A 72,089-nucleotide genomic window follows, 5' to 3' on the forward strand; every position below is an offset into this window, starting at 1 on the left:
ACCAAGATTATTGGATAATTTGATATTGTACTGAAATGCATGAGATGAAATAGGTTACGTATGTTCCACCAAATTGATGATAGAACTAGTAGTAATAAAATGTAGTTGATTAAAATGTTTGTTCAAACTTCACAATATACAAGTTGATAATTCAATGATGATGTTAGCTGGTATGCATCATACATCTAACAAATATGTTAAGTTCATCATTTGCAAATTTAACCAATGCGTGTGAATATTACAAGCATACTACATATTAAATCTAATCAGTTAAGTCCATTATGTCATGGACATGTGGGGTTTCATTCTCATTGCGAAAGAAAATATATATGGCATTTTGAATCTATTAGAGTCACTAATTTATTTAACTAAGGAAAGTATGTGTGATTGAAATCAATTTAGTAATGCAACCTAATGACAATTTGTTAGTTGAATGTGCATGGAATATAATGAATGACAATATCATATCAAAATAGTTATATTTTTCCTTACTTATTGTCGTGGAAAAGATATTAACGGAAAACTGGTCTTAATTTCTTATATATAGTCTAGAAGAGGTATTATAATTTTGTATTCTTACTCATAATGCATGGAATTGGTTTATGAAAGAAAAAAACAACAAGACAAATATTTTTTTACATTACTGAAATATTGAGAACATTGATGCATGTGCAAGGTACAAATGAGAACATGTTTTGTAAATAATATTATTTTGTAGAAGGTATATCAAAAGTAGTTCGGACTAATGTTTACAGTGTGATTATGTAAGGGTAACTTAATGGAAACATATTGACATCACTAACATTCCAATAGCATGGAATACCAGAGCCAAAGAAAGGTAAAATGTTGCAATGTTATTTGCAACTGCAACTGTGAAGGTGTGATGCTTACCACTACCACATGCAATATTTGTGCATAGAAGATATAATATTTTTTTTTATAAATTTCTTGTTTATAATTATGTGAAGAATTTGAAAAGAACACCTCCCATGTGACATCAGATGTTAGTTATGATTTCTTGTCAAGTTTATTTTTACATACTAAGGGGTGCCTGCTGAGGGTCAAGTATAAACGCATGATGTAAATAATTGTTCTTTCATAGTTAATATTAATGGGAATATGGCTAGCTATGTAAATTATAGTGGGAAAGGGTCCTAAAGGTAATTTCACATACTAGATAATTATAGGACAGTTGGGAAAGACCCACAGAGGGTTATGGGAAGAGTCAATTTCCTTTTCTTATTTTCTCTCCCTATAGATAGATTATCTCAGCAAGGGAAAAAGGCTGGTGAAGAAGGTGAGAGGGGAAAATCATGAGGCAACCTTGTTGGTTTTCGAGCATGATTGAATGAGGTGAAAAATAGTGAGCTATTGAGCTTTAAATTCCTCAATATATGACATTGTCAGAGGAATAAGTAGGACATTGCTAAGAGGAATCTTGTGTTAGACCAAGAGATGTACTAGAATGAATTTTCTATATGTAATAAATTTATGTATCTCCTGACAGGAAAGGAGTTTAGTGATCGAGGAGGAACTATAGGAAGTGTAGTTCCTCGATTGTATTACTAGTCTTTTGTATGTCTTTAGCAAGGGGCAAAGACAACATGTACTTGGTGCTAGTTATGAATATTTTGATCGTTTTGATGGTTAGTGAGCTAGGTGCTCTCTAAGTGCTAGTAGAGGTACTATGTTAAATGGTTGGTAGTTAAACATATTGTGAATGTTGGGATTAAAAATAATGTGATTATTGTTGAGAAATATTAACTATACATGTTGGTCATATGCCACAGGGTGCTTGCCCTGGGGGCTATCAAACCACCCAAGGTGCTTGTTGTTGTGTCAATAAACCACTCATAGAGTGTTTTCCATAGCTAATAAACAATCTATTCTTAAAATATTGTTTCAAATGGCCATGGTTTGAACTAGGAATATTGGAAGATAATAACTTGTTGTTATGAAGACATTGTTTTATTTTTTAGAATAGGTGAAGAGCTAGAAGTAAAAAATCAATATTTTTTGTAGCTGTAAATATTTATGATTACTCGTAATCATTATTTTTGCTTGCTTATTAGTATCTCTTGGAAATAAAATCCTTCATTTTGAAGGATAAGGATCCCCTTTTTGTTGTTCTGAGATAGATGTCATGATTATAGGATGATCTAAAAATCTAGTTGAAAGAGATTAAAGAAAGATAAATGAAAATACAAAGTTCCAATGGGGGATCAAAACTAGGAAAATATTTAATGATGATGAAAATATTAAAGGATGAAAAACAATGCCAGTGTTATATTTTTTGGGGAGCATGTAATATCCCTATTCTTAGAATCTACCTTTGAAATTAATGATTTAATAATGCAAAATATTATGGTGATTAATATATTGATGTGACTTGAAATGGTTGATATCAAGAGCCATTTGTAATTAGTTTGTAACTAGTTAAATAAGTTTTCTTGTCCACTGATTCTCTATAGTTAATAGGATAATGGTTGACATTTAAAGGGGGATATAGTTGCCTCGCTATGAGGGGAATGCTTGGATTTTATTGTAATATGAAGACAATTCCTAGCTTAAAATTGGCTTGTAAATTTGTATCGCTATACAACAACAGTCGAAGAGTCATACAACAATGTAATGTTTTTTCTTAAATTTCTACCAATATGATCTTTTTAGGATCTAGCTAGCACTCATCCGCTGTCGAAATCAATGGAAGAGTGACAAAAATATATGAATGAAAAATAGTATCCATTAAATACCTATGTAAATCTATACGAGTGATAAGAATGGAACCATGTGCCATAGAAAACAAATAAAGGCCTAGACAAAGACCCTAGTTCCTGTGCAGTGAGTTGGGAGAATCATATGTGTGAGAGTTGGTTAGCTTTGCTTATTTTCACCCTATCTTTAGTTCCTTCAACCATAGATCACCATGGACTTGTAAGGCATGGGCATGAGACTAAAGAATCATAACTAGAATCTACTGGTCATAGACTCCACATAATGCAATAACAATTGGGGATATTATATGCAAGAACGATAAGTTCTTTTGTCGATTTCATTGAGAAGAATATGCGACTATTTTGCTAACTTTACTTGGAAAATACCACATGCTGAAAGATAAATTAACTATGCTAATAATTTGGAAAAAGAATGCATTTAAATATCATTTTCATAAAATATTAGCCATTCTATGTTCTTGGAAAGGATTTCATTGTAAAGGATAAATTAACTATGCTAATCTTTTGTAAAAGAATTCATATCAATATTTTGCATAGAATGCAACATGCAAGAAACCATGTTATTTCTTGAATGGTTACATATGAATTCTCATGCATGAAATGATAAGAGTCAAGTTTATTTTATTGAAATCTTTCATTTGAATTTTGTGCATGAAGTGGTAAGAATCAAGGTTATGAATCTTGTGCATACAAAGATAAGAATCCATGTTCATTTTCTTGAAAAAGGTTATGTCTTTGCATACATAGAAGTAATGGTTATTCTGTTAGATTTCTTGAAAGAGAATATGTGTTCCTATGCACAAGAGTAATTTCTATTGTGTTAGCTTCATTTTGGAAAAATAATGTGTTTACATGCACCAACTTAAGAGTCGTTGCGCTAGTTTCTTTCGCACAAGAATATGCATTTGCATGCACAAAGATAATAACTATTGTGCTAGTTTTCCTTCAAAACATGGGTAGTTGTGGTGGTCTTTCTATAGGAAAAGTGTGTGTTCTTATGCGAAGAAACATAATAGTAGTTGTGAAAATATTTACATGTTTTTGAATGAAGAGTTAGTAATACCCACGGTTAACCTTTTAATTATTACCTTATTCTTATGGATTTGGGAAAATATAGCTATTCCCTTTCTTATAATGCATGGGAGGTATGGACAGTCTTGATAATATTTATGCATTTTAGTTTATGCATGTGAGATTTGGATGTATAGAAATGTGTCAGAGCCATACACATCCATAGATAAATACACATGTTTTTGTAATTATGTCTGTTTATTTTATGTCTATGTGGTATCAATAAAAGATGCATGTATCGATACTTTGCTATGCATTTTACTTATGCACATGAAAACATGTTTGAGGCATAACTAGTAAAGATTTATTATTTGGGTTTGATAAATATTTTATATAATCATTATGGAAAAGTTGTTGATGACAACAATTGCAAGATGGAAATGTGAATTATACGAAAAATGAATTAATTGTGTCTAACTCATTCCTTATAGAACAACTAAAAGTGGATTATAGTTAATAGTACGATGATCAATGAAGTAATGGTTAATGCAGAGTGAAGGATTGTTAAACACGGGACAATCCACTGGAAAAAACAACAAGGCCATAATGACACAATCCATGAGGAATTGTAGGGTAAAGTGTTTTGATAACATGATTAATGTAATGGCTTTTACCTAGTTATGATTAATTAAAGACGATATTTCTTTGTAATTTTTTTTTAACAATGGGAAAGGGATGGACACTCTTGCTACCATTGAGTGGGGGGTGAACACCATCATGAAACATTTAGTAAAATAAATATTTGTTATTTTTCCCCTTCGCGATTTTGAGGGTATATTGGTGTCCATTGATGTGCTTTCCTATTTGGTCTTTGTGATGATATTGCTACCTTGCATGTCATTTACACTTACATCATCAGAGATGTTATTAACTAGCATAATTAAATGGAGATTGATATTGATCCTAGGTTACAACATAAAGTTTTATGTTAACATGTTGCAATAATAGTGGCTACGGTATGTGACTTGTTATTCTATCTATAAAGTTACTTAATATAATTAAAATATTTTTATCTGATGATTAGTCAGGAAATATGGAATAAGTCATTGGGAATATTACATGTTAGTAAATTCAGTACAAAATTTCTAATATTACCTGTTTTTACATGAGATTCACTTAAAAATATTACATTTCTTCATGCACAAATATGTTTCTTTGTGTGAAAACATGCTTTAAAATACAAAATTAAAAAAATATTTACACCTCAAAAAATTTGATGACTCTTTATATTTGATAAATCCATACTTAATATAGATCTATAAAAATATAAATATTAAATTAATATAATAATATATATTTATATAATAAAAAAATATTTTTAAATAATCTCATTATAATTTTTTTCCCAACCTCCTTTTTTATTTCAACTTATTTAAAATATTTGAATAAAATACTTAAATTATATTTGTTACTCTTTAAATTATTTACAACATTAATAGCATTTATAAATATAATATTGTCAACCATATTTACTTATAATATATTATTTCACTACCCATACTTACCAATAATATATCTTTTCGCATTTTTTTCCTCGTTTACACACTTACCAATAATATATATTTTCACTATTCTTTTTCGTTCACTTTCGGGTCACAACTCACACACGAACCCTACTAGAGAAATGTATCTAGTTGATGTTGATCTGTTTTTTACTAAATTATTGTTACTTTATGTAGGTTCTTGTTGTTATTCTTTTAATATTATTTATTATTATTTTTATTATTTTTTATATATCAATAAATATTATGAAGCTTTCCATTAATCTGAAAGATGTTGTGATAAAGTATTTTGTGAAGAAGGGTTAGATTATTGGTTCAAATCCTCGATATTTATCTCAAAAACCTTATTTTAGATATCAATATTTTTTTTTAAAAGTTATATACCTCTCCAACAAGGATTATAAAAATAAAAAGACTGTAAATTTATAAATTTATAAATTTGAAATTTTATTATAATTATAAATTTTAAGATTAATTATTTAAAAAATAAATTCAAATTTTATTATAATTATAAATTTTAAGATTAATTATTTAAAAAATAAATATAAATTTACCAAAAAATTGGTTATTAATTTTTAGCTATTTATAAATTTTAATGAATAAATTTAAAATGAATGGCATAAACTGTGATTATTTTTATAATTACAGATATTTATACATCGTAATTAAACATTTTCATATCACCTGTATAAACTTGTTAGTATAATCGTTTGTAAAAGTTAAAATATATTATATTCATATATTTGATGTAAAAGTTTTAACAACTACACTATTACCAACCATCACCACTAAAACAATATTAACAAGGCAAAATACAATCAAATTTTAAATAAATAGATTTACGAAAAAATTCTAGAAAAAAAATTAAATTTTATATAGTTTATGGAACGAAATAACATGGGGAAGGTCAGGTTGGAATGAAATATAAGGTAAAGCAGTGTCTAGAATGTGTAGAAGTTTAATATCCTTAAAACATTTAATTACATTTATATAATATGAAAATAATTATATTTATATAATATGAAAATATTATTTTTTAGTTTGATGATGTTTCGTTATTCTCTTGACTTGTTATAGTTAGAGTCAAGAATTAGTTATCGCAAATGCTTACAGAAACTGTAAGAATAAAATAAATATGAAAATAAGATATTTTGAATAATAGTGGGGATGTTGTTTTGCAATATACAAACATTCATTCAAATATTAATAGGATAAGATTACATTTGGTGAGGCTCAGAGGTGAAAGTATGTGACACAATTTGGTTCATTGTGTATATGAGGTACGTATGAGGTTGTTGTCTCTAGTGAGCACCACAATCTCTCTGTCTAGGTGAAAAGATTAGATCATGTAGTTTAGTATTTCATGTGAAGGCTTCTTAAGAGAGTAAGTTATCAACTCTATCTCTCTAGAATTAAACTGGTTGAACAACAAAAGAAGACTATGGTTCCTCAATCTTGGATAAGAACCTAGTTCAGGGGCAAGCATTCTAAGAGTGGTTTATGAGCCCAACAAATCCAATTAGTATTTTTCATTCATCATCATATTACTTGAATCACAATAGTACCTCAACAAGTACTCAAAGAGCACATAATTCTCTAATCATCGAAATGTTTAATATAGTCATAAATGAACAAAGTTCATATTGTCTTAGCCCCTGATATAGACATCCATAAGACTAGTAATACAATAGAGGAACTATATCTCCACTACTTCCTTCTCGAGTACTAGGGTCCATTCCTGTCAAGATGTACAAAAACATATAAAAAAATCATTCTAACACATCACTTGTTCAGTGAACTTCGTTTGCTAAAAAAAAACATAGTGGATAAAAGAGTGTTCCTCCCAACAAATGGGAACTAGTTACCACTAACCCGATTGAATCAATTTCACATCCAAGACAATTCCATGAAAATGACTACACTTGGTCCAAGACAAACATCCTCTTGGAAGTGTCTTGCCTATTCTTTTCAGAGATTCCTATCTTGAGGCATTTTAGCTCAACAACTAACTCTTTTGGGCCTCTTCCAATAGGCTCCAAAACAAATAGGTTTTCTTCTCACTTTTCCCCTCTCACCTTCTCAGCCAAATCGTTTCCCTCACTAAGATCATCTATCTCTACGCATAGAAAATACAGGTAGGAAACTGCCATTGCCGACGACCCTCCTTGGGCCTTTCCCAACTATCCTATAATTGTCTAGGATGTGAAATTCTCTTTAGCTCATTTTCCCAATGTAATTTACATAACTGACTCTATCCACATTAACCTTAAAGTAGAAGGAACATTTATGTACATCATGTATTCATACATGACCCTTAACATGAGCCCCAGAGTCTATAAAGGTAAATTTGGCATGAAATCCCATCTGACATATCATGTTATACAAGCGGTATTCATTTCAAATTTTCCATATAATAATCAATGTGGAATTTAGAAAAACATTACGATATCTTATAAACACAAATATTGCACATCATAATGGACAACATTATACCTTCACACTTGCAGTTGCAAATCACATTGTAACATTTTACGTTCCACTGGTTCTTATGATTTGCAGTACTGGAATTTTAGTGACATTGTTTTGTTTCTAAAGCTACCCGTAATTAATTACACTAGCAACATTAGTCACAACTTCTTTTGATAAAACCATTACTTCTAAAAAACATTGTTATTTATAAAATATATTGTCAGTTTTACTTTGGACATGCATCAATGTTCTCAATATTTCAACAATATAGAGAGGTATTGTTCTTGTTTATTTATCATAAACCATTTCCGTGCATTAAAAAAAAGAATAAAAAATAAGGATACATCTTCGAGATGCTACATCCAAAGAACTTTAAAACAAATGTTTCCATGAGGTTACTTTCTAAGCAATAGTTAAGGGAATGGGGCCTATTTAAAGGATATAGACATTCTAATACAATCATTGACATTCGCCATAGTACTAATTCATGCAAAATTAAATTTTAATTTACAGATAGGTATCCAATCAATAATTATTATGTAACATTACCAAATGAAAGTCAATCACACAAACATTTCTTGGCTAAACAAATTATTAATGACAATGGATTGAAAAAGCCTTCCATATTTTGTTTAGTGATGTCAAAAAGACACATGCCCACAACATAATGGATTGAAATGATTAGGTTTGAGATGTAGTGTCACCACAATATTCACACGCGCCATATTGATTTATAAAGGACGAAATTAACACATTTTTTTAGATGTATTATTCATACTATCTAGCATTATCATTGAATCACCAACTTATAGAGCCGTGAATTTTGAGAAAATAATGTAATCAACAACATCTCATTACTACTAGTTATATTCTATAATCTACCATGATCGAATTGTTTAACACTTTAACAATAATCTTCAATTAAGAACTAAAATATGCATATTGAAATATAGTTTGTCAACTAATGTCCTACAATATTTTAAGATTGCAATTACCAACAATGATGTCATGCAATACTAATTCATGAAAGGTAGTGCCATATACTAAATAATCAATGCTACCAACCATCATAACTCAATCAAAATTGTCATACAGACTCAATTGGAAATTTGCCATTACAATCAAGACATACCACTTGACTCATTGTTTACTTGAGCATACAAAGGGGTACTTTCAATGTATTTTAAAACATTATATTGTCCTCTTAATGGAAAATCCCCACCTTTCCACATTCCTTCACTATCGCACAAAGAAATACATGCATTCATTCTTTTTTTATAAGAAGTGCATTGTAACTCTAATCATTTTTCTTTAAACGAACCATTAAACATTATCATAAATGTGTGCATGCAAAGGTCACAAGTCAGGACACATCATGAGGTCACATGCATATAAATAAGAAATTTTGTTTCATTATTTGTATCTAAATAATGAACACATGTGTATGGCTATGAGACATGTGTATCCATCCAAATCTCACATGCATAAAGTAAAATGGATAAATATTACCAAGGTATTCCTATCTATCAGTAGCTCCCATGCATTATAAGAAAGTGATTAGTTACATTTTACTTCTACCCACAATAATACAGTAATATTTTAAAGATTCACCATGGTTATTATTATATCTTCACATGAGAAGAGGTAAAATCTCCCAAAGGATTAACAACGCAACTACTAGTATTTTCTTCATATGAAAACATATTTGTTTCCAAAAGAAAAAAACCGCTGCAACTATCCATATGTTTTTAAATAAGACTAGCACAATATATATTATCTTTTTCCATGAAAATATATATTTGTAATATCCCTATTTACATTGACATTTTATGATTTTAAGTTTAAGTTGTCCAAGATAGTTGAAACGATTACAAACCTACCAGTTACATTATCGTTTTTTTTTCTTTACCATCGCTGAATTCTCAAGATTTCAACCAATCTCCATCATTTTTAAGGACATGTATGTAATTTATAAATGAGTGATATGAAAATATCATCGGTTTTAATATATTTTGACTTGTGGCCATCAAGAATAAGTTATGGTTCCTGACAGTTACAACAAATGTATGGGTATCAAAAGTTATGGATACTTTAAGAGGTGGTATAATTGGTCTTCCATTCACTCTACTTCTTGTTGAAATGCCCCCTTTCCTACTATGTTTCTTCCTCAAATAGATATGCAAAGGCCTTCCCTAATGATATATGCTCCTAAATCTATTAGATATTGCAAGCACAATGCAGAAGGAGTTGCACACAAGCATGGCCTTTGTAGATAATGATTTTAGAAAGAGAGGTTCCCCTTATATGGTTGAGTGGTATAGAAGATAGGGCAAGAATTATGTGATACTGTTTGGTTACAAACTAAAAATTGTTCTAATTGATGAAGAATTGATATCAGAACCTCTGTCTTCCAAGCACGTGAATGATTGTGGAAGCTCTCTAGTCAGGAAAATGTTTTCAATTTTGCTAGGGAAAAGTTTGTTTAGTGTTAATGGTGAAGATAGGACTCACCAGCACTAAATCGTTGCGCCTCCATTCAATATGGACATGCTCATATCATAAGAAAGAATCGCCGATTTGAAAGATAGGTTAATGGTGTTATTTTTCTTGGAAAAGTTTACATAGTTGATTCCCATAAAAGATAAGTTAATTATTCTACTTTCCTAAAAAGAGCATGCATGTGAACCCTACACATAAAAATATAAAGAAGTCATGTTATTTTCTTGGAAAAACTGCAAGTGAACTTTCAACATAGGAAGATAAAGAAACTATGATATTTTATTAGAAAAGATTGTAGGGAGATTATGTGTGGAGAGCTAGATTATTTTATTAATTTCCTTAGAAATATTCACACGGTTCCTATGCATTATACTCTTGAAAATAATAAATTCTTATATGCATCAAAATGATATCTATTATGACAATTTTCTTCAACGGAGAATATACATGCTTATATTCACATAGATAATAACTATTTTCCCAAATTTTCTTGAAAAGAATATGTGTTGTATACATAGAAATAATAACTATTGTGTTTGTTTTATTTTAGAAAAGAATATTTGTTTATGTTGGAATATGAATATGTAATTGCATGCATGAAAATAATATCTATTGTGTTGAATTTCTCGAAAAAAAAATATGTACTCACATGCATGAAAATAATAACTAGTCTTTTGAAAAAAATATGTATTTGTATGCATAAATATAATGGCTATTGTGTTAGTTTTTCGATTGATAAAAATGTAAGGGTAGTTATGGTGGTTTTCATTTGGAAAATAATGTTTTCTTGTGAGAAGAAAGAATAGTTATTGTGGTGTTTATATTTTGGAAAGATTTACTTGTTCTTATGTGAAGAGACAATGATAACCACTGAAATTATTTTAAATATTACCATGTTTTGTCAGATGAGATATAATGTAACTATTCTTGTTTTTTATAATGCATGTGAAGCATATATATATGAGCATGCATTGGTAATATTTATGCATTTTACTTTATCCATGTGTGATTTGGATGGATAGACATGTGCGAGAGCCATACACATGCACAGATTAATAGACATATTGTGATTTTAGTTAATGCATGTCTTGTGTCAATAAAAAAGGCACATATTGATACTTTGTTATGCATTTTATTTATGCACATTAAGATATGTTGGAATCATAACTAGTTAAGATTTCTTATTTCATTTAACAAATAGTTTATATAATCATTATGTCAGAGTTGCTAATGACACTAATTGTGGGAAAGGATGGTGAGTTATGTAAAGGATGGATTACATTTAACATTATGGTAGGCAATGAGGTAATGGCTAATGAAGATCGAGGGATTGACAAACGCGAGATAATCTACTACAATTGATACCTAAGCCACAAGGACACAATGATTGAGGAATTGTGGGGTAAATGATATCATGATTAATGTAATGGACTCTAGCATTTTATTTTTGAATTTAATATGATATTTCTTTGTAAAAAATTTAACAATGGTCAAGGGATGGACTCCCTTACATCCATTGAGTGAGGGGTGAACACCCTCATGAAACGTTTAATAAAATAAATGTTTTTTGGTTTTTCCCTTCGAGGTTTCTAGGTTATATCAGTATCCAATAATTTGTTTTCTTATTATTCCATTCTAATAACATTTCTTCCTTGCATGACGTTTGCAATTATATCATCAACTATGTCATTAACTAGCCTAATTAAATGAACAATGATAATGATGTAATGTTACAATAGGGATCTTTATGTTAATATGTTACAACAATGCTTGTTACGTTGTGTGACTTGTTATTCCATGTTTAGAGTTACTCTACGTAGTGACGATGATTTCAACTAATGGTTAGTTAAGGAATATGGAATAAGTGATTTGTAATGTTACATGCTAGTAAATTCCATAAAAAAATTCTAATCCTATGTATTTTTACATGAGGTTTACTAGAGGGATGTCACAAGTGGTATCATACAAAAAGGTTATATCATTGGTTCCATTTTGGGTTATGTCAGAACATTAAGTAGAGGTATAATGCTAATGGATACAAGTTTAGGAATAACATTAATAAAAATCACATGGAAGACTTCCCTTGATATAAAATGCATTGTGATGTTAATAAATGCAGTAAAGAATGATGTATATGAAAATATACATCATTAAAGAAAGAGGTATACGCAAATATTTTGGAAGGAAAAGAAGAATAACTAATTTTTTAATTTTATTTTTGGCCTATCTCCTTATAGGTTTGCTCAAATTTAAAGTGTACACACTCATTTGATGTGGACTGAAATTCCACATCCAATGGGTACCCATTATGCATATTTTTGAGAAGTCCAACATTGTTAAAAATTGAAGATGAATTGAAATAACATGTTGAATACACTTTTCCAATGTATCTTCAATTTTTAGTAATGTATGTCTTATCAAAAGTATGCATAATAGGTACTTGTTGGATACATAATTTAAAGGTTCATCCAACGAGTGTCTACGCTTCAAATTTGGGTGAACCTATAAGGAGATAAACCAAAAATACAATTAAAAAAATTAGTTCTTTCTTTTATTCATAACTCTTATTTTATTATTTTAACCATTATTTTATTGTTTTTTTTAAGAAGCCACGTTTAGGCTAAAAATTATTCTAATGAACAATTAAATCCTTTAGTAGTTGAAATGGAGACCTCTTTGTAGAATTGAGTTACGTGTCTAGATATAGTGCGTATGGAAAAATTTGTTCAATCATCGTTGTGTGAAGCAAGCAGTGCAGAATGAGTAGTGTTGATAAAATATGGACCTCTCCACACAAATACAAAAAATTTATTTGAAATACAAATATCATGAATAATATTGTATGCGTTAATGTAGATATTAAATGGGAGGTTCATAAGGAAGTTCATGTGAAACTATTAATGTTAATTTGGTATTATTATTATGTTTCGTTGTGTAGATATTTGACTATGTAGAACATGGGATATGTTTGTCAATTTCTTGAATAAATCTTCACTTAATATTTCATTCTGTAAAGATAATTTTGCAATTCGCAGATCATATATTGTATAAATGTTTGCAAAGGATAGTGTATGTGTAGGAGAATGGTGAATATGGTTATGTTTCATTGTGTAGAGATTTTATTGTGTAGATTACAATCTATGTGCACGAAAGCAGTTAAGCAAGCATGTCCAGATATAGTATATGTGGAAGAAAAGTAGTCGAAATGTAGTTTCCACTTAAATATTAGAAAAATATCATAATAGTCTCGCATTTACTTTGGCGTTGTATTAAAATATTAGAAACAATATCATATAAGTCCAACGTTTTCTTTGGTGCTATAGTGAACAACAAATATGCATTGTTTAATACTTAGTTATTACCAATAAAAACCTTTAGTGTCAAGTGCGGGAAACCGCACATTCAAAGATTTATTCATACATTGGAATTCTTTTGCATGTCCACAAAAATGTCTAATATGAAACATATTCATAAATATGAAAATATACATTATTTCCAACCAAAATATTATTAATAATATAAGCATAAAGTATGTATTTTTAATACTAAAATATATAATCAGTTGCATAACAGTAGTATTGCATTACTTTCAAGTAGAATATTGTAAATAATCTAAGTATAGAGAATATTATTGAGCACATATGTATTACTTAATACTAAAATATTAGTAATATAAGCCTTTTGTGCTAAGTAGAGTGATCCACACATTAAAATCTTCCTCCCCACAACATAGCTCTTTCGCACTTGTACACATATACGTAGTTTAAAACATATTCATAAATACAAAGCTAAACATTATTTACACTTAAAATATTACCAATAATATCATTTCTTATGATAATAACATATGTTTACTGATAGGTACACATTTTCATGCCTCGTGAACACTAGCGACATGCTACAAATCAGTAGGCACCAAAAATGAGGGTTGAACTTGTTGGATGCCTCTGCGTGGTACGATCCCATCAACTACAAGGTGAACCGCTTGCTCCACAGTGTTATTAATGGTTCCATCTTCGGCGCCACCTTCGTTTTCTATCGAGTTTGCATAAAATAATAATGGACCTATCTTAGAAGTTGAGTGAGGTGTTGGCTCTGGATGGTTATCTGTAGCTTCCAAATATCAAGGAACAAGCTTTATAGTGGTTTGGGCCCTTTAGGTGATCTTCTTTGCTTGAGGGCTTATGAGACTTCTAAACATTAATTACAAGTTCCATTTTGTGAACACTGATCGCAAATATGGAAACATATGCCTCATGTCTATGTAGATTCACCAAATACATGTTTTTATTAACCGCAAAGGAAAATCACTAACGATTTACTTTTATAGATAAATGTTTAAAGTTCAAAATTTCTAAAAGGCTTTGATACTCTTCACAATTAGGCTATAGAAGCTATTATAAACTATTATACATTCATAATGGGGAAAAACAAAAAACAAAAAACAAAACAACTATGTAAATTCATCTAGGAACACACGACGTTGACTCATTTTTTTATTTTTTAAAGGAATTCATTAAAATTAAATATTTGTAGTCCAATATTTTTTTTTTCCTATTATTATTATTATTACAATTTTTGTTATATACCAATCTAACTATCTTAAGTGTTTAATACATGTGTTTAATATTCATGTGCTAATATCAAAATATGATTTACTATTTTTCATTGTGCTATCTATAAAAGCATTCGCCAAGCATTCATCATGAAATATTTTTAGCATACACATTACAAACACAAGTGAGAAGATTTGGTTACAAATAGAATTCTCATCTACGTTTTACAATATTGTTCTTGGAATTGGAGACTGTGAACCAATATGTTTTAGAACAATGTTGGAAAATGTGTAGCATTAGTGGCAGTCCTCTAATAATGATGTAAAAAAAATTAAATACTATATGATGTAATAATACTTAAAAAACGTTTGGAAAAAATATGTTATTTTCATATAGTTCTTCTTTTTGTAGTACTTTCGTGTAATGGAATTAGAATCTCATATTTTTCTTATTTATGTACATGTGATATAATTCATATCGTTATAGCAAAAAAAATAATACAAGCATAGAACATACCATTAAATGAAATCATAACTCTTTAGAGAGGAATCTTTTTGCTTTATTTATTGTACTTTGATTATATTTGCATTACACAGTGACATTATTGTTTTTGTTGTTAGTGTTGTTGTTTTGTTTTTTGTTATGTGTGCTCTCATTGCTATCGAGGCATACTTTTTAACCTACGATAAATAAAAGCAATTTTTTTTTAAATTTCTAGGAAATGTATCACTTAGAGATTCAGATTCAGGACAAAAATTATAAGGAAAAAAGCACTTTGAACATTTCTATAAGACTTTTGTATTTGCTAAAACTAAAATCCACCTAGTATTTTTCTAGGTTAATAATGAATCTTCTTTATCCTATTCAATATTCATTAAACAAGTGTTACTTAATTTCAATTATAGTTTTTTTTAAGTAGTGGTTTACGTGTAATATTTGTGAATGGGAAAAAGTTATCGAATTCGAATGATGTAACAATAGACATGGTTAACAGTGTGGACACATGTAATGAGAAGTAATACTCCATGCATAATTAACAGAGAAGAGAGCATAGATGACAATAACATTGTTTGTTTCAACATTGTTAATTGAATACCATGAGTCAAAGCTTATTGCAAATCCCAGTATTTCCATTCAATATTTCAAAATTATTCCAATGCATAAATACGATGTGGTGATTTTCAAACAACGATTTGTCTAAATAATTTTAACAGTGTAGAAAACATTTGTCCTACTTGTGCAAAGTGCAATTTTTTTCCAAACACGAGAATTGAAAATCGGTCACGCAATGACGATGTCTTTCCACTAGGCACAATGATAGCTAGAGAAATTTTGGCAATGCAATCAACAACCCAATATGTTCTGGAAATGAAAGACGAAAATGGAGACCATGAAAGATCTATGGTAAGCATTTTTTTATTTAAAAGTTTTTATTTTTACAGACTTCATTGAAATAATTTATTTATTTCACTGTTCGGGGAAAAATGTGTTCATCATCTATTGTACATTTTTCATGTATTGTTTTACAAATGTTACATATGTAATAGGTTCAGGTACATGATAAACTCGTTTCAGCATTTGTTACAATTCAAAGAGATTTGCAACAAAACATTTTCCCATGATATCGCTAAAAAAATATGGTTGAGAAAAAAGTGAAAGTGTTTTATACATCACATTCAACATTCATGTGTACAGTTGACATAGGAAAAAAACTAACAGTCTAAGAATGTTGATTTCCTTGCCAATGGAAATATGCACATTTAGCTATATCGTATTGTTTAAATAAACATGGATAAAGAATTAAAAATAATAGAAACATTTGATTTCATGTGACTAGGTATCTATTTTATATATTATTTTTACAAATTTTTCAAGGATATATGAAATTAGTTAGCGTATATACGATGCCATTCAAAACTGCATTCACAAAATGCAACACTCCAATCAAAACTACTATACTATTAAAAAATACTACATTTTATTGCACTCTCTGAAAGAAACACTTTGAATTTCTTTATTTTTATCATCTAAATTGCATCATACATCTAACTATCGCGACTTAAAAACAATGTATTATGAGGGATGTCGAACAAGAAAAAGTATTACCTACTCTGAGAAATTCCTATGACCAATATTATGCAAACAAAATATATGTTATTGAAATCTTGAGAAATTTTGAAATACATAGCACATATATGATAGACCATCAAAACGTAATTGTACGTATGTACTAACAGGCTTCTTTCTTTACATTGTTCATCAATTCGACAACAACATAATGTTCTTGTTGTTCGCTCATTGCATTTAGAGGAATCCTAATAGTTTTTTCATTTTATTGGACATTTGCGATTTGATTTCGCATTATCAATCAATATATTATACCCATATAAAAGATATGAGCAATATACTTGTCACAACAACAAGATGATTTTTTCTACCAATGAAAATGTTACTATGACATTGTACATAAATGTAATCCATCGAACTAATTTTTTTTTGTTCCGGCGCTATGTTTTGTATTATGCTATGTCGTTTTTTAGCTCTATATCATCTTTTTCATTGTTTTCTTGAATTATCAAATTTGAAAATTCTATAACTAATTAGACATCCTGACATCATTTTATAATAATATTCTTCTTTGTTTAGAAATTCAATATTTTTGTGTCTATTTAAATAGCTATTCCATACAATATTGAAATAATAATCCAAATAACTCATCATACAAAGCTCAAACGATTATATGGAATGATATAATTTATAAAACAGAATGCGTTTATCCATAGATGTTACTATGACATTGTACATAAATGTAATCCATCGAACTAATTTTTTTTGTTCCGGCGCTATGTTTTGTATTATGCTATGTCGTTTTTTAGCTCTATATCATCTTTTTCATTGTTTTCTTGAATTATCAAATTTGAAAATTCTATAACTAATTAGACATCCTGACATCATTTTATAATAATATTCTTCTTTGTTTAGAAATTCAATATTTTTGTGTCTATTTAAATAGCTATTCCATACAATATTTAAATAATAATCCAAATAACTCATCATACAAAGCTCAAACGATTATATGGAATGATATAATTTATAAAAAAGAATGCGTTTATCCATAGATTTGTTATCCAAAATAGGTCGATATGTTTCTTTGTGCTAACTCTGTTAACAATATTACAATACATAGCCTTTAGCATATACTAGATTTCAAAATCTGTTAAGGAAATAGGAAAAAATATGATAACACTTTCTCTATTAATTAACCATTGTTTCTAGGAATTAACAAATTACTGATTATGCTATTGCAATAGATAATTGATTCATCTATTCATGATCTACAATAACTCTTCTGGTAACATTATTAGGGTATCCATTTCATCTTCGAGACGCTTAAGCATTTGCTAAATTTCTAGTATTTATGCATTAACATTAAAATATCTTTGATAAGCATTAAGATAGTTTAGCTCAGCATTAATATATGTTCACTTGCTTCATCTACATCTTGCTCTATCCCCCTACCATTGTTTCTTTGATCCATATCCATTTCCTCGGTGTTAGTAACAAATGCAAAAAATAATAGATAAATTATAAAGCAATAACTTTCAAAACAAAATGGGCATTCAAAAATTGTTTTTACAGGAAATAAGCATATGTATAATGTGTAAGAGACAATAATTCATCTAAATCATGAATTTCCATTAATTTTTGAAGCTACATTAACCACTATGGATTTCAATAATAACCATTAACTAATAATCATTATCAATGTGGATAGTATTGGTTTTCCTCATCTTTAATCAGAAAAGATTGTAGTGAAATCTATTACTTTGAAACATATACATTTTACTTAAATTCCAATTTGACTTAGTGCAATCAAGACGATTACATCTCATGATTAATTTGTCTTACATTCTTTCGAAATAAGTATCGAAATACTATTTTACTAAAATCATAAACTACATTATATTTTCATTAAATAAACCTCTTTTTGCAAGGAATAAAATTCCTTTCCATAATTATTAACCGAACTAATGATTATCTAGTGAATTTACTATGTAGAATTTCCATGCTACCGATCATATTTTACCTTGAAAAAGTAATTTGGGAACCCATATGTCAATTTACCAGTTGAATGCCTTTTTTCTCTTCTCACGTTATGAAAATAGTAAATGAACTTTATTCACTAAAATAAGTAATGTGTTTCATTTATGTCTTAGGGCCACTTCCAAACACCCTGACATAATCATAGTAATCATGTAATAAAATTTGTTATAAAAATTAATGTTAGACTACATAGATAACAATTATAATATGTGATATCAAAATTGATACTACACATTAGCTTTGAACCTTTTCACAGTCGAGCTCAACACTTACGTATCTGTTTCCAAAACAAATCTACAAATGCCTTAAATGTGAAATGTGAGCATTCGCAAAATCAAAGCTTGAAACCTTCCTCCATGCAACAGAATACCACATAGCCATAAATAGGTCATTTGTTCAATGATGTCAGACTTTTGATATTTGACAATAAGAAGATACACATTACTTATCATTAAAATATTGCACAAGAAAACACAAAATATTTCATATTAAAATATTAACAATAAAAATAATTATTTATGATTAAAATATTCACAATAATATTATATATGTCCATCATTTGTCTTTGCAAACAGCAAATATAAAATCCGTTAATAGAAAGTCCAGAGATACACAAACCCGCACAATGAAAACACAAAATATTTCTCATTATAAATACTCATAAACAAAACTTCTGCTGAATGTTCCAATCATTGATGTTGTTACAAGTTCTTTATATTCTATAATGATCCAACCTTCACCCAATTGAGCGGTGATATTCAGAAATATCAAAATTTGCATAATTTATAACTAAAATGTTTCAAATAACAAATATGCATTATTCAATACAAATGACATTGTGCCAGTAACATTATTTTAGGAAGTTGACTTCAATTCTATATTTCCAATCTCACTTCCAATTAGTGGTACATACACAACATAGTCTTTGGCATTCACATTACCATTTTGCGGAAGTTTTTTGCCCACAAGTCATTGTGTCAGCATGTACACATCAATATTACATGCAATGGTTAATTTTTATAATGCTATTTATATAAATACAAGGAAAGGAAACTATGCAATTTGTAGAAGCCATGAATTGAAAGAATTTATATGCATAATCGAGGCCACCATAAAACAATCTCAATACTCACAGTAAGAGCATTGACATTTTAGCCTACCCAAATGAAAGGATAGGATATATCATAGCTACTCACACAAGTGGACTCTAGCTCACAACGCTTGTGGAGGATGTGTGTCCACATAGTGTACATGGAAGAAGTTGTGAAAATGTCATTGTTTAGAGCAAGAAGTGTAGAGTAAGCATGAGTTGAGATAAAAGTGTGAGCGAAATGCTAACCCCACTTAATTAGTTTTAGAGAGAGGTAGATGTACATCATTTATGACTAAATTATTAACAAAAACCATATAATTCCACCACTTTCTATTTTGGCATTACAATTATTTAATACTAAATTGCGAAGTGCGATGATTCGCACATTGAAAGTTTCATTCGTACAATGGAATTTCTGTGCACTTTCACACATATGCTAATTTGGAACATTATTTAGAATTAAAATTTACTTAAATAGTAGTCATATATATTATTTATAATTAAAATATTATCAATAACATGTGCATGAACAATGCTATCATCCACACAATGCAAACCTGAAAGCTTCTTCTGCTACAAACTAAACTTATGATTAATGAAATGCGATTTTGTAGAAAAATTTGTGTGCACTCTGGACTACTCTTATTCACTTGACTATTGACATGCATTATATATAACTAAAGTATTAGCAATAAAAATGTTTATTTCATAGTGCGTACATCCCCCGCAAAACAAATTCGCACAAAACCATAAAGAGCAGATCTTTGAAACATTATTTATAATAAAAATATTATCAATAATATGAACATAAACAATGTTATTATCTGCAGAACATTTATTAAATTGACTATTAACATGAATTGTTTATAACTTAAATATTAGCAATAATATTAGCAGTTAGTGCAAATTGTGAACATCCATAGAAAGAGCACTTCTACATAAGTAGATGTTTTAAATATACAAAATATTAGCAATAACTTCATATACGTTAACCATTTACTAAAATAGTTGTTGGCTCTGGTGGGGTATCCACATATAGCATGCAAAAAAGAAGTTGTGCAGAGAAAGGAGTGCAAAAAATGCGGACCTCTCCTCACAATAGAGTTGTGTCTCCAAATATAGCACATATGGAAGAAGTTGTATAGTCGTAGTTATGCAAAGCAAGCAGTCTGAAAAAAGCAATGTGGATGAAATTCAAACCTCTCCACACAAATACAACAGATATTTAGAAATACGAATATCACCAATAGTATCATATACTTCAATTTCTTTCCAAAAAATTGGAAATAAAAGTCTTTAGTGGACAAAATGTGAACCTCTTCACATAATAAAATTCTGTTTCTAGATATAAGACTTATTGATTAAGTTGTGTGGTCATCATTTTGGGAAGCAAGTAGTCTAAAACAAGCAATGTGGATGAAGTATGGACCTCTCTGCAAAAATACAAAAATGTTTACAAGTTGTGCGAAACAAGCTATGAATATATATCAAGAACTAGAAAATGTAAGTGTGCAAAACACTCTCAAATAAGGTTTTAATAACATATATGAGAAAACAGCGAGTTATGCGGAGAAATCTCGCCAACATAACATAGTTAATCTGCACTTCTGCACATATGTCTAATTATTTACAATTTAAATATTATCAATAATTATGCAAAGCTATTTATATTATTTTATTATTGGAAAATGAATATGTCATTACCTAGAAAACATGATGAAAAAAATCAACTGTTTTTATTTTATTTTATTATTAAAAAATGAATACATCATTATCGAGAAAACAACTAATAACTTTTGTGTGAGAAACCTAGCCTATTGAGTGGAAATGAGAAACTTTTCCTATTGTGCAAAACCTAACTCATTGTTGAGAGCTATTTATTTTATTTCGTTATTGGAAAAAGGAGCAAGAAACTTAGCCTATTGTGCGGAAGTAAGAAATTTTGTGTATTGTACGGAACTTAGCTCATTGTCTGGAGCTTATAGTCCATTGTGCAAAACTTAGCTTGTGTGGAGCTTATAGTCCATTGTGCAAAACTTAGCTCATTTTGTGAACAGTATAGGTTATTGTGTGGAACTTATCTCATTGTGCGAAGCCATTTATTTTATTTTATTATTGGAAAATGAATACATATTACCGAGAAACACCATGCAAAAAAATGTGGAACATATCTCATTGTACACATCTTATAACCTATTGTTGGAATTTAGCTCATTGTGTGAAGCTTATAACCTATTGTGTGAAACTTAGTTCCTTGGGCAAAGCTTAGGGCCTATTGTGCAGAACTTAACTCAATGTGGAGAGCTATTTTTTTTTATTATTGGAAAAAGAATACATAATTTTCTTTATTATTGAAAAGAAAATAAATCATTAACGAGATCACAACTAATAAATTTTGTGTGAGAAACTTAGCCTATTTGGCAAAACCAAGAAACTTAACATATTGTGGAGAACTTAGCTCATTGTGTGGAGTGTATAGCCTATTGTATGAAACTTAGCTCATTATGAAGAACTTAGTTCATTATGCAAAGCTTACAGGCTATTGTGTGAAACTTACATCGCCATGCAGAGCTATTTATTTTATTCTATTATACATGGTTACATTTATTGTTTGGAATAGAATACATCATTATCGAGAAAACAACTAATAACCTTTATATGAGAAAAATAGCTTATTGTGTGAAACTAAGCTCATTGTTCGGAGAATATAGCTTATTGTGTGGAACTTAGCTCATTGTGAAGAGCTTATAGCCTATTGTGCAGAACTTGCATCATTGTGAAAATTGATTTATGTTTTGTTACTATTGGAAAAGAGATACGCCATTACTCAGAAAACACTATGCAAAAAAATGTGAAACTAAACTCATTGTGCAGACCTTATAACCTATTGTGTGAAACTTAGCTCCTTCATCAGCTTATAGCCTATTGTGCGGAAATTAGTTCATTGTGTAGAGCTTGGGGGCCTATTGTGTGGAACATAGGCCATTGTGTGGACCTATTTATTTTATTTTATAATTGGAAAACAGATATGTCATTACTTTTATTATTAAAAAAAAAATATGTCATTACCGAGAAAACAACTAATAAATTTTGTGTGACAAACTTAGCCTATTGTGTAGAACGAACAAACTTAGGCTATTATGCGAAGCTTAGCTCATTGTGTGAAGGTTATAGCCTATTATGTGGAGCTTATAGCCTATTGTGTGCAACTTAGCTTATATTGTGAGGAAGCTAGAAAAATAGTCTATTGTGCAGAACTTAACTCATTGTGTGGTAGTTATAGTCTATTATGATTAACTTAACTCATTGTGCATAGCTTATAGTCTCTTGTGCAAAACTTAGCTCATTGTATGGAGCAATTTATTTTATTTTATTAATAAAAAACAAATAAGTAAAAAAGCACTACCACAAAAATATCAATACAATATTAATACATGCCAGGACTATACTATCACCCTTGTTAAAATATTACTTTCATGTTAATTGGCATATGTATGTCAGTCTATCCACCAAGTACAGATTTCATTGTTAATATATTCTTTCATTGGTGTATATGACATGTTCGGTGCCTCGTTACATATGCTATTTGTTGTAAGTGTCACAATTGAACAATCATTCGTTTCGTTTACTTTGGTGGCCAGCTCTAACGGTGGATATTCGATAATTAAAGGCCAGAGGTCCTGTAATTTCACCCACACACTGCAACAAAATATATGGGGTGCATTTTGTTGTATTACTCATTACTTCTTTTTACATATTTCGATATACAATCCGCTTGATATATATGTATATATATTCGAGCATTATGAGTGAAGAATAGCATTAATAGATTAACAAGGGAAGCTGCGAGGCAGCGAGTCCCTACATGAAGTTAACATTTAAGGTCCAATCCTGTGTTGAGCTGTTTGTATCAAGGGCATACCTTTATGTTCAGTGGCTCCAATAAGCTTTTTTGCAATATTTGCAGATTCTTAGCTTGATGCATCTACACTACTGGGCTCTGTACCTGCATATAGTGTAGTGGCTTGGCTTTTCGGTAGCCCTTTCAGCTCTCTAAAGAGTCCGGGCGAGCAAGAAAACGGAGGGCAGTAAACAACGCTGATAAGGCAGCCGGATGCAACCTGTGTTGAACTGCATATAGTGTAGTGGCTTGGCTTTTCGGTAGCCCTTTCAGCTCTCTAAAGAGTCCGGGCGAGCAAGAAAATGGAGGGCAGTAAACAACGCTGATAAGGCAGCCTGATGCAACTTGTGTTGAGCTGGGCTCCAATAAGCTTTTTTGAAAGATTTGCAGATTCTTAGCTTGATGTATCTACACTACTGGGCTCTGTACCTGCATATAGTGTAGTGGCTTGGTTAATTACAATTTTCAGCCCAAAGAGGTGAAATCAAGTGTGTGTGCAAACTGTTGTCTGTGAAAGTGGTGCATATAAAGGTAGATCGGTGCCTTAAACAGGTGTAAATGACTATACACACTTACTGTAATAGCCATAGATATAAAGTACATAAGCTTAGCTCATTACATAGGTTAAGCTTAGTTAGCTTCATTAAAACACTTTCGAAAAGGTAATGTGGCTATATTAACTACTAAGTCTCAAGCAACAGATGCAAGTGTAACAAGGGTACTTTTTAGAAAACATATAGAAATATTTCTTCTTCTTCAATAAATGTCAAGGCTGAAGTACCAGTTTCGGTAACATATATAGGGGGGTTTCTATATCGGTGTTTTGATAAGACCTGTAAGTAGAGACTGCGTCAACTTCTTCTGAAACTCAGACAACAGGCAATGATTAATGGCAAAATAGTAAACAAGAAAGAGTGTAAGACTATAGAACAGATCAACTCAAGCTGTTTCATTAACTATGGTCTGCAATATTACATGATATATTACTGGAAAGGGTCATCCACAAGCCTATTGTGCCAACTCAGGAGATGTTGCAACATCTATTGAAGTTTTGGGCTTGCACCAGTTTCAGTAATACATAAATTGAGGGCTGTCGAATAATATAATATGCCCTGCAATATTTCAAAACAATGCACAAGTTTATGTTGCTAGCCCAAAATCACACAACTGCAATAGAAATAGTCACATGAGCACTATATACCAAAGTTCTGAACATTATTGAATAACTAACTTGCATAGAATCATCATCAATTCAAGATACACCAGTTTATGTTGCTAGCCCAAAATCACACAACTGCAATAGAAATAGTCACATGAGCACTATATACCAAAGATCTGAACATTATTGAATAACTAATTTGCAGAGAATCATCATCAATTCAAGACACGAGTAACATGAAAACCGCCGTGAAGCTTACATTTGACCTTGAAAATAAGCATTTCTTATGACAGACTGTAACATGTGAAGAATACAAGACAAGCACGAATGCTAACAATTAGGACATTAGACCGGCATCCCAGCAGATATGATAGAAGCATAAAAAATGCAAGTTGCACCACCATGGCAGACCCAAATGCATATTTGAAGCATCCATCATACACCTGTAATAGAGAAGGAAGCGGGGAAATAAGACAATGCGTAAAATAATGCAAAAACAGGCTTGAGATTCAAAATTACTTGTTGTAGATTCATATGCTCTTCGTTAGAGATGTTGTTGTTTTCTTGGTTTCTTTTTTCTTTGTCTTTCGACTTTTACGATGTCAATAATCAGAAGAGCCATGAGAACAAGTGCTAAGAGAAACAATGTCGTGAGTTGAGTAAGTTGGCTTATGCTAATGGATTCCATGTTATGTGAAGCAGGGAGATGTATGTGAATATCCAGGTGCAGAAGAGGCCAATTTATAAAAGAGTTCAACATGTTTGTAAGCTGGTTTTAAGTGTGAATGGAGCTAAAATACTTGAAGCTCGGATGGAGCAGGCCAGTATTTAATGGTCGGCATAAAACGAAAAGCTTGCGTTAAGTGAGCAATCAGTGCAATTAAGTGATCTATATGACATGGGGAGCAAATGGCATATGGAATGACGTATGTGGCGGCAGAAGTAAATGCGAAATTAGGTGATGTATCTGACATTGGGCAATCTTGGTGGTAGATTGGGTCCAAGCTATTCTAATAAACAATTGGCTAGACAGGAGATCTATGTCAATATCTAGGTGCAGAAATAAGTACATATACAGATTGATTTGGAATGGAGCTGAAATACTTGAAGATCAGATTGGATCAGGCTAGTATTTAATGATGGGCATAAAACGAAAAGCTTACGTTAAGTGAGCGATCGGTGCAATTAAGTGATCGATCTGACATGGGGAGCAAATGGCATATGGAATGATGCATGTGGCGGTAGTAGTAAATGCGAAATTAGGTGGCTGTGGCCAGTGTGCCCACAAGAAGAGCAACTTAACTAGCCAAATTTGTTGAAGATAGCCCCTTTGAGCCTGTTGTGGTAGATTAAATATGCTGCTGTTATACAAGACAGTAGACATTGTTATCATACAATTGAGTCGTACATTATATGAAACATCCTTTTGTATTACATCAATGAGCTAAATGGTCCTATAATTTGTGACGAATCACATCCACCCTTAGGCTTTCTCCTAGTGCTGAAGATTCCAAAGCTCAAATTTCTCATAACCAGAGAAAATATATGGACGTCCCTTTTTATGTTTAAACAAAATGGAAAATTCCTTAGAATACTATAGACAACATCACTAGAAATTTCCCAAGTAATCCGAATGAAAATTAGTCCTAATTAATAGTGTGACAGAATGGCCAGGAAATGGCAGTGCATTCCTTGGATCATGCCTAATCCCCTCATATTAAACACCCCAATGCATTAAACAAGACTCAATTGGATCCACAATTATAGATCTTAAAGGATCTTACCTGCAGACCTACAAAATGTATGACTCCAGAGAAATTTATATGCTGCCAAACCCGACTTGAGGGAGGTTCTATATGGACATTATTTACAATAGGGAATGTTCAGTGTCCCCACACATTGGACACGTTATTAATACACATCAAAGAACTGTTTCCCCCAACCTTGCAAAAGCAGAACAAGCTGGAACGTTTTATCAAACATGTCTCACAAAAGTGTTCTCCACTGTCAGATCATAGATTGCTACTACTTGCATACTTTAGATGGTTGTGAACTCATCATGCATATGTATTATCAAAAAATCCTTGACCTGTGTAGCAACTACAACATGAGTTCTCCACTGTTAGACAATAGACTGCTAGTACATGCATATTTTAGATGATTGTGAACTCCCAGACCATGCAACTACAGCAAGAGAACTGGGATGAAGAAAATGAAAGGGAATAGGATTTTGAAAGAGAATGGGAGGATTCTGTTATTGCTGTAGTCTGCCCCAACTACCCAAAACCCAAAAGGGATGAGGTAGTTTTGGGGGAATATATACCTCTCGGAACTGTCACCTAGATAAAAAAAATGCTTATTGCACCAAGAGCATTCGGAAAAAGAAAATGAAAGGGAACATGATTTTGACTGAGATCAATAAATGAGAGGATTCCGTTATCACTGTAGTCTTCCCCAATTACCCAATAGCCTAGAAGGGGCAAGGTGGTTTTGATTGAATATGCACCTCTCAAGCCTGGAATTGAGATCAAAAGAAATGAACATCACACCAAGAGATATATCTATCCTCAATTCATACTCTCTTTCTTTATATTGATACACAGTAACATATAATCTTGCGTAGTTAGCATTACCTTTAACATGCCATACTGTTGAGTAAGTGTCCTCCAAATAATGCCCTTCCATGCAAATATTATACATAAAAGCAGTTGTGTCAACTATATACTTCAATTGTTATGTATGCAAGAAAATTTCCAGTTTCAATGCTTCCTTGTGAGTCTGTTCAACAACTTTAAACCATGGAAATTGGCTTTGGGGTACAAGTCCTTGGATTTATGAGAAAGTATTTCAGCCCAAAAATTCTTAAAGTTTATATCTTTCTAATTGCAAGCTTACTAAAAAGCATAGTGACATATCCCTTCTTGAGGAGTTAGTTCCAGTCTAAGTTGACTATGATGGTTGAACAAATATATATACAAGTACAGGCTGTCAAAACAAAAATTGCTATAAAAAGCATAGTGACATATCCCTTCTTGAGGATTTAGTTCCAGTCTAAGATGACTATCAAAAACAAATGAATGTTATAATTGTCTGTATTTATATTTTCTCTGGTTATGAGAAATTTGAGCTTTGGAATCTTCAGCACTAGGAGAAAGCCTAAGGGTGGATGTGATTCGTCACAAATTATAGGACCATTTAGCTCATTGATGTAAATGCAGAGAAGTTGGAAACCATGGGTTTTGATTGCGGGTTAATTTTTTTGAGATATATGGTGGTCTGCGCAAAAATATGTACTTTGCATAGTGATAGCTCATAATCTCCTCTATCAGACAATGTATATGTAAAATTAATGGTTGTAGGTTCAATTCTCCTTGGGTTGATCAAGGTCAGGCTCGATTAGTTGAGGAGGCTTGGTACATTCTTTCGGGTTGAATCTGCCCTGGAAAATTACAAGCTAGAACTCTCACTATGTTAATCTCAAATGCCTGACGATGTCACCTTCTTGGCTGTTCTGAGTGCTTGCAGCCATTCAGGTCTAGTGAATGAAGGTTGGCATTATTTCAATACCATGACTCGAGATCAGTGTATCCCACCAAGAGCAGGGCATTACGCCTGTATGGTTGATCTCCTTGGCCGTGCTGGTTGTTTGGATGAGGCATATGATTTTATAAAAAAAATGCCATTTAAACCTAATGTTAGGAAAAGTTGCAGCAGAACACCTTTTTGAGTTAGATTCAGAAAATGCTGGAAATTATGTCATGTTGTCAAATATTTATGCTACAGCTGGTAAGTGGGGGAACATGTTAAAGTTGAGGAAAGCAATGAAAGACAGAGGTATAAAGAAGGAACCTGGATGCAGTTGGATTGAGGTAAAGAGCAGGGTACACGTTTTCCTTGTAGGGTAAAGAGCAGGGCAATACGCCTGTGTGGTTGATCTCCTTGGCCGTGCTGGTTGTTTGGATGAGGCATATGATTTTATAAAAAAAATGCCATTTAAACCTAATGTTAGGAAAAGTTGTAGCAGAACACCTTTTTGAGTTAGATCCACAAAATGCTGGAAATTATGTCATGTTGTCAAATATTTATGCTACAGCTGGTAAGTGGGGGAACATGTTAAAGTTGAGGAAAGCAATGAAAGACAGAGGTATAAAGAAGGAACCTCGATGCAGTTGGATTGAGGTAAAGAGCAGGGTACACGTTTTCCCTGTAGGAGATAGATCACACCCACAAATACAAGAGATCTATGGCATGTTGCAAAAGTTACCTGGGCAGATGAAAGAAGCTGGGTATTTTAGACCACACCCACAAATACAAGAGATCTATGCCATGTTGCAAAAGTTAGCTGGGCAGATGAAAGAAGCTGGGTATTTGCCTCAAACAAACTTTATATTAAATGATATAGAAGAACACTAGAATTATATACAAACTAAACAGTGAATTCATACCATAAGAAACTACAAACTTTATATGCTAGAACAAATTCGTACCTCAAGATTTTCCTAGGCACACACTAGAGAAGGACTTCTTGTGTGGAGTACAAGAGCCCTAGAGAGCTGAGTTCTGCTCATGGAGAGCCACAGGCCTTGAAGGATGACTACAGATAGGAAAGTCTGTTCTAGAAGGAGCTGAGTCTAGATATGTCCATCAAGAAGGCTAATGTTGGAAGCTGAAGCAAACCACAACTGAAGGAGAGTAGGCCGAGGCCTATTTCATGGCATTTGAGGGCTGGTTTAGAGTCTGCCTCATCACAGACTTAAATCAGAGTTTGTTGAAGACAGGAGAAGGCCAACTCTATTGCCAATGGAGGTTCCCATACATGAAAATATTATCATTTAAGATACAAACTTGGGTTGCTGCTATTTCTGTGGATGAATATAAAACCTGTGCACCGATGTTTCATGGAGCTAAATTATGAATGGCTGATCCTGTTATTTGCTGTGTTGATTTTTGACTGCTCTACTAATTTTATACTAGAAGCATGGGAAGCAGCAAACTATGTAAACGAGTGCCCTAGCCTGACATAAAAGCAGCAAAAACATTCTATAATGGATTGTTAAGCAAGCTAATGCTTAAAATTAAATTCAAAGAAGAAAAGGATAAAACCTCAACTAGATAGTATAGAATGACCAAAAATTCAAGAACCTTACCAAAGATATTGAAGCCCAATCTCACATATATTGGTCTGAAGAAGAAATCAACAAACTGAATAAACCACCATGTGATGTAGAAACTTATTGCAACCGGAAACAGAACCACACTGCAAAAGGTTACAATCAACATATCGAGCTCATATAAACAACTACAGGAAAACTACAGGAAAGCTCATATCAAGATCTCATGTATTTGGAAAACTACAGGAAGAGTCTTGATCAATATTTTTGCTTTAATTCTCCCTCTAGGGACTCTCAAAGGATCTTGTGCACACTCAAAAACAAACATCCCACAGTGCAGCTTCCCTACATTCCAATTAGATATCATGTTAAATTTAGAAGAGCAGTGCCATGATGCTCTAAATCAAATACAAAATGAAAAGGAAAAGGAAATTCCAATGAGATTTCATGGTATATTAAGGAGATGTGCCACAATGGTCTAAATCAAATACAAAAGGCAAAGGAAATGGAATAAAACAATGTTACAAAAAACTCTGTAGAACATAAAACTTTTGAGAAATGTCTTAGACAATGTTATTATTGCAAACTTGGAGTACTCCATTTTGGGTATATAAAAGAAGGGATGAGATCCTCCATTTTTCAATCGAAATGTTGCATGATTATGATAGAAATAGAGACCAAAATCCACCAGGCATCTCGTTGCGGTTTGGCCATCTATCTCAACATGGTCTTCTGGCAAGCGACAACCCCTAGGCCTAACAAATAGCACAACAGTCTTATCATTGAGCTTGTATGTCTTGTTTCTTGCCTTGTCCTCATACATTATTGTTCATTCCATTGCATCCTTCAAGTTTATGTGACCTCTCATAATGTTGTCCCAGGTGGGAGACAACATAACATCCCACATCGTCCAACATTGGAAGGCCCTAAAGAAAAGTATGGATGAACTATAGTCTATTTCAGTATTGAAGAAAATGTTTTCAGGCATTAACATAAATATCAATATTGAGTATTACAAGGCAATTCTAGCAGGCCTTTTGCACCATAGAGAGGGTGCAGAGAAGAAATTTGCTACCTTTGAAGGCATACCCACTTAACTGATCTAGTCTTACCCAAGGAAAGTACTAATGATGGTATATTGGATGCAAGCCCCCCACATTGAGTGATTGGTACAAAGATGAAACCATACATTTTGAAACAAATGTTAACAATCCAAAATAACAGTTTCAAAGACCTGCCCTTGAAGACCAATCAACTAGAGAGAATTGACATAAATGTCCTATATATTTTCTTCATCTACCAATTGAGAGAATACAAGCCCACTTCATAATCAATACAATAAAGCTTAAGAACAAAACAACTAACAGGGAATTAGTAACAACAATGATATGCAACAAACATTTCCATGCAAATGACAGATCAAAAATCTCGGAGCCCTAGAGAGCTGAGTTCTGCTCATGGAGAGCCACGGGCCTTGAAGGATGACTACGGATAGGAAAGTCTTTTCTAGAAGGAGCTGAGTCTAGATATGTCCATCAAGAAGACTAATGTTGGAAGCTGAAGCAAACCACAACTGAAGGAGAGTAGGCCGAGGCCTATTCCATGGCATTTGAGGGCTGGTTTAGAGTCTGCCTCATCACTAAATGAGTGCCCTAGCCTCACGTAAAAGTAGCAAAAACATTCTATAATGGATTGTTAAGCAAGCTAATGCTTAAAATTAAATTCAAAGAAGAAAAGGATAAAACCTCAACTAGATAGTATAGAATGACCAGAAATTCAAGAACCTTACCAAAGATATTGGAGCCCAATCTCACATATATTGGTCTGAAGAAGAAATCAACAAACTGAATAAACCACCATGTGATGTAGAAAATTATTGCAACCGGAAACAGAACCACACTGCAAAAGGTTACAATCAACATATCAAGCTCATATAAACAACTACAGGAAAACTACAGGAAAGCTCATATCAAGATCTCATGTATTTGGAAAACTGCAGGAAGATGGTCCTATAATTTGTGACGAATCACATCCACCCTTAGGCTTTCTCCTAGTGCTGAAGATTCCAAAGCTCAAATTTCTCATAACCAGAGAAAATATATGGACGTCCCTTTTTATGTTTAAACAAAATGGAAAATTCCTTAGAATACTATAGACAACATCACTAGAAATTTCCCAAGTAATCCGAATGAAAATTAGTCCTAATTAATAGTGTGACAGAATGGCCAGGAAATGGCAGTGCATTCCTTGGATCATGCCTAATCCCCTCATATTAAACACCCCAATGCATTAAACAAGACTCAATTGGATCCACAATTATAGATCTTAAAGGATCTTACCTGCAGACCTACAAAATGTATGACTCCAGAGAAATTTATATGCTGCCAAACCCGACTTGAGGGAGGTTCTATATGGACATTATTTACAATAGGGAATGTTCAGTGTCCCCACACATTGGACACGTTATTAATACACATCAAAGAACTGTTTCCCCCAACCTTGCAAAAGCAGAACAAGCTGGAACGTTTTATCAAACATGTCTCACAAAAGTGTTCTCCACTGTCAGATCATAGATTGCTACTACTTGCATACTTTAGATGGTTGTGAACTCATCATGCAAATGTATTATAAAAAAATCCTTGACCTGTGTAGCAACTACAACATAAGTTCTCCACTGTTAGACAATAGACTGCTAGTACTTGCATATTTTAGATGATTGTGAACTCCCTGACCATGCAACTACAACAAGAGAACTGGGATGAAGAAAATGAAAGGAAATAGGATTTTGAAAGAGAATGGGAGGATTATGTTATTGCTGTAGTCTGCCCCAACTACCCAAAACCCAAAAGGGATGAGGTGGTTTTGGGGGAATATATACCTCTCGGAACTGTCACCTAGATCAAAAAAATGCTTACTGCACCAAGAGCATTCGGAAGATGAAAATGAAAGGGAACATGATTTTGACTGAGATGAATAAATGAGAGGATTCTATTATCACTGTAGTCTTCCCCAATTACCCAATAGCCTAGAAGGTGCAATGTGGTTTTGATTGAATATGCACCTCTCAAGCCTGGAATTGAGATCAAAAGAAATGAACATCACACCAAGAGATATATCTATCCTCAATTCATACTCTCTTTCTTTATACTGATACACAGTAACATATCATCTTGAACAGTTAGCATTACCTTTAACATGCCATACTCTTGAGTAAGTGTCCACCATTTTCCAAATAATGCCCTTCCATGCAAATATTATACATAAAAGAAGTTGTGTCAACTATATACTTCAATTGTTATGTATGCAAGTAAATTTTCAGTTTCAATGCTTCCTTGTGAGTCTGTTCAACAACTTTAAACCATGGAAATTGGCTTTGGGGTACAAGTCCTTGGATTTATGAGAAAGTATTTCAGCCCAAAAATTCTTAAAGGTTATATCTTTCTAATTGCAAGCTTACTAAAAAGCATAGTGAAATATCCCTTCTTGAGGATTTAGTTCCAGTCTAAGTTGACTATGATGGTTGAACAAATATATATACAAGTACAGGTTGTCAAAACAAAAATTGCTCTAAAAAGCATAGTGACATATCCCTTCTTGAGGATTTAGTTCCAGTCTAAGATGACTATGATGGTTGAACAAATATATATACAAATACAGGCTGTCAAAACAAAAATTTCTTTCTCCTTGTAATGTCTCCCAATCCAAAAGACTATAGAAAAGTAGTTTAGTATAAACCTCATTAAGCAATTAAGAAAGAGTATTCATCCATTGCAAACAACACATAATAAGGATCAAGAACAAATGAATGTTATAATTGTCTGTATTTTAACCCAAATCTAATCAGATTCATGATGAAATTAAACACTCAAACATTTTCTGTAGGTCACTATTTTCTCTATAAACATTCAAAGTTTCATTCATTGGCAAAATTTCAATGTCTTGGGTTGTAATTTAAAGCCATTATTGTCAGTTGTGCTTGCAGAGGGATTACTTTGCTGATGCGGTAGCTTAGCGAAACAAGCCATTTTCTTTTTTCTTAAATGCTAGCATAAGAAAGAGAAACAATATACCTGTAACAATTTGGTGTGGCTTGCTCCATTGCATCAAAAGCTTCCAAGGAATGCACTGCCATTTCCTGGCCATTCTGTCACACAATTAATTAGACACATTACAAGAGTACGAAGAAGCAATCTCGGTTGGCTCTTCGATATCATCTTAACTTTAAAAATACAAGAAAACCCCAAAGGCTTTCTGATAAGCTGCCACTTAAAGATGAAAATGAAAAGTACTCTTACTGAGAGGAAGAATTGCAACATAGATGAAAGCTGCCAAATTTTTAAAATTGGCTTCCTTAGCTGCCTTTTCAACTGCTCTCTGCATTACAAATCAACCTCAAAAACCTTCAATATTAGAGGAAAACCTTGATTGATGTTCTGAAAAAATTAAATGGAATTGAAAAGGTTCCAGTAAGAATGAGAAATACCCACCCTAAATGAATCCGACGATGCTTGAAACCAAATTGGAAAACCCCTGCTACTTCTAGGCCAACTGGGTGAAGATCCACTGAGTCCATTGGGTATGAATGGAATCAGCAACCACTTGCTAAATAGGTTATGGATATCGATATAATAATAAAGGGTGCTGCACGAAGTGCTGGTGCGCGAGCCACCAGAAGCCCATTCAAGCCAAACAGATAAAAGCGTTCAATTTGTAAATGCTAACCTCGATTCTTGGTTTTGCAGAAATATGTATTCCAAAAACAAAGAAGACAATACTGGACGTGGTAACAAATAGGCTAGTAATAAAAAGAAAAAACGAATAATTAAAAGTTATATAAAAAATTATTAAATAAAATAATATGACAATCAGAATATATAAAAGTCACCACAGCTGGACCGCTGGACTTCATGCTACCGCATGGATACCAAGTGTCGCTTTACCTGCACCCTAAGATCTACGTTCACTTAAACCATCATGTAAACCATCTTTCAGATTCATTTAATCGACTCATCTGCGCCATGATCGATCTGCCTCGTCGCTCGCTCACCATTTTCTCTTATTATTGTTGTGCATCTGTTCATGTAAATCCCAATGGCACAATTCCCATCTGCTGATATATCTTCCTCTTCTTCCTGTTCTGGGTTCATCCAAGTCCCGACGGAAAATCCCAATGGCACAATTCATGCAGTGAATGAATGGCTTCTGTGCGCAGCGGGTGAACCACTTTTTGTGTGCAGTGGGTGAACCACTTGAGTTAATGGCTTATTTGAATGGCTTCGAACCTCGAACAAGTTTACCCTCGATCTCCTAGCGTCTGATCTTTAGGCTCGTACGTTGCTTCCCCCTTTCGCTAGTGAAATTACCACTTCAAGGAAGGCCAGGGTCAGGCCCGGTAGGGACTCACCACCTGAAAGAAATTCATAATAGTGCCTTCCATCCGGAAATGATAATATTGTTATATAACATTACATATAGTGTCAGCAACCGTGGTTTCCCTATAAACTAGCGGTTACTATTGATCCTCCACTCCTGCCACACATGTGCAGGGTTGGGAATGGAAGGACATCAATCCACTGCCAGGCCGGGTAGCAAAGACGAGAGGTAAGCGAATCTTAAAACCCTTGCTTCTCGTTCACTGTCTTCTGTAGTTGTAGATGGCATTTACTGGCTACTTGCAAAAATCCTTGGACGCAGCGTTTTGCTGGTTCTGGTCATGAGCTACAGATTCAGCCCAATAAGCAACAATCAGATCACTCCCAGTGATGGCAATGGCGAAAGAGTTGGTGATTATAGTTGTTCTTTTCTTCCCTGCGTACGCATCGGTATGCCCCGGCCCCCCGCCCACCCACAATATATAATGTTTAACAAACAGCCTTTACAGTGGACCTCAGCAATGATGATAGATGTGATTTTACTGTGCATGCAGCTTGTGGGTATCAGAACAGGCCTGCCATTGCCTTCCCTGTGGGAAATTTTCGTCCTTACCTCTGGTGTTTGCTCGAATGCAAGTCCTTGCCAGGATTCTTAGTCGATCTCAGGAGTCGATGCTGGTAGTTGATGCTGCATACTACTCAACGGGGCTACCCAAATTGGCTTGGCTTTGATACTCGGCTACTCAGATTGGCTTAACAGTTCGGAACAATTCATCAACAGACACACGGTTGAATTAATGCTAGGAAGGGAATAATGCCAGTCGGGGGAGGGGCGCATCGGCTTTGCATCTGCCTCTGTTACTATTGCTGATGGTGGTTAATCCACTGGTTCTTCAACGGCTTCAACGACTGAAACTAGTGGGGGTTTTGCGCAGAGAGGTGTTGATATTGGGGATCCGACTCTGCTGAGCGGGTAGGCGGTGGTTCATGACACCTCCCGCCATGCACGGACACCTGCACAACACCTGTTAAGATCAAACCGTATCAAACCTTAGCATATGCCTGTTTGCAGATAATACGAATTGACGAATTAATGTTAGCATTAACATCAGACCGCTGACGATCAGGCAGAATGAACTGGGCCTAAATAGCAATTTAGCCTATGCTCGGGCCTCTTCCGCCTCGGGAAGAGGCCAAATAAGATGGCAAAGGTTCAGGGCGGAATAGAACTTTGGCTATGTGCGCACATCACCGCGCAGCACATTTCCAAACTTTAGACTAATGACCGAATAACACAGTAATAAAACTGTGAACTAATGCTAAGTCGAAGCTGTTTGATTACTATAGTCCCTACCTATTGCCAGATGGCAGGGACTAATAATGGGTTTTACTCCATATCGATTCAATGCACAGCATGTACAAACTACATAAATCTTCTTTCTTACACCATAGCTCGTCTGATGATTTGAGTAAACGGTTGGACGGATCGTGAGGGAATGATTTCTTTATGAAAATCATTTATTATATAGGATAGTAGTCTATCTATTTTTGTTTGTTTTATTATCGATAAATTTAAGAAAAGTTTATGTGCCATCAAGAAATTCATATGAAAGAAACTTCAGAGACAAACTCACCTACTTACTCATAATCATATTAAAACAATTTATTATAATATATGGTTAAGTTGTGACAAAGCGCACTGAAATTTGACTCGAAAATATATAGTAATGTGGTTAATCTTGCCCCAAAGTAATATATTATTGCAGAGTGCCTGAGTATAATATATTTGCTGACATATGTCTGCGAACGATGTGAGTTGTCTTTACTTCTCTGGAATCAGAAAACACAGAGAAGCAGAATTATTCATATGACAGACTGCTGAAAGATGCCAGCTCGCGGGACACTCATATTTGTATAATAATAGCTTTTGGATTTTGGGTGGCCGTAGGGTTTTGGAGTTTTGGCAACACATCATAATTCACAAAACGCTTACAGGCCTGTTTAAGTCAAATAACGTATCTTCCAATAGCCTTTGATGGATGATATTGCGAAATAAGTGGCGTAACTGTTTGGAAGTCGGAAGATGCTGCTAACTGGCGTATATATATTGGAAGATAGAAAATTCAAACTTCTGAGTCAATCAACGTGAATCAGGTGAAAAGGTTTTGTTTTATCTATGTTGGTTTTATGTGTTTTTTCAGTTCGTTTAACATAAATAAAATACTGTAAACTGTGCCTGAAATGCTTAAAATAAGAAACAAGATACTTTAAACGGTATGAGAAAGTTAAAAATAAGAAAGCCGATCACTAATGGAATAAAATAAATTCTCTTTTAAAGTCAGAAATTTGAAAACTTTAAAATTTAATTTTCGGAGATGTTTAAGGATGCTTTAATCGGTTTTTAATTGGATGTTTGAGGATAAGCATCATATATCAGAATCTTAAATACCGGAAGCCACTCAGGAACATGATTTCAATTTTTTGTTTTTTTTTAAGGTTGTTTAACGATAAAAGTCATATTATCTATTATACTATAAATTTACTTTTTCTATGACAAGATAGTTTATATCTTATAAACAAGCATAAGACAATAAAGTAAGTTAAATTCATCAGGATTTTGTTTTTTTCATAATGCTAAGAAATAGACATGTGAAATTAATATATAAATAATAATAATCAAATAATTTAAATTACAAGATAGATTTATGATAGACTAAATCGACTAAATTAGGAAAGATTTATGAGAAGTAATTTAGAAACAATAAAAAGAAACTAATTTGAAATAATGAATAATAAAAATCACATAAAGATGTAAAAATTAAATGGATTAATATTTGTATATTGCTAAGTGATAAATAAAAAGTTGGTCTCCAATGTTTGAAAGCAGAAATTTTTTGGCACTTAGATGTTAGGTGTTTAATTCTCTTAATTTTAGTTACTAAAATAAATATAGAAAATCAATATAATGTCAAAGATGAAATATTTTAGGTTGATGTACTTAATATATTTTTTGATAATATTTATTTGACATTTTAATCACGTGATATGTTTTTTCTCTCAAGTTATCTATAGTATTAAATATGACATATCTTTATTCATTTATAGACAATTATCATAATCCATTAGTCTACTGATGTGGAAAAATATATCAAAACATTTCGTGATAAAAAATGAAATATATATCATATAATATTTTCATTTGTGTAAATTTTGTCTATAAATATAGAAAAATGTGGAAAAATATATCTAAATATTTGTATAGTAAAAAGTGAAGTATATGCCCTATCATGTTTTTATTTATGTAAACTTTGCCTAACAAATGTGAAAAAAAGTTATAATGTAGGACGATGATTTAATACCGATAAAAATTTCATTTATAATGTTGGATTATATTGTTTATATAATGTAATTTCTTATTATTCTCTAATGCGTATTTGGCATTCTAATCGTATGATAAGTGTTGTACTCTAAAGGTATTCGTAGTATTAAATATTATATGACATTTTGTCTGTGCATTAATGAGGAAAAGTATATTTATATATATGCATGCTAAAAAGGCCAAGTCCATGACATGTTAAAATCTAATTTCTGTAACTTTTGTCTCGTAGATGTCGTCAAATAATTACAATATAAGGCCTTGTTTTAATACCCATGAAAAGTATGATATTTTAATAATATTTATAAAAGGTCTACAAATATTGTTCAGCATAACATGATTTTAAATTATTTCCTTTATATTTTGAGTTTGCAGTTGATATTTTTCACATTTATATTTGATAAATAAATTATTTTTAAATATTATAATATTTTAATAATATTTTTTAATTATTTAAATATAATGTTATATATATATAATAATTATTTACTATATATATAAATATATAATTAAGTTAAGAAATTTTAATTATAGATAATTATTATTTAATTGAAATTTGTCACTTAAATATAAATGGTTAATTAATTTTTAAAAACAATTCATTTTAAATGTAATATTGTTATAAATTCCATTGATTGAAATTTTCAAACCAAACTAATGATTATCAAATCGCAAACATGCTCTTCAAATACATTATCATGCTACATATTTTGTAGTGACTTGGAATTGAAAGTTAGTATAAAACAACAATTATAGTGGTGATCATTCCTTTTAGCAAGGATGATTATTTTCCAAATAAGACACTGAATCATAATATTGATTAGTGGAAAACAAGGTTACTTATTAGAAGTATCTAGCTTTTAAATTTGGTTCGAGCTACGATTAAAACTATTATGTTAAAAATATATTAGCATGCTCTTTTTTTATGTTAAATTATGTAAAATTTTGGTTCAAACAATGAATTAGAAAATTAGTCTATTTGGTATCATTTCATTTTAAAAGTAATGTTTTATTAATTTAAATAATATTTAAAATATAAATGTATTCTTTAATTATTATTAGAAAAAGTATTTTTCAATTAATAATATATATTATCATGAAAAATTATATGGAAAAATATAGTGAGTTTGGTAATATGATGAGACTGAAGTAGATTAAAAAAATGGCAATTGAAAATGAATAATAAATCTATAAACCATTAAGATATTTTATCAACTTAAAGATAAATTTATTGATTAAAATAATGATATAAATTTATTTATTAATATAATAATATTTATGTGAAAAAAGATATAAATTTTTAATCAAATATAAGTTTTCGTTTCCATGGAACTCCTAACATCTATCTCTATATTTGATGCTACGATTCGGTCTCTCGATGTGCCCTGCACTGCCCTGCCTCCCTCCCGATCGATAAGACAACATTCAGGCCTTTAGAACAACCCTTTTACATTCAATACTGCCAGAAGACAGACTACTTAGATATATTGTATCGGCTTGCTTTAGCATCCTATTCACCTATAGCTGTACCCATGAGACATCTACACATAGGTCAGCTTGCCTCTAATCCATGCTAGTTTGTAGTTTCATCTAGGCCTTTGAAAGCGGAAGCAAGGAAATAGACAAGCATAAACCAGGAAAATCAGTGTTTATTTTATTTAAACAAGTTCCATTGTCCTCTTGACTTCCTACCTAGAAGCTCTTACAATGAATTGTATGAGGTTATTTCTAGAATATTATATTTTTCTCACAATGTCCATTGCCCTCGTAACTTCCCTAACTGAACCTCTTATAATGAATTCTATGAGGTTGCTTTTAGCATATTGTATTTTTCCACTAATATGCAATTGAATTACATCATGTTTGAAAGAAAAAGAAAAAACATGTCCCCAAAATTTAGAAATATATCCCATACAAAGAAGCATTAACCAATAAAGTGTAACATGAAGCAAGTTGCTAGACCTCACATTAATTAACTAGTTAAGTCAATTTCTTTATTCAATCAACCCAAATAATTATAATTCACACTGATAAGATTTAATAATAAGATATATATAATAGCATATAATTCTCGCTACTTTTCTTCAGATTTTTTATATAACAAAGTATTTTAATTTTATATTAAAAATATTAACTCTTATTTTAAAAATATATCATAATATTTTATATATAGAATTGTATAATTAATTAAGGTCATAATAAAGTAAACATATTAAAATATTCAATTATTTAAAATTTGAACGATATTAAATTAAGGAACTAATATAGAACTATTAAACTAGTTGGAATAAAATAAAAATAATTATTTAAGAATATTTTAATCAAAATTATATTTTTACTCATAAAAATATTTCGAGTGTTTATATACTTGAAAAAAATATCTACCAATCTTATATTTTCTTTCCAATATGTAAAATAGTTTCAAATTTTTATTATACAATAAACTAATAATTATGAGTGATAAGTGTGTATATAATCTTAAATTTCAAGAGAAAAGGTTGATTTCAACTTAGCTAATACTCAATAATTGAGCAAGTAAAATATAATATAACGTAACCGAATGAACTTAAAAAAAATATGAAAATGCAGTATATATAATACTATATTTCATTGTCTATATAATATAAGAATATATTTAATTAAAAACATCTGAATAACTCTATTCAATATGAGAAAAATAAATAAAAAATTATTAATTATATTAAAAATATTAATAATTTATTAAAAATATATAACAAATCTTATTATAAATAACTAAAAAAGTTATATAGAAATAAATATTCATAATTTTTAATATGATTTTATATATTTTATAAATTGATTTTGATTAATTGAATGACACATTGTGTTAAGTCTTGTTTCAAATTAATTTGGTGGTTTACAAGTTCAAGGTTTTGTTCTACATTAATCTGGTGGTTTACAAGTCCAAAGTTTTGATATATCATGGTATTATACCTTAAAAATTCTATATAATAAAAACCTTTAAAACACTTATAGATACTTCATTGGTACTTCATCACCTTGGCTTAGTGTGGTCAAAGATATTTCATAGCATAAATCCCTTCTAATTTATGAGTGCATATTTCCATGGCCGATGGCCAGATACCGCATACCATTATACTTTTCACAATCTCCTCCCTTTTCTACCTTATCTACAGATAATACATAAACCCTAGATTGAAATATCTATATAATATTTATAATGGCTATAACCTTAAGTTTAGCTGTAGGCTTTCTTAATAAAAAGTAGCAAAGGCTTCGGATGCTTTATGTCAAATCTCTTACAATACATTCAAATATTATTGTAACAAGTTTGACATAATCCATAAGCCTAAGCCTAAGATAAAGGCTGAATGCAGAGTGTAAAAAGTTTAGAATATTTCAGTAAAAATTTTTATTGAGCGGGGTAATAAAAAAAAGGAAAGGTGCAATAAACATGCTCTTGGTAGACATAGTAAATAATATTTATAATGAGTATAACCTTATGTTTAGGTGTACGCTTTCTTAATAAAAAGTAGCAAATGGTTCATATTCTTTATGCCAAATCTCTTACAATACATTCAGATATTATTGTAACAAGTTTGACATAATCCACAAGCCTATGCCCAAGATAAATGTTGAATGAAGAGTAAATATGGTTTAGAAAATTTCAATAACAATTTGTATTGAGCCGGGTAAAAAAAGGGAAGGAAAGGTGCAATAAACATGTTCTTAGTCGATATAGTAAACCACTTATACTAGTGTATCAATTTATATTTTTAATACTATTTTATTTTAATATTAAGTTTTAATATTTTAATTTAATATATTTTTAATAACCTATCAAAATATCAAAATCTCTATGATAATTTATTTTCCAATTAATACTATAATATAAATAAAAATATTCCATTTTTTTTCAATCTAATTTTAAATGATACATGTAAATTAAAACATGTCATTCGTAATCTTGTTTTCAAAATAATATTGTCATATAAATTGACATAGACATGTCAATCTATCTACCAAGCACAATTTTCATGGTTAATTATGCCATAAGGAATTCTCTCTAAAAACAACTATTTTTCCATGCCACTTGTGCAGTTATGGGCTATTGATTTCGATGTTAGACGATTGAAGTAACCTCAAACAATGGATTGAATGCTAGTATTATAGTTACAATTGATAATGGATGATCAAATATAATTAAATAACAAAACTGAGTGCAGAAAAACGAAGCCCATCCTTCGCATTTATCCTCTATTGTGAAAGTTCTTTCTAGCTCATGCCCTATATGATGATTATGGTGGTGGTGGTTAACGTCCACTAAGACCAAACTTTGGTCTATCGGACCTAAATAAATGAATTATTTAGTTTGATTTAATATTTTATTCCTATGCTCAAAAAGCTTGGATAGAAGCCTCCTGAGCTCACTATAATTTTGACACCGTAAAAGGCTAGGAAGCTCAGCATTGCAACAAAGATTATGATATTGAGATCTAATGTGGTTGTATGCAGGGCACTCTAAGAGGAAGTGATTTTCATCCTCGACGTTCATATTCTCAGAGAGATCGTAGATCCTTTCCATCCATGGTGTTTTAGGAACTGACCAACGACCCATTTCACTATGGAGCTCATGAGAGTTTGTTCTAATCTTGGCTATATTAATTTTCTTCTTTGAGCTAGTTAAAACACAAAGATAATTTTGATATTCTAGGGTCGGGTCGATGACCTCCTTATAATACCTTAATTTTCTTTTAGCTTCTAAATCTTTCTCACACCACATTTTTCTTTGAACTTAGAAGTAACAATATTTTTAATGTTATTAAAGTTTTGCAATGTAACATTCTTGTTGATCTCCCAATGGATTAACTAGGCCCTTGTGTCATTATACGAACCTCTTTTGAGCCTTAGGTGGTTTTGGTTGGAATTTAAAGATAGATTAGGAAGTCTATGGTCTCCTATGTTATTGAGTTTGTGCGTGTACAATAGAAGCCTAGTCATAGCTAGGCTCTTGATATGGGAAACACCCACTTCTATAAGGAGAATAGGATAGGGTGTATTGCTTCTAATTTTGAGGTTATATGTTATAGAACACTTCTTAATTTGCTCAATCTTTTTCTAGGATTCTCTAGAGATGCTGCAACCCCAAATCTGACATCCATATAAGATAACAGGAGTCACTAAAGTTTCAAAGAGGAACTTCTTTCTATCCCACATTATGAGGTTTTCCATTTTACAAATTTTTTCAATACCAAAATAAGCTTTCCACCACCCATTAATCCTTTTCTCAATGCTATAGTTCCAATTGAGCTTGTGATTAATATCAATTCCTAGGTACTTGTAAGAAGACACTTCTTCCAAGTTACTATTTTCATACATAAAATTAGCATAAGTGTCTTCCTTGGATTTGATAATCATAACTTTTGTTTTGTCAGTTTTAACAGTATCAGATGGGTACCTTGCGAGAAGGACAATATCGTCAGCATAGACAAGAAGGATGATAACTATTCCAGCTAAGATCATGCCATCACAGCCTGCTTCCCCTAAACAACCTTCTAGCTTGTCGATGTAAATGCCAAATAGGGTAGGGGAGAGGGGGAAACCTTGTTTAACTCTGATATTACACTTAATATCTTTCAACCACCCCTCATTGCTCTTTAACATGGAAATTACATTCTCGTATAACCTTATAGCGGCATCTCTCAACTCGAAAGGAACCTTTAGCTCTTCTAATCTATTCCATAGGTTATTTCTCAGAACCATATCAAAAGGATTCCTAAAGTCCACAAAGCAAGAAAAGAGATTGGATTTATCATTGCAACATTCATCCACAATGATCGTAAGCGTAATGAGGTGGTCCATTGTTGAGTGTTGCCTTATTAAACATGCTTGGGCTTTAGCTCACTTACCTTCACTTTCAAGTATGCTCAACTTCCTTTCCAAAATAATACCATATAACTTGGCTAATAGAGGGCTGATCATAATTCTCTGATAATTAGAGGGGTTTATTTGTATCCCCAAATTTAAAAATAGGGATAATGGGGCTTTGAGTCCATGTTTTAGGTAACCCTTGCTTGGTCGCTTGATTGAAAAGCTTGTGGATGTGGGGGATGAGGACAAGACCTCCAATTTTTAAGATTTCCATTTGGTAACCTTCAATGTCCTTACCTTTTCCATTTGTCAGGCATTTAATCCTGAAATCAATGTCTTCTAATGAGACACCTTCTTTCGTTGTGAGCAGGGTTTCAAAGTTATCCATGACATTTGGAGATTCATAAATATTTTTAAGATAGGAATTTCAGTCGTGTAAAGCACTTTTATTATTATCTTTAGTTTTCCTAGCTAGAATCTGCCTCCAGAATTTCTTAGGAGTTACCTTAGAGAGGTGTAAGAGATTATCTTGTCTTCTACAAATATGCTACCTTTTTTTCCTTTTAGTTAGGGCTTTGTATATTTTTATCTTGCCAATTTTAAGAGATTCATCAACAACTTCCTTAATTACTCTCCTCACACTTTTACAATCTTTGTCATACCATGGGTTGGTTTTTCTATTTCTTTTGTTACTTGAAACTTCAATTGAGAACTTTTTAATAGAATATGAGAGAGTTGATTCAAATTATCATAGAGGTCTTCTATATTGTCTATACTAGATAAAGGAAGCAAATTAGTTTTTAATTAATTTAGAAATAGATCATTTTTATTTCTATCAAAGATTAAGTTCTTTTGGCTATAAGGATTATCTTTTATGGGATCTCTATGCATGACAAAATTGAGAGTTATAAGTAAAGGCCTATGACCAGAGTCAGGCTTGTGGTTGTTTAAGATATCAAAATTTATTATTTCATTGTATAAAGGGAGATTAGAAATAACATACTCTACCATATTGCTACCAAGCCCATGGATGCAGGTCATCTGGATGGAATTGGGCCACTTCTTTATACCATTGCTAATTATGAGATCCTCAGCACTACAGAGCTTGACTAGCTTTGACCCAAACAAATTCCCCTTGAGATCTTCAGAGCTCCTTTTGTACCGGCTAGCTAAGGTAAGCCCTTCGTCTAACCAAAGAGGATTAGAGTTGGAATGATTTCTTAGAAGAATAGCTTCGTTGCTTGAAGTTTGAGCATTAAAGTCACCCATTAAAAGGACATTACCTTCATTCCTTAGGCTAGAAATATCATTCTCTAAACCATTCTAAGGACTATTTTTATCTAGACTATTTTTCCTATAGAAGTTAGAATTGATGGAGGAAAAATAACATATTTCTATGTAGGTATTTTTATCATTAAAGTCAGTAATCTCTATCCAACTATATTGATTATAAGGGTTTTTTTTATAAATCGTAGTATGGGGGAGATGTTATTCTTAATGTAACAAGCTATAACCCCAATGCCTCTACAGGAGGATTGCTTATTACAGGTAGACCATAGTGCAAAGCCATCTATGTTAGGGACCTTAGATTCTTCATGCTCCCAAGTTTCAACAAGCAATATAATATTAACATCATTTGAGATCCAACTTAGCTTGGGGCCTTTTGTCCATCGAAAGTCCTGATAGTTCCAAGAAAGAATCTGGATCATGTTGAATTTCTCTTTATTACTATATTTTTTGTTTCTATCTTGCATAACGACTTTTCTATTTTTGATTATTGCCCATTTTCCTTCCTTCCCAGTTTCTTTTACCTTTTGAACCTCCTTTCTTAATTCTGCTTGATCTTCTAGAATGAGATCTTCATTTATAAATATTCTCGTTCCTTTTTAGACTTGAGTTTTTACTAAGTATCTCATACTTATGGTCAATAGAGCTCATTTTTATTCAGATCAACCTTCCTTTATTCTCAGTTAGTTTATCCAACCTTGTTGCTTCTGTGAGACATGTTGTTCTTGTAATCTATCATGTAATTTTTTCTGGGCTATGGCTAAAGTATCCTCATCTACCTCCTGTTTCAAACCAGCTATTATAAGGTTCAAGGCCCTTTTGTTACGCTCATGGTCTAATTCTATCAATTTTTTCATTTCATCTTTAATTGGTTTGATATCTAATTTACGTGGCACACTATTTAGGGTGAGGCGGCTATTAAATTTTTCTTCTAGTTCTTTAATCGTGTCCTTCATTTTAAGACTCTCTAAAGTATCAACATCTGCTTGCTAGGATGTTTGGTTTGTATCTTGGTTTTATTTTTCTATAACCTGCATCCTAGTCTCCATTTCCTCCATTTTATTCTCCAACAGTTCTATTTTATTTTCTATTTGTTTTTGGATCTTGTCTTCAAGAGATGTGCATTTATTTTCTAGCATGGCTCCTAACTCTGTTTGTAGCTTGACTTCTCTTTCTTCTCTACATTTCTCTAAAGACTTTATATACTCATAAAGGCTCTATAGAGTAACTGTGCTAAGTCTGTCTTTGGTAATATTTGGTAGTTGTGGTGAATAATTCATACTTGAAAATATATGAGCAGATATGTATTAGAAAAAGATAAGGAATGTGTGCAGCTGATATCAAAAAATCAGACCGTAGACTGCACGTGCCCCAGATTGGATCGAACCGCAGCCTGCAGAGTAGATTGGATCTAGAAATATGAATGGTAACTCCACACTCTCTTGCTGGTCAAATAGTGAAGAAGGTTTGAACTCAAACAATAATGTCATGATCGAAACTCCTCTGCATGGTTTAAAATTGGCACAACATAGAGGATTGTAATTTATTAGGATTGAGAAGTGGATCAAGGGGTAAGTTATTAAAGATAAGAGGTGGACCAAGAGATTAGGGTGAAAGCCCGAGCGAGGCTATGAACTTATTGGCAATGGGGACATTAAGAGAGGCCCAAAAGGTACTGGGAATGAGAGTTAGGCGAAGTGGTGGGAATCTCAACAACAGAGAAAATCAGAAGTATTTGCGATAATTTTTGGGCAATGTTGTCGAAATCCGAACAACAAATAAGATAAAAAAACTAGGGTTTAGGGCTCGGCAAAGCGGCCGGTATCCTAATAGTAGAGAAAATCAACAGTTATTTACAATAATTGTTGGGCAATGCTATCAAAATCTGAGTGACAGAGAAGATATGAAATTGGGGTTTGGTGTTTGGCAAAGTGATCGGAAACAAAGCATCAAAGTAGATGGAAGAAGTATAGTTAGATGTGGTGTGATTATAGGAGGAAGAAGAGGAGCCTATGAAATGTGACAGGGAAGTTGTACAATAAGACCACAGATATAAAGAATGGGAGGTGTCTCCCCTAATCTGGCAGAAATAAGTAGAGCAGAAAATGTGTGGAAATCCCTAATCTTCATTTCTTTGACTCCGCACTCGCTCACATAATAGAGCGTCCAATAAGTAGGCGTAGCTGGGGAATTTAGTTGCAATTTACCTCCTCCAATCCTGCACTTCTTCACTGATATTAATAGGTAGGTGCAATGGAGTATAGTTTTGTGGGGTGCATGGATAGTCTACTAGCAATAGGAGTATCCTTCAGAAGTATCTAGACAATCCTTCGGAAGTATCGAGACCCAGTAGCTTTCAAGAATCAAAATATAGTTCAAATCCTCCAAACAATTCTCTAAAAATCTCATTGTCATCCTCACCTAATTGATACAATTTCTATGAAACCCCAAAAGTAGCGAAGGGAAAATACAGACGAAAAATTTCGCTACCAAGCTCACCTAATTGATACAATTTCTGCAAAACCCCAATTACGGCCAGGTAAAAATATAAAATATTCATGGCTTCAATGGGGAGAACCCAACAGATTCTCCATGGCTAAGGAGCCCAAGGACTTCACCGCTAGCAAGAAGCTGCCACTCGACCGCAACCCCAACTTCAACTCCAACATGGTCTCTTATTGAAATAAACAATGGATGTAATCTGTAAAGTGGGCTTCACGGTGGAGATCAATAATTTATTAAATACCAACTACACAGAAGAGGCATCTTTTCCAGAGGATTTTGATACTACAAATTCTATGCTTTCTTGGTGTTATGTTGATCTTTCTTTGATATTAAAATGCTACTTCAATATTGGGTCAAAATTCACTGTGAAGGAAAGCATTAGATTAGATTGATGCTATGAGTTCTATGCTTTTGTCTCATTATGATGATTTTTCTCAAAAATTAAAATGCTACTTCAATATTGGATCAGAAGTCATCGTGAAGGAAAGCATCAAAACAGTGGTTGATTTTGTCTACAAGGTTTTTCAGAAGAGAAGACAGGATATTTACGTCCAAAATAATTATGTAAGAGAATTATCACACCAATCTTAGTAACTTATGCAACAAGAAGACTATCTAATTGTTCGTTTCACATTTTCTGTCACTAGTTTATTGCTTGAACTCATGACCTTGTTTCTCTTTCACTCGGTTCAAATATTTTTACAATTAGAACCAGATATATTGTCCATGACCTTGTTTCTTTGTCATTGGGTTCAAATATTTTTATAATTAAAACAAGATGTATTTCCCTTCTTTATTTCTTTAAGTGAGAAACACCCATAAAATTACTTGGAGAATTTCTCTGATTATTGCTTCACTTGAACCATTATATTAGTAGCGATGATGAAATGATGCAGTGATATCATTTGCATTTTGTCACCTATTTCTGTGCAGTTCTATGTCCTTTTAGTTGAGTCCAATCATTGGTAAACTTGTAGTGGCAATTCATTTCACGAACTTTGTGCACATTCTTATCTTCATAATTACACATTTCATGGTCATGGCCATTCCAAACAAGTTTGGGTTAATGAATTGATAAAAAATATAGGAAATATTACCTCAATCATTTGCAAAACCCATAAATATCCTATTATGAAAAAGGTATTTGATATCAATCCTTTCATCTTTTCGAATTTGATGCCCCTTCTTAAGAGGGAATGTTACTTCTCTTTATCCCATAAAAAAATTCCATGATGTTAGACACTGTTTCTATTCTTAGTTAGAGAAGAATGTAATAACATGATATATCTTATTGATCTCCCAGTTAGATAAGATTCATCAATCTACATTGCTTGTCCATTGACATTAGCCCTAAAAGTTCATATGATTTAGTTTAAAGATTGATTCCTTTTCTTGTTGATCTATAACTGAAGAATGTATGATTCAAATTGAAGAGTACTTTAGCTTGACAGAGAGTTCAGATGTGATAATTTCATACAGTGATTCCTATCTACTAGGGCTTGTTGAAAACTCAAGTAATTTGTTATTCTCTCTTGTAAAACCTAGAATATACTCATGAGGATTGAACCTGCCTATTGAACTGTCATGAAAAGTTGTACAACCTTACTAAAGACAAGACATACAGGATGCAATTTTTTGTGGTGATAGTGCAACTGATATTTATATCTGGATTCTCATCATCAAGATATTTATATATTTATATTATATAGAAAATTTTCTCATGAATATTGCTATCAAAATCTAGATAGAGGATGAGAGGGAAAGGTTTTCTAAACCTATTGAGATGTTTATATTAATAGAAAAAACTGTCCTCAGACACAAAAATTTAGTAATCAGGAAAATAAATTACATAATCATTTTGCAATAGTTTACGCACACACTCCAACACACTTTCAACAAAGAGAATGAGCGAAATATAATCTAAATGTCCTAACCTATTCCAGTTATGGACCACTTATTAAATTAACAAGTGTCCATTTACAATAGATGCAATTCTAACAAATCTACTAACTCTACTCCTAAATTGGAGCCTAAGATAAAACACTATTCTGGATTTCATATCTTTTACAAAAATATTATATTTCAAAGTCTCTCCAATATTAATTAAATATTATAATTTAATAAATAGTTTATCATGACTTTGTGAATTATGAATTATGTATTTTGGATCATCTAACATTCCCCCTATGATCCAAAGATATATTATAACAGAGACCAAGTTCATCTCTCGACTTAGTAAATTTTATCCTACTAAGTGGTTTTCTAAAAATATCGGAGAACTAATATTCTGAAGGACAATAAACTAACTTGATGATGCCTTTAGCAATGAGTGATCTGACGTCATGATACTCGGTGTCCACATGCTTTGCTTTTGAGTGAAAAACTGGATTCTTGGAAAGCTTTATGGCTAACTGGCTATTGATGAATAATGATGTAGGTTTTGCTTGAGGAATGCCCAAATCCTACAAAACCCTCTGCAACCAAATAATTCAACATGTTGTTTCCCATGCTGATATGTACTCCATTTTGACTGAAGAACTGGCCACTGTAGCTAATTTCTTGCAACTCCAAGATACTGCAGCTGACCCCATATTCATCAAATAACCTGAGGTTAATGCTCGATCATCAGTACTGCCAGTAAATTAGGTATCTGAAAATCCACCAAGTACAAATTTTTTAGTCTTTTGTAAAGAAGACCAAAATATTTTGTTCCTTGGATATATGGTAGAACCCCTTTCATTGCATTCCAGTGGTTGTCTCATCATTCCTGCATAAAGCGTGAAAGAATACTAATTGTATAAGATAGATCTAATAGAGTAGTTTTCAGATAAATTTGGTTGCCAATCTACTGTCTTTAAGTAGTGTTGTCCACCTCCCCCCCCTCCAAATTTTGAAAGTTTCAAGTTTTGTTCCATGGGGGTAAGAACAGGCTTGCAATCCTGCATTCCAAATTGTTCAAGAACTTCTACTACATACCTATTATCAGAAATGAAAATATGATGTGGACGTTGGAATACTTCAACTCCAAGATAGTTGTGAAGTAGCCCCAAATCTATCACCCTAAATTGTGCTTGTAACTCATTTTTCACCTGTACAATATCATGATCATTGTTTCCAGTAATGATCAAATCATCTACATACATAACAAGAATCACCATATTTTTACCCTATTGATGTACATACAAAGTATCATCAGATTCTCTTCTTTGAAAGCTAACTTTCCGAAGGTATTCTTCCATTTTGGCATACCAAGCTCGTGGAGCTTGTTTTAACCCATATAAAGCCATGATCAGTTTACATACTTTATATTCTTTCCCTTCAATTTCAAAACGTCGTGGTTTTGTCATATATACATCTTCTTGTAAATCTCCATTGATGAAAGCACTCTTTACATCCATTTGATAAACTTTCCATCCTTTTTGTGCTACTAATATGAGTGTTAAGCTAATGGTGTTCCATTTTTTTGTAGGAGCAAAATTTTTCTCATAATCAATGCCTTCCTGCTGTGAAACGCCCTTAGCCACAAGCCCAACTTTGTACTAGTCGATTTCTACATTTTGATTGTACTTAATTCTATAAACCCATTTGCATCTGGTGGGTTTAACACTTTGAGGACAATCAACAAGTTTCCAAGTGTTGTTGTCTTGAGCTGCCTTATATTCTTCAACCATAGCTTGTTGCCATTATTTATATTTTACTTCCTCTTTGTATGTGGAGGGTTTAGTAAATCCATTCGTGATCAAGGCAAAATTTCCTTCATTCCTAGTTGACTCCCTTGTTCCTGTTTATTTTTCTCATCAGGCCTTACATCTTTCAAAATTTGAACAACCCATTTTGTCAATTTATGTTCACTTGTTTGAGATTCTGAAAAGTCACCATTATTATAAAGAGGATTAATGTAAACATAGGTACGTTGATCAACTACAGATTCTGGGGGCGGAGAATCACTATCAGAAGAATTGCTGCTACTCGGATATTCTGACGAACTAGATGAATCATCTTGAAAGGAAGGAAAATAAATTTCATACCAATTTTGTGAATTTGGTTGACTTTGAATGTTTCATTCCCTTTTATTTCCTTTTGTTTCCAATTTTTGAAGAATATTTTCTATTGCTTCAACACTCTTACTCTCAGTTTCATAAAAAATTGTATCTCTATTGATAATAAATTTCCCATTTGACAGAAGCTTGTACCCTTTCTTCTCATTTGAATATCCAATCATTGTGCATTTTAAACTTCATGAGTCAAGCTTAGTTCGATTTTCTTTTGGAACTAGGGAATAACACACAGAACCAAAAACCCTAAGGTGTTTAACATTAGGTGTGAAACAAAATCATGCTTCATAAGGTGTGATTCCATCCAAGGAAGCAATGGCAAACCTATTCCTTTAGTAAACAGTTGTATGGATTGCTTCTACCCAATAAATAGGACTTAAATTTTTAAAAGTTAACATAGATCTCGCCATTTCTAACAAAGTGCGATTCATTCTTTCTACTACTCCATTTTTCTATGGAGTGTAGACATTACATAAGATTTTGTTTGATCCCATTGTGTTTGCAATAACACTGGAATTCATTTGAATTGAATTCTCCTCCATTGTCAATTCTAAGAGTGCCAATCTTTTCTTTGACTTCGTTTTCAACAAGTTGACAAAAAGTTTTAAACCTATCAAATGCCTATGAATTATTCTTGAAGAACTAAACCCATGTCATTCTGTTGAAATCATCAATGAAGACTAATAAATATTTGCAACCTCCTTGAGAAGCTTACAAGGGTCCACAAATATCACTGTGTACTAATTGAAAATGTTTGTTTGCTTGGCATGAACTTGTCAGGAAAGTCTCTCGACTTTGTTTTCCATAAATGCAAGCTTCAAATCTTGCATTTTATTTCTTAAAGGTAGGAAGTCACTTTTCGCTATTTTTACAGTTGAGAGAGACTATCAAAGTTTAGATGTCCATATCTCACATGCCATAATCTGATATAGGTGAAATGTTTGTGCTTGTTGGCCCTGCAAAGTCAAAATTCCTTGGAATAACTATTCCTTTCATCCTTAACAGTTTTCCATCTTCGTACCCTGTCATCACTATTTTCATGCTCTGTTTGATTGAATTAATTTTTACTAGGCCATCTTCCAAAACCATCTAATGTCTAGCTTGTTGGATCACGACTAAAGACATCAAATTCTTTTTAAAGGTGGGTACATACCATACATTTGAAATCAATCTCTCTTCGATGTCAAGAAAATAAACTTTAACGATACCTTTTCCATAAGGATTATTTCTTGTATCATCAGCAAGAAAGATTGAACTAAGGTGGAATGGTTGGAAGTTCCAAAATAACTCTTGTCGAAAAGTCATGTGTTGAGTTGCTTCTGTATCTAAAATACATGCATCTTCATAATCACTTTAAGGAAAAGTGGAAACTAATGCTACTAATTCTGAGCTTTGACTTGATGTGAAGACATATTCCAAACCATCATTATCTTGATCAGTGGAAAATTGACATCTGTTTTGATGGAACCTTGGAATTTTATCAATGGAAGTTCTACAATCTTCTACAAAATGGCCCACTCTATTACATCTTCTACAGAAAATTTGATTCAAGTCTCTACCTCTTCCTTGATACCATCCTTTGCCTCTTCTTTGATTTTGTCCTCTTCCTTAACTTTGGCCTCTCCTTGATTGTTGCCTCTGCCTTGAATTTGGCCTCTTCCTTGAAGACTTCCTTTGCGTTGAATTCATCCACGACCTTGTCCATTATGTGTTGTTGGATGTTGATTGAAATGTCCTCTTCCTCTGCCTCTAGAACAATCAATTGATGATTTACTCGTGCTGGCCTTTGTGAATAAGAAATATTCCCCTTGTTTCTTTTTTCCAAAGGCTTTGTTGTGTTAAGCCAACATTTCACTCAGCTCATAAATCTATAATTTATCCAACTTTCTCGTCAAATGTAGAGTTTCCAAAAAGTGTGTGTAAGAAGAAGGCAATCCAACAATGAGAATTGTGGTCATCAAACTGTCATCTACTGTCTGAAATCCTGCTTTTACTATTTCTTGATTAATATTTTTAAGCCTGGAGATATATTCAAGGACATCTACCCCTTCAATATTTTGAAAAATATAAGAAGGAATTAAGAAAAAAAAATTAACCTTATATATGCTTTTGCAATGGGCTAAGCTGGTAATTTTTTTTCCATATTCTCAGCTTTTAAAGTGTAACATTTTAACTTGATAAATATGGTAGGGGGACAACTCATTTGGAAGGAAACTTCTAAACAATGAAGGAAATGCACAATCATTACTTGTTTCAGTCTCCATATGCACATAAATGCCCTTATAGAAATCTTGTGAAGGAAAAACTTAAAAGGGTTAGCTATATTGAAATTTCAATACTAACATGTCAAAGGGCATCTGTGTGTGTTTTTGAGGTAAACATTGTGGGATATTGATTTTCATATTTACTTTTCAAGACAAGAGTTGACTTTGTAGAATATCTATATGGTCTATTGTGTTGTGGTTTTTTAATGCTATTTTCTTAGATGTTGTTTACTGTGTAATGGTTTTAGTGGAGTCTTTAGGTTGTAGATGTTAATCTAGGTTATTTATGCTATATAAAATTTTAGTGCCAAGTGGCGTGGCTTCATTGTATTTTAATTTTCAAATGGCAATTGGATCTACATTTTGGTCTTTATGTAGTTATATTCCTAATCTAACTGAAGCATTCAGTTCCCCTTGTTTCTTATTTATCACAATTGTATTAATATAAATACATATATTTGCTTAAATGCCGGAGGATAGTGAAAATGTCTTGCAAGCTAGGGAAAGTGGGAAGGTAGTGCTAACCATTCCTTTCACCTTGGAGTCTAATCACCTTAGCATCGTTTTTTCATTAACGGTTTACAAAATTGATATCCTTGTAGATGATACACTTGAGGATCGCATTCAAGCAACTGCAGGGTTAGTTCCTTCTGCATAATCAAGACTTGTTTGTCTTCTTGATTACATTGTACATAATGCCAATTAAAATGTATTTGGCTGCATTATTTGTATTTTTGAACTTATTTTTTTTTTGTAAGCCTACACTCTGATGATAATCTAAATCGCTGCACTGTGAATGGTTGTGAGCTCCATGTTCCAACTAACTGCAATCAGTTGCATGCTTAATATTTTTCCACACACATGTTCTAGATTTTTTTTGCATAAAACATGTAGTATCATGGTAATCTGAATCATCTTCCCTAGAGAAGGTTGCATTCCAAGCTGTCCTACCACTGCCAATTTCAAGAAAAGATTGAAGGGCAGGGTATTGGAATAGTGTTAGAGGATGTACACTATATTTCAGGCATTCATTTCCAAAATCTTTCTGCATGTGAGCATTAATAACATTTAGCCTGTTATAACTAAGACTTTTGTGATCCATAACGTAGAGAGATGTCTTTTGAATTCATCACATTATTAGGATTTGGTCGACGTTTCGAACAAACTAATGTGGTCCATCCTCAGGACAAGGTGAAGAACCAATCGACGTCAATGAATAATAGCATGGATGCATCATTGCCCATAATAAGGTAAGTAAAATATTATTAAAAATTATTAATTATTAGAGGTAAGGAGATATCTATTAAAATAACAATAAATATTTAGTTAAAAACTAGCTTTTATGAATAAATATAAATATAAAATAATTTATATCAATATTTTAATAGTTAATTATCTAGTAAGGTAAGAAAAATATTATTTAGAAATCTGAGGTAAGGATTTATGTAGTAAAATATTATATATTTATTTAAAACCTAGTTGTTTTAAAATATTTTATTCCAGTACTTTAATAATTAATGAATAAGGTAAGTAAATTATTAACTTAAAGTTTTAATAACTAACTACATATTATCAATTTATAAAATATTATTAGGGGCTAACTTATTCAAAATAAATAAAATATACCTAAGTTCAATTTACAGAACTAGAGTTATAGTTTAAGAAATGGCCCTATAAATAATAATATATAAAATGAAAAAGATGTTACCTAATATTAATTAAATATAAAAATGTTATTAGGAATATACATATATTAGTTATATTAACTGACCTAATAATAATATTGCGAAAAATAAATAGTAGAGAAAGACTCAACTTTTATAAATATTCAGAAAAATGAAGGTTAAGAGGGGAACAAGATAGTAACTAATATCTAGAGGGTTACACAAAAATGTATAATATAAAAGGAGGAAACAAGAAAAATGATTATTCAGTAAAACAAACGGAGTTAAAGAAGAAAAAAACCTAAAAATAAGCTAGAAATAAAAACTTAAAAGGAGAATAAAGGGAGGGACAATCAAGAAGTTGGAGTTGAAATCCAGCTCTTAATTAATTTCGAACCATCATTCCTATTAATATTTCTTGCATGCCTCTCAATGTCAATCACTTCCCTTAGCTTCTTATGGTGGAAGTGATCAACCCTCGCAATGACTTTAGATTCTTCAATGTAGACATGGTGTTTTTCTCTCTGCATGCTTGGCTAGGGCTAATGCGAGGGATCGATTGTGTCAAATATCTAGAGCATGCTCATGGATTATTTGTTTAATAGACCTACCTATTTCCCCAATATAGGGAATACCACAGGAGCAAGGAACAAGGTAGACATCCTTCGTGTCCTTAGGGTCAATAGGGTCTTTTACAGATCCAATAGAATTTTTAATGGTATTAAGAGTCCTGAACAAGGAAGAGAGATTAATATTCCTAAGGATATGGGAAATCTTATCCATGGTTCCTTGAATATACTAGAGATGAACCTTAGAGACAGGATCAACACAAGCAGGTTTAACCCTTGGAATTTTGTAGGCCCTATGAAAGGCCTTAAGGCTTTGAGATTTTCTACACCCATTATTTTTAACAACCTCAACAAGATGAGATTTCTCTTGTTCAAGTTCGCTTCCATAAAGTATTATTAGAGCACAGGTTCCAAGAGAGCTGAGAAATCAACATTGAACATGTTAAAAAAAAATATCGGCATACATTCTAATGTGTATTTATTTCTCTCTAATGTAATTAATTTCTTGAAAAATATAAGAAGTAGCTAAAAAAGAACATAACTTCAACCTTATATTCTTCTACAATGGGCTAAGTTCGTAAACAATTTGTTTTCCATATTCTGAGTTGTTAAAGTGTAACATTTAAACTTAATAAATACGGTAAAGGGACATCAGATTTGGAAGGAAGCTTGTACAGAGTGAAGGGAATACACAATCATTACTTTTTTGAGTCTCCACATGCACATAAATTCCCTTATAGAAATCTTGCAAAGGAAAAGCTTAAAAGGGCTTATCCATCTTGAAATTTCAAAATTAACACATCAAAGGTAAATTATGTGTGCTTTTCAGGTGAAGTGTCTAGGATAATGATTTCCATGTTTACTTTTTAAGACATGAGGTGAGTTTGTAGAATATCTATTTGATCTATTGTGTTCTGGTTTTTTTATGCTATTCCCTTGGATGCTTTTTACTATGTAACTGTTTTAGCAGACTTTTTAGGTTGTACATGTTAATCTAGCTTATTTATGCTCTATAAAATGGTAGTGCCAAGTGGCATGGCTTGATTTTATTTTAATTTTCCAATGGCCATTGAGTCTAGATTGTTGTCTCTATGTAGTTATATCTCCAATCTCAGTGAAGCATTAACTTCCTCTTGTTTCTTATTTCACACAGATGTATTAATATAAAAACATATATTTGCATCAATGGAGGAGGACCATGAAAATATCTTGTGAGCTAGGGAAAGTGGGAAGGGAGTTCTAACCAGTCCTTTCACCTAGGAGTCTAATAACCTTGGAGTCATTCTTTCATTTATGGTTTACAAAACTGATATCCCTATAGATGCTACACCTCAAGAGCACATTGAAGAAATTGTAGGGTTAGTTGCTTCTACATAATGGAGACTTATTCGTCTTCTTAATTACATTTTAAATAATGCCAATTGAAATGGATTTGGATGAATTATTTATATTTGTAAACGTATTTGTTTTTGTAAAGTCACGATATTGGTCCCTTCAAAACAACTCAATGTTACATCAATATTGGTATGGTCAAATCTCATATATAGTGAAGGTTATATGTTTGACCAACTTGTAAATATTATTTTCTGACTTTTTACAATTAGACCTTTTAATTGGGTGGTGTTATTCTCTTATTGTTACTTGTCAATTAAGTGCACACAACATAGAAAATTTAATCAGGCTCTTCAATAATAGGTTTAGAACCTCCTTTTTTATGATAAGTTTAGAGCCTCAGATAATTATTGAATAATATTCATGTAAAAAATGAAATTAAGTAGTTATTGCAACCGAACCATGAAATGAAGCCGACAAGGGATAGAACAGTTGGTGAATGGGTTCACTATTAAACAACTCCTTGGGTGATGGTAACAGGTTCAAAACCCCATGGGTACTCCCATTTCCTAGCCTTCAAAAAGCAACAACAACAACAACAAAACCATGAAATGAGTATTCATATTTTCTCTCCAAGGAAACATTATATCAAGGATAAAATATCAAATTAGGGGACTAGTATATTTGTTGAGTCTCTAGTTTCACACTCCTCAGTGGGGTGGAGAAGTTCTATAATATACAGTGATGAAATGGAATAAAAAGAGTTATCTCACATTGTACTACTGTAACTTGAGATCTTTTCTATGTCCTCTCAGTTCAATCCAACCATTGGAAAGATTGTCAAAGGAATTAGTATAAATTCAGTTCATGAAATTTGTGCATATTATTATCTGCATACTTTTACATTTCATGTTCATGGCCATTTCGAACAAGTTCGGGTTAATGTAGTGATAAAAAAATATAGGAAATCCCCTCTTGATCATTTTCAAAACCGAGAAATGTCCTATTATGAAAATGCTCTTCAATATAAGTCCTAATGTTAGACACTATGTTTCTATTATGAGTTAGAGAAGAATGTAATAAAAGGATAGACCTTGTTGATCTCCCAGTTAGATAAGATTCATCAATCTACATTCCTTGCCCATTATCATTAGCCCTAAAAGTTCAAATGATTTAGTCTAGATTGATTTGTTTTAGTGTCTATCTATAGATAAATAATGTATGACTCAAATGGAAGAGTAATTTAGCTTGAGAGACAACTCGGACGTGATAATTTCATACAACGATTCATATATACCAAGGCTAGTTCAAAATTCAGGTCAGCTGATATTCTACCTCGTAGACATTAGAATATCTTCATCAGGGTTGCACCACCCTATAGAACTGTCATAAAACATTGTACAACCTTGGTGAAGACAAGATATCCAGGATGTGATTTTTAGTGGTGAGAATGTAGTTGATCTTTATATCTGGATTCTCATCTTTAAGATATTTATATATTTATATTATATAGACAATGTCTTGATGAATATTTCTATCAAAATCTAGAAAGTGGACCAGAGGGAAAGGTTTTCTAAACCTATGGAGATGTTTAGATGTATGTATTGTTTTTTAGTGGTGAGAATGTAGCTGATCTTTATATCTGGATTCTCATCATTAAGTTATTTATATATTTATATTATATAGACAATATTTTGATGAATATTTCTATCAAAATCTAGAAAAGTGGACTAGAGGGAAAGGTTTTCTAAACCTATGGAGATGTTTGGATGTATGTATTGTGTACAATTTGATGAGATATATGAGATTATTTGAAAAATTTTCCATGACTGTGGTGTTATAAGAAACATTCAAATCACAATATCTGAAGATATTTATTGGAAGATTGGAAATAAGGCATTGACGTGAAATATGATGAAAGCTCGTTTGGTATTCTTCCAGCCCTAAATTTGTGTATGGATAAATGAGATACAATATAAAATTTGTAAAATTAGTGTCTATTGGTCGCTGAAAATCTGAATGTGCTAATTTAAATACCGAAATAAAGTCCGTTTTGTGCACAAAATCTACAGTATTATGATAATCTGAATCACAATATTGTAAAGGGTTGTATGCTCCAAGTTCCAACTAACTGCAATAAGTTGCATGCTTAACAATTTTCCACACAAAGGTGATAGAAATATTTCGCATAAAACATGTAGTATCATGGAAATCTGAATCATCTTCCCTAGATAAGGTTGCATTCCAAGCTATATTGCCACCACGAATTTCAAGACAACTTGAAGGGCATGGTATGGGAAGAGAGTTAGAGGATGTACACTATATTACTGACATTATTTTCGAAATTATTTCTGCTTGTGAGCGTTAATAATATATATCTTAATAATATATATCTTGTTAAAAAGATTTTACGAGCGTACCTTCTAATGTATATTTCTTTCTCTCTGATGTAATTAATTTTTTGAAAAATATAAAAGGTAATTCCGAAAAAAAAAACTTTTATCGTTATATGTGCTTCTACAAAGGGTTAAGCTGCTAAAAGAAAAAGTTTCCATATTATCAGTTGCTAAAGTGTAACATTTAAACTTGATAGATATGGCAGAGGGACACCTGATTTTGAAGGCATCTTGTGTTTTGAAGGCATCTTCTACACAATGAAGCAAATGCACCATCATTACTTTTTTTAGTCTCCATATGCACATAAATGCCCTTATAGCAATCTTGGGAAGGAAAAACGTAAAAAGGGCTTATGCATCTTAAAATTTCAATACAAACACATGAAAGGGAATTTCTGTTTGTTTTTTGAAGTGTGGCATCTAGGATATTGATTGGAATATTTACTTTTTAAGGAAGGAGTTGAGTTTATAGAATATCTAGTTGATCTATTGTGTTGTGCTTTTATTATGCTATTGTCTGGGATGCTTTTTACTATGTAACTATTTTAGCAGACTCTCTAGGTTGTACATGTTAAGCTAGGTTATTTATGCTCTGTCAAATTTTAGTGCCAAGTGGCATGGATTAACTTCCCCTTGTTTCTTATTTCTCACAGTTGTATTAATATAAATACATATATTTGCATCAATGCAGGAGGATCGTGAAAATGTCTTGCGAGCTAGGGCAAGTGGGGAGGGAGAGTTAACCTGTCCTTTTACCTTGGAGTCTAATCAGCTTGTTGTATTTTTGTCATTTACGGTTTATAAAACTGATCTCCCTACAGATGCTACACCTGAGGAGCCCATTGAAGAACCTGCAGGGTTAGTTCCTTCTACATAATGGATACTTGTTCCTCTTCTTAATTACATTGTACATAATTCCAATTAAAATGGATTTGTGTGAATTATTTGTATTTGTGAACTTATTTGTTTTTTGTATGCCTTGAGTAATATGATAATATGAATAATTGCACTATCAAGGGTTGTATGTTCCATGTTCCAACTAACTGCAATCAATTATATGCTTAACAGTTTTCCACACACAAGTTATGGACCTTTTTTTTCATAAAACATATAATAACATGGTAATCTGAATCGTCTGCCCTAGAGAAGGTTGCATTCCAAGTTATACTTCCACCGCCAATTTGAAGCATAACTTGAAGGGAAGGGTATGTGAAGAGCGTTAGAGGATGTACACTATATTTTTGGCATTTGTTTCCAAAAGCTCTCTGCATGTGAAGTGTAACATTTAATCTTGATAAATATGGAAAAGGGACACCTTATTTTGAAGTCATGTTCTACACAATGAAAAGGAAACACACAATCATTACTTCTTTGAGCCTCCATATGCACAAAAATGCCCTTATAGAAATCTTGCATAGGAAAAACTTAAAAAGGAGTATCCATCTTGAAATTTAAATACTAACACATCAAAGGGAATCCGTGTGTGCTTTTTAGGTGAATTGTCTGGGATATCGATTTCCATATTTACGTTTTAGAATATTTATCTCATCTATTGTGTTTTGGTTTTTTATGCTATTGCCTTGGATGCTTTCTATCATGTAACTGTTTTAGTAGAATCTTTAGGTTTTACATGTTAATATGGCTTATTTATGCTCTATAAAATGTTAGTGCCAAGTGGCGTGGCTCGATAGTATTTTAATTTTCAAATGGCCATTGGGTCTATATTTTGGTCTCTATGTAGTTATATCTCCAATCTGAGTGAAGCATTAACTACCCCTTATTTCTTATTTCTCATAGTTGTATTAATAAAAATACATATATTTGCATCAATGCAGGAGGGTCGTGAAAATGTCTTCCGAGCTAGAGCAAGTGGGAAGGGAGTGGTAACCAGTCCTTTCACCTTGGAGTCGTTTTGTCATTTATGGCTTACCAAACTGATATCCCTCCAGATGCTACACCTCAGGAGCACATTGAAGAAACTACAGGGTTAGTTCCTTCTGCATAATGGAGAATTGTCTGTCTTCATGATTACATTGTACATGATGCCAATTAAAATGGATTTGGCTGAAATTTTTGTATTTGTAAACTTATTTCTTTTTTGTAATGTCGTGATATTGGTCCCTTCAGAGAAACTGATTGTTACATCAATATTGGTTTGGTCAAATCTCATATATAGTCAACGTTATATGTTTGAGAACTTGTAAATATTATTTTCTTACTTTTTATAGTTAGACCTTCTAATTGGGTAATGTTATTTTTTTACGATACCTGTCAAGTACACACAATATAGAAAATTTAATTAAGCTCTTCAATAATAGGTTTAGAACCTCTTTTTTATAATAAGTGTTGGAATCTAGAGGCACAGCAAACAAAAATAAACACACACAGCAGAACAATCAAGCACATAAGAGACAGTTTTTAACGTGGTTCACCCAACCAATCTGGGCTACGTCCACCAAACATAGGCATCAGGAATTTATTAATCAAATTGGAGATTACATAATGAAAACCTCATAAAACTCTCACCCTCTCAGCAAACCATCCGAATGGTTGCTTGTTATATAGCATAGAGAATCTAACAGCCTCATTAACTCACTCACATCAAATATAGGAGGCATTAACTCCCTCCCAACAAACTGGAGCTAATCTAGGAACTGAACTCCTATTGTTGTCACCATCTGAGATTTTTCCTATTTCATTACAAACAGAAAATCTCAACAATCTCCACCTTGACAACAATTCGCCTGATGCCCTGTTATTATTATTTTATCTTTTCTGCAAGCCAAGAGAAGCCAAACACCAGTGTAGCTTCTCCAACAAAACTGGTTTCGTGAACATGTCTGCACAGTTCTCCTTTGTATGCACCTTTTCAAGAGAGACTCCCCTTTTAGTGATAACCTGTCTTACAAAATGGTACTTAACTGGAATATGCTATGATTTACTATGATAGGCTGGATTCTTAGCCAAATGTATTGCACTTTGACTATCACAAAGTAACCTGATGTTGTCCTGTAACCTACCAAACTCACCAAGCAAACCTTTCAACCAAACCACCTCTTTGCAAGCATGAGAAGCAGCAATGTATTCTGCTTCAGTAGTGGATAAAGCAACAATATTCTGTAGCTTTGACATCCAGCTTATAGCTCCACCTGCAAGAGTAAAGACGTACCCTGAAGTTGATCTTCTCTTATCCAAATCACCTGCAAAATCGGAATCAACATATCCGTAAACAGATTCACTACTTTTATTGTAAGAAATACAATAACTACTTGTGCCTCTCAAGTACCGAAGCACCCATTTCACTACTGACCAATGTTCTTTACCCGGATTTACCATGTACCTGCTAACAACCCCAACTGCATGTGAAATATCTTGTCGAGTACAAACCATCGCATACATTAAACACCCTACTACATTGGCATATGGAATTCGAGACATATAATCCTTTTCTTCATCTGTATTAGGACATAAACTGGAAGAAAGCTTAAAATGGGAAGCTAAAGGGACTGACACAGGCTTCACATTATTCATACCAAACCTCAAAAGTATTTTCTAAACATACTTCTGTTGTGATAGCCACAGCTTACCATTGCTCCTATCTCTGAAAATCTCCATGCCCAAAATCTGTCTTGCCGCTCCTAGATCTTTCATATCAAACGTCCTTGCCATCTGAGTCTTCAACATGTTGATTTCTTCAATGCTTTTGCTTGCTAAAAGCATATCATCAACATACAACACTAAGATAATGAACATGCCATTATTTAACTGCTTAAAGTAAACACAATGATCATATTCACTTCTAACATATTTCTGACTCAACATGAAAGAATCAAACTTCTTATACCACTGCCGAGGCGACTGCTTCAGTCCATATAAAGACTTCTTGAGCCTGCAGACAAATTTCTCATTGCGATGGTGAACAAACCCTTCCGGTTGTTCCATATATATTTCCTCATCTAAATCACCATGTAGAAATGCAGTCTTAACATCTAATTGCTGCAACTCTAAATCAAGCAAAGCCACTAATGCTAACACAAGTCTAATTGAAACAATTTTAACCACTGGTGAAAATATCTCATGAAAGTCTATGCCAGCTTTCTGAGAAAACCCTTTCGCAACCAGCCTCGCTTTGTACCTGTCTTCATTCACACCCCGTTTCACCTTGAACACCCACTTGCATCCCACAGTTTTCCTGCCTTTGGGAAGTTCAACCAGATCCCACGTGCCATTCTTACCTAAGGCCATCATTTCTTCCTTCATGGCTGCTTTCCATTTGTCACTATTTGAACCTTCTACAGCTTCCTGATAACACAAAGGTTCATCATCATTAGCGATCAAAGCAACTGAAGTAACATGATCATCATACCTTCTCGGAGGGCGTTTGATCCTTGTAGACCTCCTTAAGAATGTTTCTGGTGCTTCCACAATTGGCTGTCTATCATCTGTAGGAACTTCTTCATGATCGCCATCTGAGACCTGTTCATGACCTCCATCTGAACCCTGTTCATAATCTGATTCTGAAACCTGTTCATGACTAGAATCTGAACTATGGTCGTTATGACTATCATTAGAAATGTTGTCAAACTGAATATGCTGGAAATCAGATACATCATCCTGTTTCAATCTACTATTTACATCTAACTGTACAAGAGAGGATTCATCAAACTTTACATCTCTATTGATGATGATTTTGCGGGTAGTAGGATCCCACAATCTATATCCCTTTGTTCCATCACCATACCCAACAAAGATATACCTTTTAGACTTTGGATCTAACTTAGTTCGCTGATGTTTAGGCACTAGAGCATATGCATCACAACCAAACACTCTGAGTTTAGAATAGTCACAAGGGTGTCCTTTCCATACCTCTTGCGGAATCTTGCAGTCTATGGTCGTTGATGGAGATCGGTTTATCACATAACAAGCTGTTGCCACCGCTTCCGTCCACAACTCCTTCTGCAACCCGGCGTTACTCAGCGTACACCTTGCTCTCTCTAGAAGAGTCCTATTCATGCGTTCAACAACTCCATTCTGCTGAGGAGTATAAACCGTGGTCTTATGTCTCTCGATCCCTTCATCCTTGCAATAGATGTCAAACTCCTTGGAGGAAAACTCACCACCATGTCAGTTCTTAAACATTTTATAGTTCTACCAGAGCTGTTTTCTACCAATGCTCTAAACTGCTTGAAAATTGTAAAAACATTAGACTTTCTTTTTCAACATGTAGACCCATACTTTCTGAGAAAAGTCATCAATAAACGATACAAAATATGACGAGCCACCATACGACGCTGTAGGGGCTGGACCCCAAACATCTGAATGAATATAATCAAATATCCCTTTACTAGTATGTTTGTCTGTTTTAAACTTTTGTTTACTTTGTTTTCCAAACAGACAATGTTTACAGAAATCCAATTTTCCAGATCTTAGATTAGGAAGTAACTTTCGGTCAGCCAAAATTTTCAATCCTCTTTCACTCATATGCCCCAATCTTTGATGCCATAAGTGAATGGAACTATTGTCATGTTCAGACACAGACACATGATCTGACCCAGTTCTACCTTCTAACTGAAATAGATTTCCTACTTTCTTAGCTTTCATAACTAGTAAGATACCTTTATAGATTTTCATAACTCCACCTTGAATTACAGTTTTATATCCATTCGTATCCAGTGCTCCTAATGAAATTAGATTTTTTCTTAGATCTGGTACATGTCTCACATCAGTTAACATTTTGGTTGTGCCATCAAACATTTGTAGTTGTACACTTCCTATTCCAATAATACTGCAAGTGACATCATTACCCATGTACACGACTCGATCATCAACTGATCTATATGTTTTAAACCAATCTTTATGAATACACATGTGGTTAGATGCCCCGGAATATAACAACCAATGTTGATCATGTTTTGAAACATTAACAGACAATACCTCATCACTCATACCTGAACCAGATACTGAACCTGTATCTGTGGTGTTGGCTTCCTTCTTTTCTGTCGAAGAGCTTTCTTTAGCAGCCTGCTTTCGCTTCCAGCAATCCTTTTTCAGATGTCCAGCCTTGCCACAATGCCAGCACTTCACCTTTGGCTTCTTTCCTTTGGACTTTGAGCGAGAGTCGCTATGCTTTCCCCCGGAGTGTCTCTCTCTTGAGAGACCTCTGGCCATCATTACCTCTGATGTAGAGGTGTCTGCATTTGACCTCTTCCTTGTCTCTTCAGCCAACAAGGCTCCAAGAACATCGTCAAACTCAAGGATTTCTGATGTACTAAAGCTTATGGAAGTAACAAAGTGATCCCAGGATTGAGGCAAAGAACATAATAGAGTTATTGCCTTATCCTCTGAATCAAATTTCACATCTAGATTGTCTAATTGCACCAGTAAGGTATTAAAAACATTCCGGTGATCAGCAATTGAGGTACCTTCTTTCATCCACAAACCGTAAAGCTGCCATTTCAGGAGAATCTGATTTGTCAAAGATTTCGTCATATAGAGCTTCTCAAGCTTCGACCACAAGCCTGCGGCGGTTTTCTCTAACACAATGTTGAACAGAACATCGTCCGCCAGACATAACCGAATTACGCTCAGAGCTCTATCGTCCATCTCATCCCATTCATCCTCCGTCATGGAAGGAGGTCTTTTGTTTTCCCCCAACAGTGCTTTCGCCACACCTTGTTGAACCAGCAGATCGTGCATCTTTACCTTCCAGATCTCAAAATTATTCTTGCCATTAAATTTCTCAATTTCAAACCGGGCACTTTGAGTTTTCGCCATTTGTATCAAAAAACACAATAATCTCCAAAACCAACGTTTAAATACCAGCAATTAAAAAACAAATTGCCTATGCCTTTAAAAAAACATATATGCCGATTGCACTTCACACAAAAAATTTCTGCCTATGCCTTTGTTTTTACACAACAAAAAAAATTTGCTGTGAATTACAATACAAAAGACCAAAGACCACCGCCAAAACAAACAATTCCCTGCTTCTGGCTCAAAAAATCTGCAATATGCATGCGCACTTAGATGCCTTTAAAAAAAAAAAGGTTTCCTTTTACTTGTGCAAATTCCGCCCAAAAAAAAAACACATACATATAAACCTGCGCACTTATTTGTAAACCTGCTGTCTCACTGCTGTGTCACTACCTCCTCACAGCTTATCCCGGACAATGCGAAATACAAATAATGCAATTCACATTTATTGAAGGTCTCAGCGTTTTAAAATTCAGGCTCCACCAGCGATAATACAAATGATGCAATTCACATTCAGCGTTTTAAAAAATGGTCTCAGCGTTTTAAAAAAATTCAGGCTCCAGCAATAATTAACAGCGCACCAGCAATTTAAAAAAAAAATCAGGCTCCACGCAATAATTAACATACCTTTACTCAGCCCACCGCACAGCAAACGCACCAGGTATATCAGCGCGCACGGAGGCTGTCTACGCCTTTCAGGCAGCACGCAGGTATAGAACCTTTACTCAGCGCATAGACACGCACCAGCAAATATTTATACGCTGTCTATAACATATATATCCATGCCGTTTTCCAATATATATATACGCTGGTTTAAAACACACATCAAATCCACGCCGGTTTTAACTTAATTCACACCGTGTTCAATACACATCCACGCTGTTGGAAATATAATTCACGCTGTTTTAATAATATATCAACACTGTTTTTAAATCTATCCACGCCGGTATAACAAATGCTCACGCAGGTTTTGGTTTTAAATTTAATTCATACCATTTTCAATACACGTTGTTCTCCGCATCGGAATGGTTTGAATAGCGCCCACCGAATCCAACGCTAATCATGTGCTACCGAATCACTTTACACAGCGCACCTCCAATCACAACGCACAGCAACGTATACGCAGCAGCAAACTTCCACGCACCATCGCTAATCCACGATCACGCCACTCCACCTCCAGTATGCAAGTCTCAGCACCTCCAACATGCTCTGATACCAATTGTTGGAATCCAGAGGCACAACAAACAAAAATAAACACATACAGTAGAACAATAAAGCACATAAGAGACAGTTTTTAACGTGGTTCACCCACCCAATCTGGGCTATGTCCACCAAACATAGGCATAGTAATTTATTAATCAAATTGGAGATTACATAATGAAAACCTCATAAAACTCTCACCCTCTCAGCAAACCATCCGAATGGTTGCCTGTTATATAGCATAGAGAATCTAACAGCCTCATTAACTCACTCACATCAAATATAGGAGGCATTAACTCTCTCCCAACAAACTGGAGCTAATCTAGGAACTGAATTCCTATTGTTGTCACCAGCTGAGATTTTTCCTATTTCATTACAAACAGAAAATCTCAACAATAAGTTTAGAACCTGAATAGTATGCATGTAAAAATTGAAATTAAGCAGTTATTACAACATAACAATGAAGTGAATCCAATAAAGTGAATCTAATAAAGAATAGAACACTTGGGTGAATGAGTGCATTGTTAAAGCACTCTTTGTGTGATGGTAACAGGTTCAAAACAGCATGGGTAGTCTCACTGCTTAGCCCTGAAACAGCAGCAACAACAACAAAAAAAACCATGAAATCAGTCTTAAGAATTGTTCTCCAAGGAAATAGTATATCAAGGGTAAAAATTCAAAATATCGAATCAGGGGACTGGTATACTTGTTGAGTGGCATGGAGAAGAGGTGTAATATATAGTGGTAAATGGAAGGAAAAGAGATTAGCTAACATTGTACTATTGTAACTTGAGATCTTTTCTATGTCCTTCTAGTTCAGTCCAACCATTGGCAAACTTGTCAAAGGAATTAGTAGCAATTTAGTTCATGAACTTTGTGCATATTCGTATCTGCATACTTACACATTTCATGGTCATGGCCATCTTGAACAAGTTCGGGTTAATGCAGTGATAAAAAATATAAGAAATCCCATCTAGATATTTGCAAAACCCAAAAATATCCTATTACGGAAAATCTCTTTCATATCAATCCTTTCATCTTTTCGAATTTGGTGGCCCTTCCTAAGAGGGAATGTTACATCTCTTTATCACGTTAAACAAATCGATAATGTTAGACACTATGTTTCTATTATGAGTTAGAGAACATGATATATCTTGTTGATCTCCCGGTTAGATAAGATTCATCAATCTACATTCCTTGTCCATTGACATTAGCCCTAAACGTTCATATGATTTAGTTTAGATTGAGTGCTTTTCTATAGATGAAGAATGTAGGACTCAAATGGAATAGTGCTTGACAAACAATTCATATATGATAATTTCATACAGTATTTGTTATCAACGTGGGATTGTTTCATGGTGAATATTATACCTAGTAAACCTTTATAATATCTGCATCAGGATTGGACATTCCCTATAGGACTGTCATGAAAATTTGTACAAGCTTGCTGAAGACAAGAACTCGACGATGCAATTTTTAAATCCAGGTTGCAATTTTTAGTGGTGAGAGTGCAACTGATTTTTATATCTGTATTCTCATCATTAAGAAGAATGAAGAAATATGGAGTAATTGTATCAAAACTACGTTTGATTTCAAATGCAATGAATCAGGATCTATTTAATTATTTATGAGGTATTCATGTTGGCATAATCAGACAAGGTATTTAACTTGAACATAGGCATCATGATTTGTAAGGCTCAAGGAAACAATATTGCAGTAAAATTTTATTGTAGCATGGTCCTTGCCTTTTGTTGATATTTTTTTTTGTCTTTCAACCATTGTCAAAAAAGTTAGTATTATATGCTAATTCAGAAAAAGTGCAGCTACAAATTTACCCAGTTTCCTTTGCAATATCTGGTGTAATTGCTAAAAATAAGTTAGTATTATATACTAATTCAAGAAAAATACAGCTACATGCTTTTCCTTTGCAATCTCTGGTGCAATTGATAATATACTCTTTGTTGTGTGTATATGACACATTAGGGGCATCATTATATATGCTATTTGGGATAAGCGTCACAATTCAACAATAATCGTTCGGTTTCTTTGTTGGTCAGTTCTAACCGTGTAGATTCGATGATTTCAGGCCGGAGGCCATGTACTTGCACCCAGATACTACCCAAAAAAAAATGATAGTGCATTTCGGTGTATTTCTCATCACTTCTTTTTACATATTTTCGGATACAATTACAAATTAATGGTTGATTTTGCTCATCTTTGAATATACAATTGGAATGAATTGAAAAAAAAAAGATGTATATTTTGGAGCGTTATAATTGCAGAATGAAATTAATAAATTAATAGTTGGTTTTACTCCATGTCCATTAAATGCACTAACTAAATAAATCTCCTTTCTTACACGGTAGTTCGTCGGATGATGAGAGTGGACAGTTGGTTCCGATCGTGAGGGGGTGATTTCTTCATGAAAAATAGGTATATATAAGAAAGTAGTATATTTAATTTTGTTTGTTTTATTGCCGATAAATTTAAGGAAAGTTGACGTCTCCTAAAGAAACTCAAAACAAATAGACTTCACAGAGACAAACCCACAACATACTCATAATCATACTAAAACACTTTATTTAATTGATTATAAGATACTGTTAATTTGTGAGACAACACATTGAAATTTGACTCCAAATTAGATAGTAATATATTATTGCAGAATGTATGAATATAATATATTCGCTGACCTATGTCTGCGAACGAAGAGTTGTCTTTACTTCTGTGAAATCACAAAACACAGGGAAGCCGAATTATTCATATCACAGATTCCTAGAAGATACCACCTTGCGGGACAATCTGATTTGTATAATAATAGTTTTTGGATTTTGGACGGCTGTAGGGTTTTTGGGTTTTGGCAACACATCATCAGTCACAAGACGCTTACAAACCTGTTTTACATCAAATAACGAAGTTTTCAAGCGTTTGATTGATGATTTTGTGAAATAAGTGGCTTATCTGTTTGGAAGTTGGAAGATACTTATATATATTTCAAGATGGAAAATTCAAACTCCTATGTCAATCAACGTGGAATCAGGTAAAAAGGTTTTGTTTGAACTCTGTTGGTTTTATCTGCATTTCAGTTCGTTTAACACAAATCAGGATAATGTAAACCGTTCCTGAAATGGTTAAAATAAGAAACACCACATTTTAAACTCTCGAAAAGGTAAAAGTGGAGAGGGAGTCACTAATATCATATTGAATAAAATAAATTGTTTTTTAGATCACCCACTCAGATATTTAAAAACTTTTAAAATTGA

At 32.8% G+C, this 72,089-nt stretch overlaps 1 protein-coding gene across 3 annotated transcripts; it reads right to left on the minus strand.

Moving 5' to 3' along the window:
- Positions 1-30,238: 30,238 nt before the first annotated feature.
- LOC149167128 (uncharacterized) lies at positions 30,239-35,073 on the minus strand. Of its 3 annotated transcripts, none has more exons than XM_089432873.1 (4): positions 34,496-35,073; positions 34,271-34,344; positions 31,990-32,099; positions 30,239-30,346 (listed from the first exon to the last, which is right to left on the minus strand). In XM_089432873.1, exons 1-4 carry the CDS (start codon positions 34,514-34,516, stop codon positions 30,321-30,323), a joined length of 231 nt encoding a protein of 76 aa, XP_089288999.1. In that variant the 5' UTR covers positions 34,517-35,073; the 3' UTR covers positions 30,239-30,320. The 3 variants fall into 3 exon arrangements, with proteins under 3 accessions (XP_089288999.1, XP_089288998.1, XP_089288997.1); XM_089432872.1 differs by lacking the exon at positions 30,239-30,346 and adding an exon at positions 30,382-30,545 and having other exon boundaries at positions 34,271-34,335; XM_089432871.1 differs by lacking the exon at positions 30,239-30,346 and adding an exon at positions 30,382-30,545.
- Between the last annotated feature and the right edge of the window lie 37,016 nt (positions 35,074-72,089).

Source organism: Pinus tabuliformis, chromosome 5_1 (genome assembly GCF_031772625.1).
Source record: "Pinus tabuliformis cultivar Carrire ecotype Pingquan chromosome 5_1, CPIR1, whole genome shotgun sequence".
Taxonomy (NCBI): Eukaryota; Viridiplantae; Streptophyta; class Pinopsida; order Pinales; family Pinaceae; genus Pinus; species Pinus tabuliformis.

What these genes read in the sequence shown, in the direction of transcription:
- LOC149167128 (XM_089432871.1), bottom strand. Translation starts at nt 34,516, where the DNA reads ATGTTGCAATTCTTCCTCTCA. An exon ending in GCCACACCAAATTGTTACAG is followed by an intron (nt 32,100 to 34,270) that starts GTATATTGTTTC and finishes AACCTTTTGCAG; the next exon opens with TGTGGTTCTGTTTCCGGTTG. An exon ending in ATTGGGCTCCAATATCTTTG is followed by an intron (nt 30,546 to 31,989) that starts GTAAGGTTCTTG and finishes ATTGGAATGTAG; the next exon opens with GGAAGCTGCACTGTGGGATG.